Source organism: Megalobrama amblycephala, linkage group LG4 (assembly GCF_018812025.1).
Source record: "Megalobrama amblycephala isolate DHTTF-2021 linkage group LG4, ASM1881202v1, whole genome shotgun sequence".
Lineage (NCBI taxonomy): Eukaryota > Metazoa > Chordata > Actinopteri > Cypriniformes > Xenocyprididae > Megalobrama > Megalobrama amblycephala.
In genome coordinates, this window is record NC_063047.1 from 41,919,217 (window position 1) to 41,991,305 (window position 72,089).

Consider the following 72,089-nt stretch of genomic DNA (forward strand, 5'->3'; position numbering starts at 1 on the left):
TATATATATATATATATATATATATATATACAATGTTATACAATGTCCGTATGTTGTTAGGATGACAAAACCACACTCATTCATGTCAATGTCAAAATGTTTAAGATGGCCAATCAAACCATAGTGTGAGCATGAATTCCATCTCAATGCTTCTCTTTTAATTCTTGAAAGGGTGTGAGGTAAGAACAAAGCTAAAACATTTGACTGATAAATGGGCAAAATATATATACATTTTTTTTTTTTTTTTGACAAATTTTGCTATTTTGCTGTTTACATGATTCATGTAAGATTCGAATGTGACAAGACAAAAAATATTATTTCTAAATAGTTCAAATGGATTAATTTATAATACATTCTAAATATTACAATTTTACTTTCTTTTGATCATTGCATTATGGAGATTTTGCATTTGGTGCATTATGCGGGTTACATAATTAAGCCAGTTAGTAGTGAGGGCAGTCTTTATGAGAGAGTCATTGAATCATTCATTCAGTTGATTGATTCAGTTACTGTACTGTGTATTGCTTGGAGACTTGCAATGGCCGATTCTTCTTTGGTTTCGTTTGAAACTGCTTTAGTTGGCAGAGCACAAACAAACAAAGTGAAAATATTGTGTCTAATATTGTGTCTAATATGACAATATTGATTTATTTGAACTATTGTATCTTCAATATTTATAACGAGCCTGCTTTGTGTGTCTATGTATCTGTGTTTTCCTACACAAATCTGTCTACATCTCCTAGATCACAGATGAAAGAGGGGATAGGAATTGGCAGCTTTGTTTTGCAAGTTTGCTTTCCCAGTACTTGTGCTGAGTCCATTCCCCTGAGAGCACTCTGACAGCATGTGCTGCCAAAAAAGCTCTTGAATGCTGCCTGACTGTCACTCTTATCTGCACCATGACATCACACAATAGAGGAAATCTGACATGTGCAGATCTGAGGTCAGCTGGGTAAAGATTTAGCAGGGAAGTGAACTGTTCCAGTTTCATTACTCAGTGAAGAAACAACAAAAGACTGGCTGCATGGGTAATATTTGAATCAGGTGACTCTCTCGTGTAGGGCATTGGGTCAGGGCCAGTACAAAACATAGTTTTGTGAACACACGCATGCTGTCAGTATCAGAGGTGCGATACACAGCTGTTTAGAATTATTGTGGAATTTTGTTTGGGAGAGAAAAAATGTTCTGGAAAGCAGGAAATTCTTGTTTTGCTTCTCATTGGAAACCTCGTGGTTACCCTCTCATGAGAAAGCTAGAGGTGACCCAAGAAACAGCTCTGTGAAGCTAATATGCCATACAATACTATTAACCAACTTTAAGTATGTATGATTCGGACCAGTATAAATTCAACTTCTGAGCATGATGATTCCCGAATGTATTGGTCACATAAAAAGTTTCAAATATCAAAATAAAATTAGAGTAAACTTTTGCTCTAGTTAGTGTTTGACAACTGTACATGAGCAGAATAAGATATGTTTTCAGGTAACTTAATTAACTTCTCAGTTCTCACCATAGCCTCAAGTATCATTTACAAGCCCATTTTTCTTTCTCTTTGTAGGGTTTGAACCTGGTGACCAGTCCTGAGTTTTAACTACCACACAATCCCGCATAGTGATACAATGGTGCTATCATCCAGATATGTTGTCAAAAACCTTTTAGCTTCAGTCTGTACCATTCATTTAAAATCAATGGAAATATTTCTAAATATAATCTACATATCACAAACAACCTCTGGTCTAATTGATATATCTCAGTATACTGTAGTTGATGACATACAGTATAGGGATATGCACTACTGTTCAAAAGTTTGGACATTTATGATGTCACAAAATATTTCATTTTAAATAATTGCTGTTCTTTTTACATTTTTATTCATCAGAGAATCCTGAAAAAAAAAAGTATCACTGTCTTCAACTGATAATAATAAGAAAAGTTTCCTGAGCACCAAATCATCATATTAGAATGATTTCTGAAGGATCATGTGACACTGTGAAACTGGAGTAATGGCCGCTGAAAATTCAGCTTTGCCATCACAGGAATAAATTACATTTTAAAATATATTTAAAAAAATTTTTTTTGATAATATTTCACAATATTGCTGTTTTTACTGTATTTTTGATAAAAATAAATGCAGACTATATAAGCATAAGAGACTTCTTTAAAAAATATTAAAAAATATTACTGACCCCAAAATCTAAATGGTACTGTTAGTGTATAACTTACAGTTATTAATATATGCATGAAAATGAAACAACTCATTAAGAGTCAACTGCACAAATATTACCTTAAGCCCTCAGTACTTTCCTCTTGCTTTCCAGATAACACACATAAGAAAACAGAACATAGACATGTTTTTAAATTATGACTAAAGACATCATTAAAAGATACTGAGTAGGTAAAAGAAATCAGTACAAAACCAACCAATAACCACTGGCATCTTATTTTATATTCTTAGCAGTGAATGTTTGTTTCTGTTATGTTTATGTTGTTGTTCTTGTTCTCTCTCTTTACATCAGAAGCCCAGTAAATATTTCAGTTAAACTCATTTCACTTCTGCTCCTGCCCTTCTTTTCCCTGCAAATCTGCAGTGGAGTCTGAAATGACTTTTGGAGGCACCAGGAATGTGACAGCATGGTCGATGAGACTGTTTTTATATTTTTGCCATATATGTTTTTTTGGATGCTGCCCTTAACCTTAATAATATAACCCACACTGTGGAATACACCATTAATGTTTATTTTCTTTGGCTCTTCTCTGAACTCAGGTTAGAGACTGAGGAAATATAAACCAGCTTCAGTTTTTTTAGAAAAGAGGTTAAGCTGTCTATAATTGTCCATATTTTTCTAATCAGTTCATGGCACTGTTTGAAGGAGACTGACTTAAGCATACTTTGGGGGTGAATGATGCAAAATGAAAACTTTGGAGTATTTCAAACATTGGCAGAGACTTTTGAGAGTGGAGTATTTACAGCGGGAAAAATGAAAGACATAATAGGAAACATTTGAGGCACTGAAAGAAGGCAGGCAAACACAGCAAACAGAACTGAATGATTCTGCTATACAGAGAACCTGAAGGGCTGCCCATATGTTTAAACGATTAAATGATACTTTAGGATTGACCAGGTTGCGCCTCATATGATCTTCGATGATATTAAGAGTCTATACGTCTGTGAATTAAATAACAGGCTAACATTTCGGGTAACACGTTGTAAACTTCACACTGTTTCTCTGTGTGGGCTGTGAATGTTCTCAGTGTCGTCAGCAGCAGTAGATCACTGTCAAACATAAATTGAGCACTGACCCACTGATTTGGACAGCAGCCAAATGACCCCAAAATTATCTATTGATGGACTTCTTTCTGGATGATGGTGTAATGAAATGATGGCATAAACCCTGTCCTCCCGGAGTTCATTGTTACAGTCACTGCTGTCCATTCTACAGTACATTACTGTAAAATATGCTTTGTATTTACTTATACAACAGTCCATTCTTTAAATTTGAGCTGATGACATTTAGCACAACGGCACTGGAATGTTTCTTTATCCATATCCCTCTGCTTGTCTGTATTTGTGCCGTTTCAGACCAGAGAATGTGAGTGATGCAGAGCTGAAATTTCACTTCTTAATTTCACACTCATATGAGGTCCGTACTTGAACAAAATGCGACTCAGTCGGCTGAAGCTTCATGCAGACCCATTCCAAACAGATCACTTTTTCAACAGTAATTAAATGTTGCGCGTGTATTTTTGTGCATGAAAGAACAACGGATGGAGATAGAAAAAGAGAGCGACAAAAAAGAAAAAGACCGGGTGCCTTTAAGGGATGAAGACTCCTGGCTCATCGCCCATTCTCCAATCTGCTGATGATGAGGCCTGTGATGAGGAAGGAACCGGGATCCATTTTTAGCTATGAGTTCATCCTTTACGGCAGGAAAAAAAAAGAGAAAGAGTGCAGCCATAAAAAGTGCAGTCCGTGTGTTCCTGACGCTCTGTCTGCTGGTACCTGACAGCACGTCGCATCTGCACTTATCTGAATTTAGCCATCAATCAAGGGTGAACACATACTGCACTAGAAGACGTTAATTAAAATAATGACGGACCTTAGGGAACAGTGAGGAATGCTGAAAGTTTAATGCGTTTCTGAATGTGAACCCCTTCCTGAAGCATCTACACGTCGCCTGTTGCATTTCTGAATGAAAAAACAAGTAATAGTTTTTATAATGAGCCAAGTAATAAACTAAAACTGCAAGAAGCAATTAGCAATCAAATTAACAAGCCCCTTCAGCCTTCAAGCTCAGTACCCTATTGTTCATATTCTAAAACTGGTGTCTTTTTACTGACATTTAAATTTTAAACAAGTTCATGAACATTAATTACAATCTTTTCATGTAATGTAACTTTTCTTGTTCACTGTTATAGCGCCACCTTCTGTCCAAATGTGATGAAACTTTGAATGTTTTTCAGACTCTCTCCTCATGTTTTGGCTTGTCCTCATATACCCCCTTGAGATCTTGATCAACAATTGTATGCAAAATTTCAAGCCAATTGAAGTTCCATAGTTAGAGCCATTTTAATGTTTATCATTATCATGACTTTACCAGTTGACTGAACTCTGATAAATGTGTTGTAATATTCTACATATAAGCAACAAATACAATCACTTTTTAATTATCCATTCATCCAGTGTCTGACAGCGAAATTGAATTCAAAGTTTTTGAAAATTGCTCCAGACTTCATGGATGCCAAATTTGGTGGAGATCTGGCGAAAAAACCTAGGACTAGTCTGTAAAAGTATGTTATTAAAAAAAAATCCAATATTGCAGAAAACTTTTCCAGGCAGAAAGAAATGAAAGGTATGTGGGATGTCTAGATCATGAGCCAATGAATCTGTGCGTATAAAAGACATTTGGTCTGAATTTCATGTTTCTGTCCTTTACAGTTTGTTGTGTACATAAAAAAATACACAATAATAATAATAATAATAAATAAAATAGTAAAACAGTTCATACTTGAACCCCTAAATGTATAAGTTTGTTCATTTCTTTATACTTCATTTACAGTGAATACAAACATTTCCATGTCCAAAAATTCATACTGAAAATCTGTTTGTTGCCACAAGGCATTTGCTTCTTGCGTCATTACAGGTGTCCTGTGGCTCTTTTCTAAGAAAGTCAAGGCTTTATTAATGTTTGTGAATAAGACACAGTGAAGTAGGCTGATGAAGTTAGAGGAGGGTGATTCCTGTCCTCACATTCCCTCCATACCGAAAGTGTTCTCCCACCCCTCCAAATCCATCCGTACACAGACACAGAACTGCAGAAACACATCCCCATCATTTCCCTACCATCCCTCTATCTGTCCAAATGTAGACTGTTTGGTCAGACAGTACGGCTCTTTACAGTACAGCTGAACAGTATGATTGCAGCACCATCTATGGGTGTGAATGAAAGCCTCTTGATAATCTTAAATATGCAATATCAGCAATTTAATGCCACCATGCACAATGTAACGATGAGTAAAGTCATTTCTTTCACAATTCACAGGTTTTCTTTTTAATTATTCATATAAAGTTAAGGGAAAAACTAATCTAAAAGTCACACAATATCAGTTTAAAAATGTGTGGTCAAATGTGAAAATTTGAACCTACCACCTTAGTTCATTTTGTTTTATATTTAACTTAATTTAAATAAAATTAATTCAAGAAAAAAAGACATTTAAATGGACAATTATGGCACATGTCTTTAGCTACACATTATTTATTTATTGACATATGAAAATGTTTTGACATATATTTCAAGATATTCAGCCTCTTTAAATAGACTTAAACTCCATGTGCAAACATCCTGCTCATAGTAAAGACATCTGGATTGTGTGCGTCATCTCCGTCACTCACTTGACCTATTGCCTGTCTGTGTCTGAGACAGTGCGTCCAATGTGAGTCCTTTCCTTCACCTACAGGGTCATTAATGAGGCTATGACTCATCAGTGCAGATCAGTTGTGTTCACTGAGCATCTGCTCTTGGGACTTCATTGCACATATAAGAGAGGCTCTCGTATGGACGGCCTTACTAATTGGGATGTACAGTACTGTATATGCGTTCATATTTTACATCTATAAAATACAAAGGTAGATTCTGTACTGAGTGAATGTTTTGCAGTGTCTGTGTCATTCCTACAGAGCCACTCTGGGAAATAACTCTTAGTACCTGGTAAACATGTTGTGGTGAAAACACTGGTGCACTGTGTCATAAAAGTATACATACAGTGAATACTTGTGCTGACACAGCTGCACGTATCATAGAAATATTTGGATCAGAGGCAGTGCAAGATCAAAAGCTTTCATTACATATTAGGCAAAACATGGTTTTCACTTTCCTCTAATTATGTTGCTGTTTTCTTACACACGGATAATTTCCTTTAATTTGTTTTCGTACAACATTAGCTTCAAGTTTAAAGGAGTGTGTTCCACACCTGCATGAGGGGGTCAAACCCAGATGAAAGTAAGAGGAAGCACTGTGCTCCTGCACCAAATATTTGCCTCCATCTCTGCATGAGATAAAACAGATTGTCATTTAGTTACACATATAACACAATTATTAATATATATTTATTATAAATTATTTATATATAATACATTACATGTATATAATTTTTTTGATAACACTTTACAATAAGGTTTAATTTATCATTAGTTAAGTGCATGAACTAACAATAAAAATACTTCTACAGCATTTATTAATCGGTCCCACTTTATATTAGGTGGCCTTAACTACTATGTACTTACATTTAAATAAATCATTTGATACAATGCACTTATTATGTACATACATGTTTTTACATTGTACTTATATTTTAAAAATACTTGCATGTAATTAATTTCTGTAATTACATTCATAATTACACTGTTGACCCATTCCTTACACATTAACCAACCCTTAACCTGTGCTTAACCGTACCCGTATCCCACCTCAATAGCAGCAAAAGTGTTTTGCAATACAATATGAACACAAGAAGTACATTGTACTTATTTTTTGATGTAAGTAAATGTAATTAAGGCCACCTAATGTAAGACCTATTAATCTTAGTTAATGTTAATCTCAGCATTTACTAATACATTATTGAGATCAAAAGTTGTTAACATTATCTGTTAACATTAGTTAATGCACTTTGAACTAACATGAACATTTGTACTAACTAACAAATGCTGTAAAAATATTTGGTTACACTTTATTTTAAGGTGACATTGTTACAGTGTAATTACACAAATAAATTAACAAATAATTACTACATGTACTTACTATAAAGGTTAGGGTTACTTGTAATTATGCATAGTTTCATGTTATTACTAAATGTAATGTGTAACTACGTCACCTTAAAATAAAGCGTTACCAAATATTTTGCTCATTGTTAGTTCATGTTAGTTAATTCATTAACTAAAGATTAACTAAAGTTAATTATATATATATTTAATGCAATAGGCCAAAGCCTCCACTATCTAGGGTTAACTTAATAAAATAAAGTGTGTGTATATATATATATATATATATATATATATATATATATATATATATATATATATATATATATACACACACACACACACACACACACACTTTATATTATTAAGTTAACCCTACATAGTGGAGGCTTTGGCCTATTGCATTATTCTGGAACTTTGCTGCCCTCTGGAGATTTTTAGGAGGTGTTCATCAGGCCAATATATTAATCCTAATTTCAAAACAACAACACAATGATAATAAAAACAATAATTGTAATTTCCAAAAACTGTATACAAATGTACATTTGACCTCATGCTTGAAAGTAAATTTATTTGATGAGAATATGTTACATATAAAGGCAGCAGTGAGTAAAATATGAACCCACAAATAAATACAAGAAATATTTATTATTACAGAAGGAAGGACATTGTTAGGATGAAGGCAAGAGAAAACTGACACTGTATTTGCCAAACATGAGTCTCCCAATGAGCTAACTGGTAAATAATCTTGTAAATCAACACAGAACACGTATGTACAAAAACATGCTCCTGTATGTTAAGCCACTATAAAACAGAAATTCTGACTTTTTTTTTGTTATTCTGGTTTCTTTGAACGTGAACATCTGACTAACATCAACAGCAACAAACAGAATACCTTTAGACTTTTAACATCACTAGAACTGTTATTCCATATATCTCAGCCTCTGTTATTTACAACAGAAATCACATTTTCTTACTGAATCCTTGATGCATTATATATATATATATATATATATATATATATATATATATATATATACACACACACACTTTTGACCCCTTTAATATACTGTTTTTGTTAAAGAAATGTTAATAAGAATAACTAACTGTATATTGCACTTGTGAAAAGGGGTTAGAGCCATGGGGCCACTACATAAAGAACAAACGTGGAAATGTTACCAAAGCCCTTGAAAGTAATAAGAAAAGAATTAGCATTCTGTCTGCAAAGATTTTCATCAGTAGAACTGAGAGAATATAAACATGCTGTCAATGGCGACTGAAAAAAAAAAAAAAAGGGACATTAATGTTAACTAATACTTTTTGTTCTTTCCCCGATACTTCTATCATCTCACTCAGAAACATATAACTGGAATCTTTGTAAAGGTGGAGTATGTAGAGATCTGTGCAGGAAAGGAAAGTGAAATAATGTATCTTGGTAAAGCTAAACAAAACGGTACCAAAATTCCTCTTTTTCCTATATCCATCATGATTTGCATCCTCCACTGGGTCAATAGGTGCCAAGGCGTTGTGAGCGCTGGCAAATTGATTCGAGTCAACACTTCCAGCATGTTCATAACACATTTATTGCCATCTTATTGCCACAAGCGTCCAACAGGGTGCAGCACAGAAGCGTCCAAAAACAATTTGTCCACGCAATGATCCAACGGGCTGAGCTCTCCAAGGTGCTTAGCTGACTGATGTTTCAATATAAAGCTGTCCAGCAATACTGATCTAAAAGTTTCAGCATACAGTTTGATGCCATGACTTTACGATGGATCTGTGGCGGAGCCAGGTCTCTTTTGATTGGTTAGTTCCATGTAAATGTCAGAGCGGAGGAATCGAGGATATGAGTCTCTTTCCATTAATCCAAAGATTCTGCTCTGAGCCAGGTCAAAGCAGTCTCCGCAGATGTTCTCCATGTTTTCCTTGATGTGCTCCCTGGTGTACGAGTCCAGATTAACCTTGGAAATAAAACAAGACTCTGTTTAGGATACTTTTCATATTCATTTTGGATTGGTTTTCTGGCACATCTGCCCCCCTGGAATCAATTACAAATTGCAAGAAAAATCCTGTTTTTGCCAAAAATAACAAAGTAAACCAAGTATATAATTTTGTTTATTCATTTTCTCAACTCAAATGCATTATTCTGTGTATACTGCACAATTCTCCACACACGACATAATTACTGCTTGATTTTTGTATATAGGTCACTTTTTGTGTTAGGTTAGTCAATTCATTTATTTTAAAAACATTAAAAATGCAGTTCATACATACAATGACTGGAATATGTTATACATTTCTGAATTAAAATGAATTTAGGTTTTTCTTTTTTTTAGTCAAAATATCATGGTGATTTGAGGATCATGAAGAAAACGTCTCTTTAAAAGGCTGAAACAAAAAAACGTAAGTATTTTGGCATCATCTTTTATTACTGTTTCTTTAAAATTAGACAGTTTTGTTTTAAAATGTTATTAATATGCAAACTTTTGCCTGTCGAATCAAAGTTTAAACATGCAGGGAGCCATTTTGGGTCAAGCAAACCAGAGAAAAAAGAAAAGAAAAAAGAAATGCTATTCCAAGTTATTATCATAAAAATATTTTGTTAACTGAAATAACATAAAATATAAATAACAGACAAAAAACTAAAAGAAAATTTGAAATGTTGCCTTAGATGAAATAAGCTTAAATTGAAGCACTAAAATTTTAAGCTGGAAATAAAAACTAAAAATGAACAACAAAAAATGAAATGAAAACAAATTAAACCTAAATAGTAATATTTAATAAGCTCAGTAAGTTTCTTAAAAAGACAATTTCACCCTTTTTCATCTCACCTCTTTACAGGACTGTATGGAGATGTACTCGGTGAATATCTTCTTTGCTCTGGATGCCATTTTGGACAGAGATTTAATCCTCTTGAAGTCCTCACATGCCAGCCAGAAGTCCAGATTCTCTTCACTGAACTCTGTTTGCAGGAAGGAGCGGAAAACTACCAGGCCATCTGAAGAAGGGAAGAGAAAATTACTCTAACGCTTATTAAAAAACACAGAATAAGTATTAAAGAATCTGGGGTAAATCTGGATTTGGATCCAGGAGCAGAGGTTAATGTGGATAAACTGCATGGTTTAAAACATTAGTAACAGCTACTGAAGCGCAGAGATCAACACAGCTGTCATATCAAATGAGACATATCTTACATTTGTGAGAAAGCAGCGCATCAAGTGACTCTGCCCATTTGAGAGCTTCCTCTTGAGTCGGTCTGTGGATGAGCAGAGAGAGCGGTCAACAAAGCCATGACTCACACTAATGATCCATTCACAGATAATTATAGCACACAAAATAGGCCATCTATTCAATAACTCCAAAACGTCACTGCTGTTTTGATTGCACACAACACTTTTCCATCAAAGCCCAGCCTATTCACCCATTCAGTGTTTCTGAATGACTGTCTCGATACATAAAACTATCACATGGACTCACTTGTCTGACTTAAGGACTTTGTCTAGCTTGCTAGCTGGATTGCTTCCATGTCTGTCGTTGGTCTTCTTCCGCAGAAAAGTCAGGCGGTTTTTCATGTCTTTGGCCCTGTGTGACAAGACAAAATGCATCACATCAGATGATTTATTAGCTAACTGTTCGCTCAAGTGTTTCTGGGAGGAAATGTGTTCCGGTTACAGTCGTAAGCTTTATTGTAGGAGGAACATGGATAGTAAAGGCATTAATAATGCTTTCCTCCAGTGAACCGGAGAATGGAAAACATTCACATCATACAACCAGAACACCTAAATATTCCACAGTTGCATTCACCTAAAAAATAAATTATATTTTTGCATAAAGAAGATTAAGTATATTTGCAAGAGATTTTTTTCATTGTGACATTTTTAATGATAATGTAGCACATTTTAATAAAAAAAATACTGTATACTGTATTTTTATGTAAATAAAAAACATGATACATAGCAAATAATAAACAGTCTAGAGCTATGACTTAATATCAGCTCAACTCTATTAGGTTATACCAACTAAGTAATTTTGTAGTACAGTAATGAGAATTTAATGGAGAATGAGCCTCATTGTCATAGTAATAATGTCATAATGAAAAAATCTTTATGGTCCTACAAATAAGCCTAATTTTCTTCCCATTAAAAAACAAAAAAACAAAACCCTACAGACAACTGGCCTAGGGAAATTTAAATCTGCTCAGTTGTCATAAAAATAATGTTACAATGCAAAAAAAATTAATGGTGCTCCAAATAGGCTATTTTCTTAATTGCAAAATTGAAAAAAAAAAACCCATCTCTTTTCTTTTGATTTTGTGGTGAATTATGTCTCCAACATTTCTTTACAATTTTATGAGATTCATTCAATAAAACTGCAAATGAAGTAAAAGAAAGAAAGTTGCTTGACTTACAAATTCTTGGATTTCTTCTTTTTGACACCAGTTTTTCCCATGTCACATTTACAGTTTGGTTTGCCACAAACCTGTGGAAGATTTACAAAATACATATTTTTAATTATTTAAACTACATTCAAGTATTAATTAATGATTTTTGAGTGTGAATCCTCATTGACAGTATTGAGGTAACACATTATAAGTAACACGAGTTACGAAATCAGATTACTTTTTTCAAGTAAAGTAGTGCATTATTACTTTTAACCCCTTAACTGTCACCGTCCCGCTAACGGGATGCTTGGAGCTCTTTGTTTACAGCTTACACCCTCAGTATTCATCCTGTGAAAATCATTTTGAAATCAGACATTGTGTTACCATGGAAACAGTTCTTAAATTCCTTTTAGTGGACTCCTCCCCCTAGTGGGCGGTGTCATGTTTTATATTACACAATTTACTGCACTTGCACCTGTTTATAAATTACAAATTAAGTTTGGATAGTGCATTTTGGCCCTGTTTACACCTGGTATTAAGATGCATTTTGGTCGATTGGACCACAAGTGGACGACGCTAAATACACTGCGTTCCAAATTATTATGCAAGAGACAAATCAGTAAGATTTCTGTACAATAAACATTCAGATTTTAGTTTTTCTAAGAAAATGTTTGTTTGTTTATTTATCCATGTCTTTTTAGATAACTGGTATCAATCTCAGACAAAATAATTTGCCAGGTCTATGGAAACCCTACTTAGAGGTTGTTCCACATTATTAAGCAAGTCACAGTTCTCATGCAATATGGGGAGGAAGAAAGATCTTTCTGAAGATGAAAAGCATGAAATGGTCCAATGTTGTGCAAAAGGCATGAAAACAACTAATATTGTGTGAAACTTAATGGAGATTATCGAATTATCATAAGATTTGTGAGTGATTTAGAGCACAGCAGAACTCGGTCAGATAAAGGCTTATTAATGAAAGTTCCTGTCAAAAAAGTATTAATTGTATTAAAAGGGCAGCTATAAAAAAAGCCAGTGTTGAGCAGCAAACAGGTATTTGAAGCTCCTGGTGTCTCTGGAGTCTCAAGAAGCTCTCCATGCTGGCTGGCAGTTGTGCGTAAAGATGCATTTCAGCCACTCCAAAGCTCACAAAGAGAAACATTAACAGTGGGTGTAGAAATACATGAAGACTCATTTTTTAAATAGTTTTATTCACTGACTAATGCCGTACTACAATGGATGGTCTAAATGGATGGATTTCTGGATGGTTGGTGAATGGCCACCACGTTCCAACAAGACTGCGATGTCAGCAAGGAGCTGGCAGGTGATGATTTGGGCTGGAATACTGGGAAGTGAGAAGGAGGGTATTAAAATGACTTTTGCAAGATATGTGGAGTTCATAACTGGCCATTTTCAGTTATAGTATAAAAAGGAGGGTAGTGCATAGTACAATGCACTATTGTATAATGCACTATGCACTATCCCATGCTGCAAAAAAACACCACAGCAATAAAACTGTTTGAAAATGTATTTCTACACCCACTGTTAATGTTTCTCTTTGTGAGGTTTGGTTAGTGGTGTCTAAAATGCATCTTTACGCACAACTGCCAGCCAGCATGGTGAGGTTCTCAAGACTCCAGAGACACCAGCAGCTTCAAATACCTGTTTGCTGCTCAACACTGGCTTTTTTTATAGCTGCCCTTTTAATACAATTAATACTTTTTTGACAGGAACTTTCATTAATAAGCCTTTATCTGACCGAGTTCTGCTGTGCTCTAAATCACTCACAAAACTTATGATAATTCGATAATCTCCATTAAGTTTCACACAATATTAGTTGTTTTCATGCCTTTTGCACAACATTGGACCATTTCATGCTTTTCATCTTCAGAAAGATCTTTCTTCCTCCCCATATTGCATGAGAACTGTGACTTGCTTAATAATGTGGAACAACCTCTAAGTAGGGTTTCCATAGACCTGGCAAATTATTTTGTCTGAGATTGATACCAGTTATCTAAAAAGACATGGATAAATAAACAAACAAACATTTTCTTAGTAAAACTAAAATCTGAATGTTTATTGTACTGAAATCTTACTGATATGTCAATTGCATAATAATTTGGAACGCAGTGTACAGGTGTAAACGGGGTCTAAAATGTTTTGAGCTTGTCCACTTTAGTCCACTTCCAGAGGTAGTTGAAAATGCATCAGACCAGATTGCTTTCACTCATGTGGTTGAATGTGTTCAAACTGCCAAACAAAAACAAAAAACAAGCCCAGTCCAGGGCTACAAGTAACCAAAACTAATGTAATGCATTACTTTCCATAAAAAGTAACTAAGTAATGCAATTTGTTACTTTTTTAGGGAGTAACTAAATACTGCATTACTTTTAAAGGTAACTTTCTCCAACACTGATCATTTTTAGGTTTTAACAAAAGACATATTTATTCATATTCAAGTTTTAAACTGATTTTTAAATTAATCTAGTGACATCAAAAAACTTGTGGTACTCAGAATGTAGAAGTATTTGCAATTTGATATTAACGACTTCATACACACCCTCCTTCCAGTGAAGAGCAGGCAGATCTGGTGGACAGATCCTCCGTTTTTGGTGAGCTCTTTCCTCAAGGTCTGTGGGGACGGGACCGCCCAACGCTCCGGAGGTTCCCGCTTGGCCTCTATGCAGTCGATGGCCTGATCGGAGATGAAGCGAGGAGACCGGGGCTCCTGCAGCAAACTGCCCTCACTGTGCGTCCGTCTATGGAGGGACCTCTGCACACACAAGCCCCCACTCTGCTGCCCACTGCTAGGAGATGATTCCACCATACTCCTTCTCTTCAGAAATCCTTCATCGCTGTCCTCATCATCTTCTTCCTCTTCCTCCTCATCATCGTCAGTCGACGGTGAGGTCAAAGCATCTGCGTTGAAGGAGCGATCCAGGCACAGCTTGGGAATGACTAGAGGGGAGGAAGATGATGATGAAGATGTGGGTCTTGCACCAACACTAATGGTCTCAGAAGCGCTCTCGCCCTCGCCCTGCTCCCTTTTCTCCAGCTCTGACTCTTGCCCACCTCCTTTCACCTCCTTCTGTCTGTCCTTCCAAATCTCGGAGGTCTCCATGTATGGAGGTTTGCAGGCATCTCGAGGGGTCGGAGCGGTTTGGTTGGCATCTCCGGTGCTGACATGCAGGTCTGGGTAAGAGAGCTGCTGAGTTGGAGAGCTGCAGATGGTTCTTCTCATGATGGGTGATGCAGAGGGGCATGATGGGGAACAAGGCTCAGACACACTGTGAGGACTGAAGCCCAGCAGACCCAGATCAGTCTGTTCGGCTGCTTTTGGTTCCAGCATCTGTCAACACACAATTGAAATAAACATTTTACAAATGGCTCTGGATTTAATTTTGCCTACTACATGATGGCTAAAAAACTGAAGAAAATGGCATTTTGCACAAAAAAACATGCATAAAAAGAATATTGTGTATAACTGTATAATGCACTTCAGCTCTTGACACCTGTATATCCAGTGGTAAAATCATTAGAGCACATTCTTAAATTTATGTACATAAAATAATATATTTTTATGTAAATGAAAAACATGATACATAGCAAATAATAAACTGTATATTAAGTATCATTTATTAAAATTATTTAAAATATATATACCATATTATATTTAAAAAATTATATATACACATTATAATTATATATACAGGTGCTGGTCATATAATTAGAATATCATCAAAAAGTTTATTTATTTCACTAATTCCATTCAAAAAGTGAAACTTGTATATTATATTCATTCATTACACACAGACTGATATATTTCAAATGTTTATTTCTTTTAATTTTGATGATTATAACTGACAACTAAGGAAAATCCCAAATTCAGTTTCTCAGAAAATTAGAATATTGTGAAAAGGTTCAATATTGAAGACACCTGGTGCCACACTCTAATCAGCTAATTAACTCAAAACACCTTCACAATACATATTGTTTCAAAGCAGCTTCACAGTGACAATTCTTATTGAGCTAAAGTTGGTTTTTGATTGAATCACTTCCGTTGTAAAAATGATTATTACAAATTGTTAATTATTACATCCTCACACTAGACTCTAGATATTAAACATTATTAACTGCAATAAATTTTGACATGCTGTTTTTTCTACAACATATCTTTACTGGGGGTGAACCTGATCGCCAACAGAAATCATGTTATTAGAATGGATACGAATCTAGATAGGGTTATCTTAGATTAAATAATTAATCATTTAATTGAATCAATTAATTACTTGAAATTAAGATTTGTTTTGAAAATACTATTATTATTTTTATGAAAACATCATTGGGGTCTCTGGAACACCAAACACAAAAGCAAAAGTCAACAGAATGTGGGAGCAAAAAGCTTAAGAAAAGTAGAAACAATATTGATTAATATTTAATAACAATAATCTAAATTAACTACATTATCAATGAATGAAGAAATTAATGAATTAATGAATACATCAACTCTGCAATACTGCTTAATATAATGCAGTATTGCAGAGCTGATGTATTCATTAATTCATTAATTTCTTATATATATATTGTTTTCGTACGCACAGGGGGTATGGGTAGGCGAAGAAAAAAAACCCTTGGAAATTGTATTTTACGTCTCCCTATTGTAGAGGAAAAGGTTAATGTATTCATGCGCCCTACACATCTAATCAGCTCATAAAGTAGTTTGCTGGCAGCACGACTGACTCACAAGCTCTGCTACTCAGATCTTTAAAGACACAGCACAGAAGATCTGACACTAGGAGGTAAAAATTACTTATATGAGCAGCTACAATGCCATAAGTCTATATGTATATAGACTTATGTATATATGCGCTCACTTAAGTGTATTTTAAACACTATGTGCAATAACCAAGATTATTAGATAATAATATAAGATTTTACTCTAACAACTTCAAACTAGTCACATTTTCTGTCTTCTTGTTCTGCATTTGTAAACTTACATATTTAAAAAAAAAAAAAAAAAAAAAAATTCATACATCCATCTCTAACATACCTTCTTAAATGCTAATGAAATCACAATGAAGGTGCTAAAGATAAAAAAAACCTTAACTCATGACACATACAGAACATGCAGAAAAACAATGTAAATGGCATCACCTTCATAAAGATCCAATGTTTCGCCCCTACAAGCAAGTAATGTAGTCCTCCATCCTACTAGCATGCATTACAACAGCCCTGTTCTCTCTCTCTACACTCTCTTTCTTTCTCCCTCTCTTTCACACCGTCACATGCGCGTGTCTGTTTGTGCTAGTCTGATGATGATGTCGCTGCTCTCCTGATGTCACTTGCCCACCAAGTGGAGAAAGTGAGAGAGAGTATGAATAAGAAACAGAGGAACAAACATTATGTTTAACTCGTACATGCACTGTATGAAGTATAGCGAGCATCTGTCATTTAGTCTGTTGAGGTAAAAAAAAATCAACATTGAAATGAATCAAAATAAGACTTTTGTGGCTCTCATTCCTGGTATTTTAGCTTTGAAGCCATCAGTTTAACTTCCTATTATGGGGCATAATTATAAATGCGGCAAGTCAGCATGTGTCCCTTTTAAATGCTTGCGCTCCCCACCCCCAAGCTCGCAACTCTATAATACATTGCATAAACAAAGTTCACACAGCTAATATAACCCTCAAAATGGATCTTTACAAAGTGCTCGTCATGCAGCCTATCAGATCATTTAAGTATGGTATTTATATGGATGTTTACATTTGATTCTGAATGAGTTTTGATAGTGCTCCGTGGCTAAGGTAACGTTACACACTGTTGGGGAGATTTATAAAGAATGAAGTTGTGTTTATGAATTATACAGACTGCAAGTGTTTAATAATGAAAATAATGACGCTCTTGTCTCAGTGAATACAGTAATAAACAATAGTAACTTTAACCACATTGAACAGTACATTAGCAACGTGCTAACGAAACATTTAGAAAGACAGTTCACAAATATCACTAAAAATATCATGATCATCATGAATTATGTCAGTTATTATTGCTCCATCTGCCATTTTTTGCTGTTGTCCTTGCTTGCTTACCAGCATAAAGACTGTTGACTCTGCTGTGCTGATCCAGACGTTAATACTGGCTTGTCTAATGCCTTGAACATGGGCTGGTATATGCAAAAGTCGGGGCGTACATATTGGTGATCCCGACTGTTGCGTCACAGTTGGTGTTATGTTGAGATTCGCCTGTTCTTCAGAGGTCTTTTCCATGTACAAAACTCTAATTATTTAACTATGCCGAGGTAAATTCAATTTTCAATTCTAGGACACCTTTAAAATTTACAGGGAAAACAGATGAAAAACATTGATGACATCATGTTGCACTACACCAATTTTTATCCAATCAGATGCCCTCTAGAATGATAATCCCCTTGCAACCAACTAGCAAATAGCAAATCATGGATTATGCCTGTGACTTATCTATCTAAATAAATAAATTAATACACTACAACAGGAAGTTGGGTCGGACATAACAGAACAAAAAAAAAAAAAAAAGTATATATTTATCTGACACGACTTCCTATTTCAATGACAAATATATCAACTCAGAATGGCAATGTCATGGGGCTTTCAAAATGTGATTTTCTTCACCTTTTAAATGAAATTCCTTAGCTGATGTCATCAAGACTTCTTATATCTCATCCTCTGCCCTCCAGCCATACAGACCTTTCACAAACCAATCGATTCTGATAGATAAAGTCAAGAACCACCCTACAATTTTCCCATTATACGGTTTTGCTCAGAATATTACATTTTTGTACCAAAATATGTTGCAAACACAGTTTCAAGTTAAATTTAAAGAGAGTACAACACCACAAATCATCTTATGTTAAATAAGAAAAAAGCTCTCAAAATGCAATAATTTTGAAGATGCTAGCACTGTTTGTAAATCCCAACCCCTTCTGAGCGATTATACTCCATAACTGCTGGAGAATTGCAGACATGCTGTGGTTAAATGCAAAACCTAAGTGGGTGTTTTTGTGAGTGAGTGTGCTTGTGTTTGATTTAGTACCTGGTCAGGGCCTATTCTGTCCCTCAGGGCGAGCTGCTTGTCAATATTGTCTCTAAGACACTGGACGACTCTCCTCTTCTGCTCGGATGAAAAGGCTTCCAGGCTGAACAGACACTCGGTCCTCTACAGAGACACACAAAGAGAGTGTATAAACCACATTGACGGAGTGATTATGAAAGAATGTGTGTGTATGTGGGAGAAGAATAATAATTACATTTTACAGTCTTATTAATTTGAGGAAATAGAAGGTATTAAACATTTGTATAACACAAGCATGCTTTTAAAGCACGTTTTACCTCCAAATAAACCTCAGAGTCATGTGCTATTATGCTGGAGTATGGCATATGAGAGATGCAATCATACTCACTCACACATTCATGTCAGTGTGTGTGTATGTGTGAGGTGTTGTCAGGGAGATGGGCAGATGGCTGGGTCGATGAATGTGTTTGCTCGAGTGAGCTGGCTACGTCTTTCAGGCACGTTTACTCTGGAGAGAAAGAATAGCTTTAAAGGCTCTAATATGTGACGTAAGCCCCAGGCGCATGAGGCTCTCAATTTAACAGCCGCACAACATTTACATCCTGTAAATGTTTACCACAGGGCCATCCTGTTGGGTCAATGCTTCGATGGGAAACATTGTGCATGATTTGTATTGCAGTGCACAGTGTTAATGTGCCGTGAGCAGAGATCTGTGCTGAACGAGTGGGTCGGTGGTTAGATGCAGGATCTCACCTCTATCCAGTAGGAGATGTACAGCCGCAGTTTGTCTGCAGGAACTGGAGAGAAGGAGACAGAAGTGTGAATTTCTTCATCCCTAGGCTGTCAGAGTGTTGTTGTTTTTTTTGTTTTGTTGTTTTTTTTACATTTCCTGACTCCGGGGGAATGTGAACACCCACATGTACCCAGATATATGTTACCCATATGTGCATTACATACACAGAGTGCTAATCAAGTTTACTAAAAACATACTAAAAAACAAACTGTTCGTTAATTGTAATAAACTGAAATAAAATACAAATATTAGATGAAAAAAAAAAATGAAAAAAAAAGAGAAATGTTGCTTTGGCAAATAAAACACGTTTAAGTTTAAGTAATAAAATAACTAAAACTAAAACTGAAATAAAAAAAGAAAGGTTAAATAGAAATATTTATATGAAAAATAAAAATTAATAAATACTATAGAAGTATAATATTAAATGGGCTGTGTAAGAATTTTCATGTATTAATCGTTTTTTATTGTAAATGTGTGAACAGCTTGTAACGAAATGTAAAAAACAAGACTTGACCTCCCTCCTTTTTTTTCGAAAGCCTGTAGACTTTTACGCGCACTCCCGAAAGCCTCACTTCCATTCAATGACACATGAAATGAATGCTTATACAATGTTCAGGATAAAGCCGAAAGAGCCATTCTGTACTGTAATGTCAATGTGTCATTCAACGAAAAGGGAGTAATTCAAACTTTAGTCAGATCAGTATAGTCTCAAATATACTTCATAATCAAACTATCATAACTATGTAATTTTAATTTCCTTATCTGTCTACATGATGCCGGTGAACTGCAGAGATTGTGCAAACATTGCTATGATCAGATGCTTTCTCAATTGCTGCTTTCTCACCGCTGTCATTTTTATTGTGTGTTTTTACATATTCATCTAACCTCCGCTCTCAGCAGCATGGACAGCATCTGGTCGCTTTGGAGCATTTCTCAGATCACAATTGAAATTTTCAAAACTACTTGTTCAACCTCCACAAGATCTAGTCACTTCCTAAAAGCAATTTCTCATTCTTTTGAACAAATTGCAAATGCTTTGGTACGTTCATGCAATTGATAATGTACAATTGTCTGCTGTTTCCTACATTATCAATTGCTTATGTCATTTTGATCAAAAAATAACATATGGTTCTCTGTTGAATATTCTTACCCATCAAAACAGTTGTCATAAACTGTCAAGCATATTTTCTATACATTTCTATTCGACTTTTTTTGTAGATGTGTCCTGAATTGATGAATTGTGGAAGTCAATTCTGAATTTCACTAATGAAGGGGAATGTAGAGCATTAGATCAACCAATGATCAACCAGTTCTCTGAAATAGCTCAGAGGTGCATCTTATGAAGCTACATTTGGCAAGCATATATAGATTGAGCACAACACAGTGTTACAAATTCTAACAATGAAAGAGCAACAAGGAAACAAACAGGGTCAACAGCTGAGAAGAAGAACAGGAGTAAAGATGCATGGTGAAGGGTACAGAGGCAAAACAGAGGAAGAGGTAGATACGGCAAAGGGCGCAGGAACATTTCTGTTGAAGTAAGGGTCACTATTCTGAACTATGTTCTCAATCATGACCTTACAATAGCTTATGTGGGTCTAAAGGTGCAGCTGAAAAACCTGTTCCTCATTCATTCAAGCATTTCGTAGACATAACAGGTATGTATTTCAGCAATGTGCACTGTACTCTAATATGGTATGCATGCTGTAATCTTAATATTACAGTAGCATTTTTACACTTACAGTAGCATATTACATTTGCAGTATAATCTAAATGAACTTTATACAGATACATACTATATCACTCACATACACATGAATACATATATACAGTGTATGTATATATAATCTTGTCTAAGCACAAGCACAATTTACAGTAATTTGTTGACAGACCAACAGTACATACAAAACTGTGAATTCTGTCCAGTCTTTTGCAATCAATCTCCTATATACAGTTACAGTAATGTGTCCATTTATACTGTTAAACTTGATATATGCCATACAGAAAAAGTGCAGTCTTGTGCAGTTTCAATCACTGTCATAAAAAACATAGCCATAATTTACATCTGAAATATTCATCACTGTTATATTAACAGCATGGCTAAGCATTTTGACTATCTTGTTCGAGAACAATGACACAAGAACTTTTCATTCTGGTGGCACTGATATGTTCATTGACATAAATATTTGCTTTTGAAAGATGAACTAAGGATTTTGAGCAAGTTACAGGTAATCAAATATGTTGTGCTGTTTGTACGAATTGTTACGAGAAAAGAACATACTGCTTTGCAAATTTTAAGGATGATTCGAGAAATGTACCAAAGCGACTGAGAAAAACTTCAATACTAAAATTACACTGATATATTATAGCACTAAATATTTCCTGGGTAAGGGTGGGGTTAAGTAAAATGTGATTGGCCTATTCTGGTCCTGTTCTAGATAAAAACTTCTCATAGGAAGCCAAACTTTATTCAAATTTTAATTATTTAAACTAAAATTTATATAAACAATATACATTTATATTTATATTACATACATTTAGATTTTAATTATTTATATAACATACTGAGAGTAAACAATTTTCATATCTTAATGTATCTGTATGCCTTGAAAACGTCTCGGTTACGTATGTAACCCTCGTTCCCTGAAGGAGGGAACGGAGACGTACGTCAGTAGTGACCGACGAATTGGGATATCGCTTAGAGAGCCCTATCATCTTCGTGTAAACTAAAACAAGCCAATGGAATTGGCGTGCGATATTTGCATAATGCGCACCGCCCCCGACAGGTGTATATAAATAGGAAGCGGATGCAATCGCACTCTGTTTTCCGCTGAGGAGACAACTGGTGTCCGCACTACAGCGAGGGTACAGAAACTGTGGCGACGGGACGTACGTCTCCGTTCCCTCCTTCAGGGAACGAGGGTTACATACGTAACCGAGACGTTCCCTTTCAGTCGGTCACGTTCGACGTACGTCAGTAGTGACTGACGAATTGGGATCCCAACTAAAGCGCCACAGTTACGAAACCCCTTCCAGTGCCCAGCGCAAGCTCAGCCGCCCATAGCACCGGCTGACGGTGAAGGGGGCGAGCTTACACCGAGAGAGTCTACTGCTGTCTAACCACTACCCACTAAGTAACTAGACTACACTGGGGAAGCGAACCTGTAAGGGACGCTGCGGAGACCACTACCTACCCAATGGGGGAGGAGTTTACGTGGGAAAACACATATGGACTGGCCCGGGGGGCAGTACGCATATGGAGTCCCTGGGATGGCTCCACCTGGTTAGGGGGAGACTCATCTGACAGGTGACAGCAGAGCTGGCTCTGCTAAGGGAAAGACACGGACTCGCCGTAGGGAGTTTTAAACCGTGGAAAATTACACATATGGGACAGCTCACGTAGAGGGGTCACGACATATGGGCCCCAGCCAACAGACAGCGTCAGCGACGGATGTAGGCCTGGCATCAGACACTCCGCAATGTCCGAGCCGAAGGGGGAGGCGGAGGAGCTCGACAGGGTTCGCCAAGCGGGGAACACGACTGGAGTGAAGTATGCACGTATCCGGCCAGTGGCGGGAATGGCATTGCAAGCCGACACTTAGAGTGGGTACAACACGTCTACCGACTAGTCGACGAGTACACGTGAAGATACCGGCTCTACACGTAGGCTATAAAACCTAGCGAACGTGTTTGGTGTCGCCCAGCCCGCAGCTCTACAGATATCTGTCAGCGAGGCGCCACGAGCCAGCGCCCAGGAAGAGGCCACCCCTCTGGTGGAGTGGGCTCTCAACCCGAGCGGGCAAGGCACGCCCTGGGATTCATACGCCAAGGCGATGGCATCCACTATCCAGTGGGCCATCCTCTGCTTGGAGACAGCCTTTCCCTTCTGCTGGCCTCCGTAACAGATGAAGAGCTGATCTGAGGTCCTGAAGCTTCGCGTTCTATCCACGTAAACGCGCAGAGCGCGGACGGGACAGAGCAAAGCTAGGGCTGGGTCTGCCTCCTCCGAGGGCAGCGCTTGCAGGTTCACTACCTGATCTCTGAAGGGAGTGGTAGGAACCTTGGGCACGTATCCAGGCCGGGGTCTCAGGATGACGTGAGAATCACCGGGCCCGAATTCTAGGCACGTTTCGTCGACCGAAAATGCATGCAGATCCCCTACCCTCTTCAGGGAAGCCAATGCAACCAGAAGAACCGTCTTAAGAGACATTAGTTTCAGATCGACTGATTGCAAAGGCTCAAAGGGATGACCCCGGAGAGCTGTGAGAACCAGGGTCAAATCCCAAGAGGGTACGGAGGAAGGGCGAGGAGGATTTAATCTCCTCGCTCCCCTCAGGAATCTGACGATCAGATTGTGTTTCCCCAGGGACTTACCCTCAAGTGCGTGGTGATGTGCGGCGATAGCGGCAACATACACCTTCAGGGTGGAGGGAGACAGCCTTCGCTCCAACCCTTCTTGCAGGAAGGAAAGCACGGATCCGACCGAACATGATCGGGGGTCCTCTCGGCGAGAGGCGCACCATTCGACGAACAGGTTCCACTTCAACGCATAGAGACTCCTAGTGGAAGGAGCTCTAGCGGAAGTGATGGTGTCTACGACCGCTTGTGGGAGATCACTCAGAACCTCCGCATCCCGTCCAGGGACCACACGTGGAGGTTCCATAGATCGGGACGCGGGTGCCACAGGGTGCCCCGTCTCTGAGTCAGGAGGTCCTTCCTCAGAGGAATTGGCCAGGGAGGGGCTGTCGCGAGGAGAATGAGGTCTGAGAACCAGGTCCGAGTGGGCCAATACGGAGCCACTAACAGAACCTGCTCCCCGTCCTCCCTGACCTTGCACAGGAGTTGTGCGAGAAGGCTCACTGGGGGAAACGCATATTTGCGCAGACCCGGGGGCCAGCTGTGTGCCAGGGCATCCGTGCCGAGCGTGCCGCCGGTCAGGGAATAAAACCACTGGCAGTGGGCAGTTTCCGGGGAGGCAAACAGGTCTACCTGGGCCTCGCCGAAATGCTGCCAAATCAGCTGGACCGCCTGGGGGTGGAGCCGCCACTCGCCCGCAAGTGGAGGCTGCCGTGACAGCTCGTCGGCCGCACGGTTGAGCACACCTGGGACATGAGTGGCCCGAAGGGACCTCAGATACTTCTGACTCCACAACAAGAGATGGCGGGCGAGTTGCGACATGCGACGGGAGCGTAGACCACCTTGACGGTTGATGTACGCAACGGCCGCAGTGCTGTCTGAGCGGACTAGAACGTGCTTGCCTGACAACAGCTTCTTGAAGCGGGCCAGCGCAAGACGTACCGCTAGCAACTCGAGGCAATTGATATGCCAATGCAGCTGAGGCCCCGTCCAAAGACCTGCCACTGCATGCCCGTTGTACGTGGCCCCCCATCCCGTGGCAGAGGCATCTGTGGAGACCACAGCGTGCCTGGACACTTGTTCGAGGGGTACTCCGGCCCGCAGGAACGAAGGGTCCGACCACCGGACAAGGGTGCGACGGCAGCTCTGTGTCACGGGGACACGGAGCGTGCCGCACTGCAACGCCCATCTCGGGACCAGGCCGCGGAGCCAGTGTTGAAGCGGTCTCATATGAAGCAATCCGAGCGGCGTGACCGCGGCTGCAGATGCCATATGCCCCAGGAGCCTCTGAAAATCTTTCAGTGGAACCGCTGTCCTGCGCTTGAGCGAACTCAGGCAGTTCAACACCGACTGGACGCGCGCCTCGGTGAGACGCGCCGTCCGTGCAACCGAGTCTAGCTCGAGACCGAGATAAGAGATCCTCTGCCCGGGGGCGAGTTTGCTCTTGTCCCAGTTGACCCGAAGACCCAACCGGCTGAGGTGAGCTAAAACCATGTCCCTGTGTTCGCACAACTGCTCTCGCGAGCTGGCCAGGATCAGCCAGTCGTCGAGATAGTTGAGAATACGAACGCCCTGTTCCTTGAGGGGAACAATGGCCGCCTCCGCAACCTTCGTAAAGACGCGGGGTGACAGGGCCAGCCCGAAGGGTAGGACCTTGTACTGATATGCCCGACCCTCGAACGCAAACCGGAGGAAGGGTCTGTGTCGAGGCAGAATCGAGACATGAAAGTACGCGTCCTTCAGGTCTATTGCTGCAAACCAATCCCGGGGACGGACGCATTCGAAAATGCGCTTCTGCGTGAGCATCTTGAACGGCATCTTGTGAAGATACCGGTTCAGGACGCGCAGATCCAGGATTGGCCGTAGCCCACCGCCCTTTTTTGGTACAATGAAGTAGGGGCTGTAGAACCCCGACTTCATATCGGCTGGAGGGACCGGCTCGATCGCATCCTTCGCCAGGAGGACAGCAATCTCCGCCCGGAGGACAGGTGCACTGTCCAACGACACCTGAGTGAAGTGGACACCCCTGAAAACCGGGGGACGCCGGGCGAACTGAATCGCATAGCCGAGTCTGATAGTGCGAATGAGCCAGCGGGACGGGCTGGGAAGCGTGCTCCACGCCTCCAGACTCCGAACTAGCGGGACCAAAGGCACCACAGACGCACCGGGGGTGGGGCAGCAAGGCAGAGAAGGACCCGACTCGGACGGCTTGTAAGCGGCCCAGAGTGGGGTCGGACTCTGCGAGGCAGCGGTGTGCATGGGAGACTGCGCACGGGACGTGGTCTGCGCCATCACACTGCCGCCTGCTGGCGAATGGGGAGGGTGCTGGCAGCGGCGAGGCGGGGCCTGGCACACTGGCAGACACACCTTGTTGTGACCTGGAGTTTGAGGAAACTGCTCTTTTTGTGAAAAAGTGGGTACCGCTGGACTCCGGAGAGCCAGCGGCGGTGGACAGACAAACACAAATTCCCCCCGGCCCTCCTCCGGGGGTGGGAGAGATGGTGGAAAACTCTCCCGAAGAGCAAGATCCTTCCCCTCCAGGTTGCCCGTCTCAGGGCCGTGACTTCTTTTTCCGCTTGCCACCTGGCTTAGCTGAGACGGGCTGGGCACCACGCCCGCGACCGGCACCCTGCTGCCTGGCTGGTGTAGGCTGCTGCTTTGCCGTTTTAGCAGGGGCGGAGGACGATGCAGGCGGGCGCCCTCGGCGACGAGCGGGCTGAGGCTGAGCCACGGGCGGCTGGGTGGAGGCAGCAGCGGACCGCCGTGGCATGACGTGACTGATAGCCTCAGCCTGCTTCTGTGCAGCGGAGAACTGTTGGGCGAAGCTCTCCACCGCGTCGCCGAATAGGCCGACCGGGGACACGGGGGAATTTAGGAACCGCTGCTTGTCGGTATCCCGCATGTCCGCCAAGGTCAGCCAGAGGTGGCGTTGCTGGACTACCAAGGTAGACATCGCATGACCAACAGCGCGTGCTGTCACCTTCGTTGCCCGGAGGGCAAGGTCAGTGGCAGCGCGCAGCTCCCCCAGCAGCTGTTGGTCAGGACCTTCCTGGGGCATCTCCGACAGCGCCTTTGCTTGGTAAACCTGCAAGAGGGCCATCGCGTGCAGGGCGGAGGCAGCCTGCCGACAGGAACTGTAAGCTTTCTCAGTCAGACCGGCTGAGAACTTACAGGCCCGGGATGGGAGACGCGGCTCACCACGCCAGCCAGTGGCCGTTGGACACAACTGCATCGCAACGGACCGCTCGACTGGCGGGATCCTCGCATACCCCCTGGCTACCCCGCCGTCCAGGGAGGTGAAGGCGGACGCGGGGCCAGGCCTGGTACGGGCACTATACGGTGTCTGCCAAGACCTGGTCACCTCGTCATGTACCTCCGGGAAGAAAGGCATTGGGGCGGGACGCTGGGGCTGACCAGCGCGACCCCCCCCAAGTACCAATCATCCAGCCGAGATGGGCCGGGACAGGGTGGAGGGTTCCACTCCAGCCCGACGCACAAGGCGGCCCGGGAGAGCACAGCCGAGAGTTCGGGATCCGACTCGGCCAACGCTACCGTCCCGGAGGGCGGCAGCGCGTCCGGATCTTCCTCCCCCGAATTCTCAAACTCGCCTTCCGACGCAGCGATCGACATCTGATCCTCCGCCGGCGCACCAAAGGTAACGGCTGGACAGTCCGAAGAGGGCCCAGCGGAAACCAACGGCGGCAAGATGGGTTGCAGTGCTGACGAGGGGGCAGGGGCCCGCGGAGCGTTACCGCTCGGCGGGGGAGCCCTGACCGTTATCCTCAGGTCGCCCTCCCTATACAGCGCCGTACCGTCATTCCGGTTCCCGGGGCCGGAAAAAACGGTCGTACGCGGCATAGGAGAGGGGACCCCCGCTTCCTGAGACTTCAGGAAGGAGAGCCTCGACCTCAGCACCGCGATGGTCATGTTCCCGCAATGGGAACATGAACCATCCACAAAAGCTGCTTCAGCGTGCTGAACGCCCAAACACGAGATGCAGCGATTGTGCCCATCAGCAGGGACCAGGGAACGACCGCACCCAGTAACGCACAGACGAAATGACATACTGTCAGGGTTCGTCTGTAAAGCTCTTTTAGAAGGGGAAGTCAACTCACTCGTGCTGAAGCACCCAGGGAGCGACGCAATGTGTCAGGTACACCACTCCCTGACACACCGAGGAACCGGCCCAAATCGCTACACACAAACACTTTGTGTTGCTGTGAAAACAGCAGTTTTAGAGCTTATAGCTCAGCTCCTCGGACACTCGCGACCTCGCTGAACGTGCCCTCTCACCAGCACTGAAAGCTCGCTGTAATCCTCTTCTGAGGCAATGTTTTAGAACGAAAACAAACGAAGAAAGGAGTCTTCTAAACAGGACACCAGTAAATGGCTCCGAAGCGAAAGACAGAGTGCGATTGCATCCGCTTCCTATTTATATACACCTGTCGGGGGCGGTGCGCATTATGCAAATATCGCACGCCAATTCCATTGGCTTGTTTTAGTTTACACGAAGATGATAGGGCTCTCTAAGCGATATCCCAATTCGTCGGTCACTACTGACGTACGTCGAACGTGACCGACTGAAAGGGAACACATTTTACATATTGACATTACAGTTTTTCTCAATCGATTTGACACATTTCTCCAAAGTAATGTAACTACTCTCAAAACAGTTAACACAGTGATCTAAACACATTCTTACCTTTGTCAAACAGTTCAACTTTATTGCAAAATAAAACACTGTGTTTTCTCTATTAATGCATTTATTAAAAGTAAATACTAACATCAAAACTACAGCCATATTGTCTATGTATGAATATATATATATATATATATAATATTGTATCATTGTACCACCTGACATGGAAAGTGTACCAATCTACCTATACTTGAAATTAGCAGTTTTTATCCGTATATGAGAGAGATCTACAAACCTTTACACTCTGCCACAATGATCTATTGATTTTCTCTGGATGTTGCATTATCAGGCTTAATGTTACTACCTTATCAATTCATATAAAGCAGCCATATTTGTAGTTGAGCCACACTGACATTTGAGAATATACAAATTGCTGTGCAAAAATGTTCAATTATCTCAACTGCTTTAAAACTATATATTTATAAAAAAAAATTTAGATTTATATTCAAACATAAAAATATGCCAATGTATTTTATTTTGAAGTTCTTATAAATAAAACACCACTACACTAATGCTCTCCACCCATTTCTTTTCCTTTCCTCCTTTTTTACATCCTCCTCTCTCCTCATATGATCTCCCTCTATCTGTTCCACTCTTCCTTTCCTTCTCATTACACCCCTTCCTCTACCCACACCAACACTTTTACGCTTACACCTCAATATTTTCCTCTTCTCTTGCATATTCTTATTCTTTTCTTGCTCTTTGTTTACTTTCCCTTTCATACTTTTCCTGTTACATTATGCAGCTGTGATAAATGCATAAACAGATAGGAAAACAGAATTTCCTGTGTGTGTATTATTAAACAAGCAGTTATAATTTTGGAGCCAACTGAAAACATACCAAGTGTATTTGATAATATAGAGTTTTGCTTATTGTGTTTGGACAAATGCTATATAAATGTTTGTGAATTGTGTAAAGCCATTAAAAAAGCTTTTTTTCCTGAATTATTAAAGTTTTGGTTGGATGTATTAAGTTTTGAGAAAATGATTCACATGATTTGCAATTTGTGTGAAATGAATGAAAACATACAATCTGTTTAGGACAATTACAAAGTGTTCAGATCACTGTGTTAACTGTTTTGAGAACAGTGATCTGAGTTTGGAGAAATGTGTCAAATCAATTTAGAAAAATTGTAATATTGTGATATTAATTTGGCCCCTCTCTAAATATTTTTGCCTGTCTGTTCCAATAATGGACTTGACTGTAAAGTGGCTTTCATTTCATATCCAAAAGGACAAAGGCATTTGTCAGAGGCATATAAACGCATGTCTATTTCAGAAACCAAGATGTCAAATAAAGGTTGAAGATAGAAATGCCCTCTGTGCCACATGCTGCAGTATTTCTGTTCTCAGGAAGGTAAAGAATACACTGTCCCGCCCACCCTGCCTATAATGGGCCATACCGGAGACATGGCCATTGTTCCCAGCAGACACATAGAGAGAGGAGAGTTGTGCTCTCATCACACACACATACTCATTCCCACAGTCTTGACGCCTCCTTCCTGACTATTGCTACTAACACACAGTCACAAATAACACAGGGTGGACCTCCTTAACATCCCCTCTACTCTAAACAATCAACCCGGAGATATTATATACAGATAGACTGAATGATTGAGACAGACAGACAGTCAGAGAGATGGATATACATGGATGGATGGATGGATGGATGGATGGATGGATGGATGGATGGATGGATGGATAGATGGATAGATAGATAGATAGATAACCTGCCTTAAGTTCAACTTTTGAACCTATAACATTTAGTTCACTTCAGAATGTTTATCTTAACCAGATGTAAACCAGGCACTAGAATTACCTTTGCTTTCACTCTAAAACGCAGTAACACATTGCAGGGCTCAACAACAATAAAAGCTGGATAGCCCAGTGCCAATGTGAGATTTTCAGAGCAGTTGACAATTGAAACAGGCCAGTGCTGCAATGTCACTACATATTATGTTTGTTGATCATATTGATTTATGTTCCGTGCAAACTTTTGATTTTCAAAAACATTTGACTTTCTGTGATGTGTTAAACATTGTTGATCTGAATTCTGATGATTTAAATATGACATATATGAAATATATGTCAAAAACACTAGAATAATTTGTGATGGATAAGAACCAAACCAACCAGTCATGATTTGCACCATATCCCATATTTTTTCCAAAAAATGTGTCTATTTTTTTATTTGTTGAATGATTTATAGTTTTTATAGAGTGGTACTTTAGTAATTATATAATTAAAAGCCTAATAAATCATTTGTAGTGTTTTAGAAATTGTACATAAACATATAAATAGATATATTTTATGATGCACATTAATATGTAGATTTTTTGTGTTGAGGTCATTCAGAAATTAAAAATCAAGTAAAAATCTAAACTACTGGCTCAACTGAGTCAGCAGAAAAAAAATACTTACTTTTGAGCACTGTATCACTTAATAATATGTATACACTATTTTCAACCATACACAATAAAAAGAATAACACAATATACTGTGCTTGCAAAAACACTTATCAAAGCAGGCCAAAAAAAAAATATGATTGCAATATTTATCTTCTCCACAGAGTTAAGTCAGAATTGTAGTGCGTACCGTCCTGCAGCTGTATCTGATGGAGGTAGAGTGGACTCTGTAGTACATTACATCGGCCCGGTTCATCTTCCCTGGTCAACAGCATCAGGTCTGTGTAGATGAATATTGTAGCCTATAGGGGGCGATACAGACAACAGTGAGTTGCACCGCACTGAAACATCCACGCCTGACCTTCTTGTGCCACTCTCACTCAGCATCTGGCCACGTGAAGACAAAGATAATTCTTTATAATGGAAAACAGGAGACTCAGTCTTAATTATTTATAGCGCTAATTTAAAATAGAGAGCAGATGCAGAATTACACCAAGAATCAACTCCTTTACTCAATAGTTTAAATAATATTATTTAATAATTATAACACTCGTTAAAGTTACAATAAATCAAGTAAAGTCAAGTTAAGGTTATTAGGAAAGGGAAAAGCTCTGATTCCCACACAGAAAGCAGCAGGCTGGTTGCACTGCGCTGCCTCTCATGGCACCCACTGCCCAGGATTGGAATTAGGCCAGCTTAATAAAAGCAGCTGATCTAAATCACAGTCAAATACACACACTCTAGTTCTAGGACACTGGAGGAATGTGTTTAGTGATGTACAGCTCATCCTTCTTAAACACTCTGATCTTTAGAAACTCTTGACTGCATTACTCAAACAGGTCTCTAGGCAAAATTGAGGTCAGCTGGCATGCAGACGGGGGCCCTGCGAGAAAGCACAAAGGATGTGACAGACACTCAAAGGGAATTGCTATAGATACAAAGTCGGTTTTAGAGGCCAGTAGTGGCACTCTGAGATTTATCTTTGCACAATATTGCTCATGCTGAGGAAGCCGAGGTCACGTTATTCACAAACTGCAGGTTTCCTTTAAAGCTGCAGCAGAAAGAAATCTCAGATCAAGGTATCTGCTTCCACATTATGTGAAGCACATATTTTGTGTCTGGCATTACTGTCAACGAGACAAATATTCCTGTAGTTCCCAAACGATCGTTCATTGAAATGGATCTAATTTAAAAGGTAGTGTTTCGTCTAGCTTGAGAAAACACTGGGGTCTCTGAACTAGCAAGCTTTTAGAGAGGTATCATGAGAACAAGCTCAAATCTGACCAAGCAAAATAGTCAATTCTCCTGAAACGGGACACCAGTTCTAGGTCACCTTCAGAGCTCACAAACAAGACATTACAAGAATCGTAATCGCAAGACAGAACATTTTAGACAGTATATCTCAAGCTATATTTCTGGAACCTGATCAAGGTCTTGCTAAAGAAACCGAGTCAATAAATGTTAAACTAAATGCAAAAATTTTTACATGTTTTATACATGACAATGGTCTGCAATGAATGTTGACAGATTCCCCAGTTATAAAATATTAAATGTCTCCCTCATACAGCCATCACATAGCGTAATGGAAGACATTTTACAGTACTTTTCCCAACATATTCCCCTCATTCCCTTTTAATGTATGGAAAAGAGCAGCAGGGACATTCTGCTATAGTTCTCTTTTTATGTTCCATGGTAGATAGAAAACTATATTACAAATAGTGACAATGTTCATTTTTGGAAAAACTAGCCTATTCCTTTTAATATCTCAACTCATTCTCCAACAAAGCAATGTCATTAAATGGAGAGCAAATGGAAAATTGTGCTTGCTTCAGATGTTTCTACTGAGAAAAAGACCTTAGTTCTTATCTCAAAAGAGATCTCAACAGTCTCACAAATTTTTCTCAGATTTGCCAGTCTACAATCAAAGGTCATGAATCTCAATAGGAACTTAAACATTTCTCATTAAATTCTGAAGAAAAAAGAAATGGGCTGTGACATTTATATTATTTTTATGGCTCTACACTCATAGTGTATGTCAATAATTGTCTCATTAGTTATAAATTAATTTGTTCATTCAATCATTAAATCTAACAGAAAACTCTCTTAAGTCCCCTGATTCATAAAAGAGCAACCTCTGAGTAATACATTTTCCTTTGGGGAGAGTGACAGTTAGTGGCGTTACCTTAAGAGCTACGTGTTTACTGTCATGAAGGATCATTTCCTCTGACAACATCAGGACTCTCTCAGGGCTGCACAGGTCCAGTGGCTGCAATACAATTAAACACTCATTACAGCCTCAATATTCGCATCATGTCAGTCATGTCATTTGCACAAGGGTGTATGTTAGCACAACACATCCCAGGCCCTGTCCCAAATGTAACCCTAAGCCCCCGTGAGTCCACACTTTTGTGACCGAATGCCACTTTGGCCATGTCCCAAATGGCACACTTCATATGCACTTTCAGCTTTGTGGACTTAACATGGCTGAAGTATGCGCATGTCCATTAAGTCCATGAGACCGTAGGGTGTCCCATTTGTCATTTTAGGTTTCAGAAGGGTGCTCCCTTTGTGGTCAATATGCGCCCTTGATCCGCACTTTTGCCAAGACCGTGCTGAAGCGAGCTCCTTAGTAGACTTCTTCCCAACAGTCAAAGCAGCGTTACGAAACTGCTGACTCATAGAAAGATCACAAGTGTTTAGGGTGCCATTTGGGATAAGACCTTTGACTATTGGGTAGAAGTCTGCTGTGGAGCTTTCGGGCTTGGCAAAAGTGCACATAGATGGCGCATATTGGCTGCAAAGAGACACCCTTCTAAAACCTAAAATGAAAAATTGGACACCCTACCGTTTTGTGGACTTAAATGACGCGTACACGGCGACCACAAGATCGCAAATGCACATCAAGTGTGCGTTTTGGGACAGGGCCCCAAATAAAATATAATAAAAGCACATCAGCCATTAAAGGGATAGTTCTCCCAAAAATTATTCTGTTATCATTTACTCACCCTCACATTGTTCCCAACCTGTATGTTTTTCTTTCTTGTGCTAAACAGAAGATATTTTGAAGAATGTGGGTAACCAAACAGTTGACGGTAGCTATTGACTTCCATAATATGGAAAAAATACTATGGAAGTCAATGGCTACAGTCAACTGTTTGGTTACCCACATTCTTCAAAATATTTTATTCTGTGTTCAGCAGAGGAAAGAACATCATACAGGTTTGGAACAATGTGAGGGTGAGTAAATGATGATGGAATTTTCATTTTTGGGTGAACTATTCCTTTAAGTCAGCCCATATATGAGTGCAGGTAGCTGACGCTGACATATTATACTCCAACTAAATTTCAAGCAACATTTTTGTTTTAAACATTTTCATGACCTCGTAATAATTGAGAAAACACATGTAATATATAGAAATTCATATGCAAAAGTACCTTATACATTCAGATTTTAACCAAAAAAACTTTGATGGTTTATGAACAAATTCTCTTTGTCTACCAAAAATCTGTCAATTACCCATTTCAATTAATGAGCCATTGTTCATTATTGGTAGGGATACAGTCATATAATAGCATACGCTCCTTAACATAAACTGCTGACCTTTTAACTCTGCACAATTAAATATAACAGAGATTAAATAAAATAAACCATAGATAAAGATTGCCTAAAAAACCTGGAAGATACTGAATGTACCTGAACAAAAACAGGGAAGATGAGAATCTTAGGGGCCAGACTGACATATGTGCCATAGTTTGAGTGAGGCAGGTGGGACTGAACAATGGTGCAGTTCTGGTAGTTGGCAAAGCTCTGTCTGTAGGATGAGGGAGGCACTGCAGTGGTTTTACTTCTCATAGACCTGCATAAGGTGGCTTGTGCGTGCAGCCCCCCATCCTGCAGGTAGTCTGGGCTCTGCTGCAGTCCTCTGCTAGTCTGATAGATTCTTCCTATGAGTTAACAAGAAATATTATTAAACACTTACAAAAAGTACCAAAATGTATGTTTTCAAAATGTACCAGATTTTTTTGAAACATTATAAATGTCTTTATTATGTCTTTACTGTCAATGTCTCAATGTATTTAATTTCTATCAATTCATATTAATTTAATGCATGCAACTTAAAAGTATTAATTTCTTTTGAAAAACAAGAGAAAAAAAAGAAAAGAGAAAAGAAAAGAAAATCTTACTGCCCCCAAACTATGAATATGTATGAATATGTTAATCATTCACTACCATGTCAATATTGCCTGATGGTATTGCCATCTGTCATACCACCACAGTAATTTGTAGTACTAAGGGGCTCATAATGAATTTTTATGCTTCTTTCTTAAAGAGCTTATGCAGCAATTTCAGATTTCAAACTGATCTGAGACCAGCCATCATCAGATCTTTACCTAAACAAGTTCAACATAAACAAAAAACCTTTGCATGGGCTGTCTTACCTAGAGTTCCCAGTGTGCCATTGGAATCAGAATACACTGGCTGCAGTATCTGCAACATAAAACATTCACAAAAGTGACATATTACCCCAGCCATCAGTCAGAATGAATACGAATTCACTTTTTTTCAGATTCCAACCTGGTTTCCAGGGCTCACAGGGGAGAGGATGATGTAGTTGTCGCCGTTTGATGATGTCACACGTGTACCTTTGAGGGTCTGGGTGCGTGTTTTGTAGTCATTTTCTTCACGCTTTCCAGTCCAAGACCACAATGACTCTCCTACTCCATTTCCTGCGTTATCAGGACCACTTCCTTTTTTACGACGACCCTGTTTGTGATTGGTGGGTCGGGAGAGTAACGGTGGGGTTTTGTTTTGTGTTTTTGCAGTTGAAGAGAGAGAATCAAATCCGGAGGGTTTGTAGGAAGGTCTGTGGATAAGCCCCTCGTAATAAGGTTTCATAATAGGCACTGTCCTCCACACCACCACTGTGATCTCATTTCGACAATTCCTGCAGGAAGGAAGATCATTTTAACAATAAGGCATAAATGGATTTCAAAAGAACCATTAAAGAGATAGTCCACCCAAAAATGAAAATTCTGTCATCATTTATTCACCCTCATGTAATTCCAAACATGTTTGACTTTCGTTCTTCTGTGGAACATAAAAGATGATATTTTGAAGAATGGTTGTATTTTTTTTTTTTTTTTGTCCGTGCAATAGAAGTCAATGGGAACTGAAACTGTTCGGTTACCAACATTCTTCAAAATATTTTCTTTTGTGTTTCACAGAAGGAAGAATGTCATAGAGGTTTTTAATGACATGAGGGTAAGTAAATGATGACAGAATGTTCTAACTTAACTTCCACTATGTTATTACTAATTCCACTAAGCCCATGTTACCTCATTAAACTATTACCATTAAATTACCAGAAGTGATTAAGAAAAGAGTTGTGAAACATGTGACTACAAAATGATCACCAAAAACATCCCTACACACCTGATGGCATGAGCCAGGTCCACACACTTCCAGTGTTCAACTGGCTGGCCGTTCAGCTGCAATAATGTGTCCAGTTGCTGTAAACCTGCCTGGTGAGCTGGACCACCTAAACAAAACAGACAAAGACAATCGAGATAATTACTCACAGTTAAATAAAGTATGCTCATGAAAAAAGAAATTGACAAATGACATCTCTTCAATGTCTTTTTTCCTCCTAGAAAGCAATGAGATGAAATGCAGAGCAAATTTTTAAAAAATTACACAGATCTACAATGTTTTAAACTATTCTGAGATTTACAAAAATACCAAAGAATTCAATTCATCAGTCAAATATTTCATTATGAACTCAAACTTTTCTCAATATATTCCACAAAGATGTCCAAATTTTTTTTTTTTTTTTTTTTTTTAATTAGCAATGTGCTATTTACTGTCAGAAACAAAATTGTATATTTAGATGTACTAGAGCTTGTCAGTGGGGCAGTACCCTTAAAAGGTCAACTTTGTACTTTATCTAGCCCTAAAAGGTGCATATTCGTTCCTTAGTATTATGTAGTATTATGTACCCTTAAGGCACTAATATGCACCTTTTCTGAGAGTGTGTTAATACCATGGTATTTAAAGGTGCAATATGTAATATTTTCTGAATCTGAATCTTGGGACATGTGGTTTTCACCTCAACGGCCGGTGGAAAAGAATTGGGATAGGACTCGGGCAGAAATCACGTTCATGGATGCGACTATTAACATTACTGTAGTATGAAGTAGAGCGGGATCGAGTGTTGTGGGAGCTGAACAAGGCCGCTGGAGTGACTGCGCAACATGCCGCAAGCAGCGGAATTTTTATTATGCCACAGTTGCCGGCACCGCTTCTGCTTTTCCGGTCATGAGTATGAAGTAACCAAGCAGCAACCTCCCCCAGTTTCTCTTGAAGCCAATACAGAAGTGACTTAAACTGCAATTCATCGACTGGCCGCTAGGGACAGGCTCCAAAAGAGAGCAGAATCTCATTGAGTCCCATGTTAAAACGGCCAACTTTACAGCAGACAAAAACATGTTTACAGCCTGGATCAAATTGTGGTTTTGGTCTATACAGCTAATTTTGCCCTTCATGACAACTCTGAGGGGGGTGAATGGAGAATTTTTTTATAACTCATCCGTTTAAATTATATTAAGCCTTTAAGTTCTGTATAATTAAGGGTGTGTTCACTTGAGTGACAGGTGGATTGCGGCTGCTGTCTGTGAGCCGTCACTTTATCTCAGCTAATTCCAGCCGCTGAATTTGGCATGTCTGGCGTGTTTGTGTTTTTTTGGGGGATTATTTTATAGAATTTTAAAATAATAATATATACAATTATAAAATAATATGGCTCGAGACTCGAGACTGATGTGCGTCTGTGTACATGTGCATGCGTGCACATGGCATTGGCTAAAAGTTTTGTTCCTGAGATTTACTATAATGACAATAGCAGGAGGATATAAAACTCGGACGGCACTCCTTGGATATTATAACTAAAACTGCTGGACTATTTTGAAAAATTATACTTTGGACACAGGCTCATTTGTTTGTTAGATACGATCATATACAGTTATACAACATAAACGCTGCTCAGATTGCATAATTTCTTGAAGAACGATGATGGAGAGTGATCATTCAGAAGAAATGTGATGCAAACAATGGATAATATATCAATATTTCATGGATTTGTTTTTCAATGGACACTCATGGACATTTTACCCAAGTGCCACGGACTGGATTTATCTCGCGATCACTATTTCATTATAAAAGTATGAAGTCCCGTTTGATTTTTCATGTTGTTATTTGCACACCCGACACAAATTACAACTACTGGTGCTGCAGCATCTATATCATAAAAAAGACACCGTAGATTGACAGTAAACCTTTAGAATGTTCAAATGATAACTTGTTATCTTTATTAATCTTTAAGATAGTATCTTAGATAGATAGCTTCTTTAGCCTGCTAACATGATCACGTCGAGCTAGGCGGGCGTGGTTTCAGTAACCAGGCACCTCAGTTCCAACCATGTCTTTGCCCATTTTCTGTTATCTGGGAGTGACGTCCAGTGACACACTGCTAAGATGGCAGCGGCCTCATTTTCGCTTCAAAAATGCTCTTCAGAAATCTACGGGTGACATCACAGACACTACGTCCATATTTTTTTACAGTCTATGGAGGTAACACAGCTCTGTTTATCATATTAGAGACATTTGAGTGTGTTGAAAATGATTATAATGTCTGTGCGTTCGTTCGGTGGCTGCTGTGAGACACTGTTGCACACTGCAGTAAGCTAGATCGATTTTATAAAACGTATTGTATGATGGAGAAAATGCAGTATTATTGTTACTAAAAATAAAGCTGCATCTGATTATGCTATGTTAGCTACTTCACAAAATAGTGTTTTTCTCTGAGGCATGGTAAAGCATGGTACTCGCAAAAAATTAAGAAAATTAGATTTAAACAATAAGACTAAAAGTGTTGAGCTATATAACAATAATTAATTTTCTATCTATAAGTATATCAAAACAGTTGTTCCCTTGCATGTAAATATTAAAGCGTCTTTGGTGTTTCCATGGTTTCTACAAAATAAAACCGGAAACCGAGGGTAACGCGGATATGATGCCATTGACAGGCGACTCCTCACACGTCCCGGAGCCTTGGTTAAAATTGCAATTTTCTCACGATTTACAAATAGTTGCAAACATTTGGGATATTGTAAGTACTCAAGTGAACAAAATATATAACACTGGTCTAGTGGTTTTTGGATATTGCGCAGCAAAATTCCTACATATTTCACCTTTAAGTACCTTGATTAGTACTATGTCCTATGATTACTTATCATAAGGAATTTAAGGAGGGACAATTGAGACAAAGTTGATACTCAAATGAAACAAAGAATCCCATAAAGTCTCCTGCACTATGAACAAGTAACTTTTGACCATTACAAATTTTACTCTGGGTACAATTTTATAACAATTTGAGACTATTTATGAGGAAAATCTGAAAAATTATATTGATATTGATATATATTGAGTGTTTAAAATTACCTGGATCAACAGCCTGGACCCGTACAGGTGAGTCAGAGCAGATGGTGAAGCCAAAACCATCTTTTCCTCTCAAAATAGTCACCTGTGAAAGAGAACATACATTTACTTTTTTTTTTTTGTTTGTTTGTTTAAATGTTTAAAAAAATCTTACCAACCCAAATTTTTTAAACAGTAGTGTATATTAACACAAGAAAAATACTGAAGCCATGACTCAAAAACTTACTCAAATAAGTACTGAGTATTATTACTTTAACTACATTTACTTACTATAGAGTTACAGTTAGGGTTAGGGTTTGGTTTAGGGTTAGATACTTGTAATTATGAATAATTTACTGTTATTACTATAGTAAGTACATGTAATGTGTAACTACGGCACTGTAAAATAAAGTGTTACCAAGATTTCTATTTCAAATAAATGCTGTGCTTTTGAACTTTTATTCAACAAAGAATCCTGAAAAAAGTATTGTGGTTTCCACCAAAATATTAAGCAGCAAAACTGTTTTCAACATTGATAATAATAATATTAATAATAATTTTTCTTGAGTACTAAACACTGAACAGCTCTGCCATCACAGGAATAAATTACATTTTAAAATATATCCAAATTTATGAATATGAATGTTTTATTGTATTTTTTGATCAAATAAATGCAGACTTTGTGAGCATAAGACACTTATTTTTCAATGAAAAATGTTTAAAAAATCTTACCAACCCAAATTTTTTAAACAGTAGTGTATATTAACACAAGAAAAATACTGGAGCCATGACTCAAAAGTTGGGCTTCACTTTCAAATCCTGTTAAATGAAAGTCATTAATATATAGCATTCCTGAAAAGAAAAGAAAAAAAAGAAAAAGAAAATACCCCTAGCAATACGTCTTTTAAACGGACTGAAATGAAAGTGACCTCAACCTTTACAGAACATTCAGGAAGAAAAACCATCCACAGTAAGAGTACAGTTTAAGGCCCCACAGTAGCCGGGTCAGAGAGTGTGTCTGAGTGTGTGTGTGTGTGTGTGTGTGTGTGTGTGTGTGTGTGTGTGTGTGTGTGTGTGTGTGTGTGTCTGTGTGTGTGTCCGAAACAAACATCCCCCCCGGAGCGCCACTGTACCCCATCAGCATGAAGACTGAAATGCCACAGCACCAAAGAGTCAGGGATATTAAAAACTACAAGCTGAGAAATTAGTCAGGGTTGCTGGGTGATCAGGGGGCTTTTCTTTTTCCCTGGCAAGAAAAGGAAATGACGGGGGGAGAAAACTGCCATGGCACTGACAAACAGCAGAGACAGAATATTTGGACAGTAGAAGTTCAAAATGTCAACAAAACCTGGAGCCAAACTAAATAGGAAATGTTGAAGGGGAGGGGGGCGTCTCACATTTAACATGACATTGACCGCACAACAACAAAGAGGCTTGTTTAGGGAGGGAGAGAGAATAAAAAGAGAAAAAGTGATGACAGCTTTAGGACTTTCACTGCCGTTCCTCTTTTCTCCTCTGGGTCGACGTGGTTGCCCTCGTTACAAGCCCCATTAATTGCTGTGATGAAATAATTATCCACATCAAACTCCACTGAAACAGTTTCCCTTTTCCACCGTTCCTGTTTGTTGTTCAAGTTCAATGACACAATAAAAATGATACTCACCTGTGTGATCGGTGTAGTCAAAGTACTGGCATTACTGAATGAAGACTAGCTCTTGTAATGAGAATATTCATATATTACGCCATAATCCAGATTAAGATGATGAGCAGAAATGTTCTGTCCATCATTAAATGAAGTTTTAAGCAAAAGTTCAAGAGGGTGAGCAGATAACCTGATTTCAAGAGGTATTGTCCCAGTTTCCCAACAATTTACACACACACACACACACACACACACACACACACACACACACACACACACACACACACACACACACACACACACAAAGTAAATATGTCCTGGTTTTGGCTGTTAAGATCACTGACTAAGTACCCTCAATGTTCTAGCTATACCATTTGGTACTGCTTGTGGCTCTCAATAAGGAAAATTGATTTGCTGATCTTTTCATCTTAAAGGGTTAGTTCACCCAAAAATGAAAATTCTGTCATTTATTAATTACCCTCATGCCGTTCCACACCCGTAAGACCTTCGTTACTCTTCGGAACACAAATTAATATATTTTAGTTGAAATCCGATAGCTCCGTGAGGCCTCCATAGGGAGCAATGGACACTTCCTCTCTCAAGATCCATAAAGGTAATCGGTTCATGTGAGTACAGTGGTTCAATATTAATATTATAAAGCGACGAGAATATTTTTGGAGCGCCAAAAAACAAAATAACGACTTATTTATTGATGGCCGATTTCAAAACACTGCTTCATGAAGCATCGGAGCATAAATGAATCAGTGTATCGAATCATGATTCAGATCATGTGTCAAACTGCCAACGGCTGAAATCATGTGACTTTGGCGCTCCGAACAGCAGATTCGACACACTGATTCATCTGTGCTCCGATGCTTCCTGAAGCATTGTTTTGAAATCGGCCATCACTAAATAAGTCGTTATTTAGTTTTTTTTGGCACTCCAAAAATATTCTCGTTGCTTTATAATATTAATATTGAACCACTGAACTCACATGAACTGATTTAAATATGTTTTTAGTAATTTTATGGATCTTGAGAGAGGATGTGTCCATTGCTCCCTATGGAGGCCTCACGGAGCCATCGGATTTCAACTAAAATATCTTAATTTGTGTTCTGAAGATTAACGAAGGTCTTACGGGTGTGGAACGGCATGAGGGTAAGTAATAAATGACAGAATTTTCATTTTTGGGTGAACTAACCCTTTAAGTCTTTCAGATCATTTTCCTGAAATTCATTTGGTTAATATTGTATTGTGAATTAATTTATGGTTTTATAATGATTTATTGTTTTAAGATTTATGATTCCAATGCTAAATTTATTAAATTTATTTTTTCTTTAAATTTGCATGTAAATGTCAAAATTTACAGATACATTTGTTATTATATTATTTTTATATTATATTAATTATATTATATTATATTATATTATATTATATTATATTATATTATATTATATTATATTATATTATATTAGTTTCATGACTTAATATAGATGTATGATCATTTTGTGTTAAAAAATGTACAAATACATTTGTTATTTATTTTATGTTCTTTGCATTTGGTTCATTCAAAAGAAAACTAAATAAAACAGGATGAAGGTGACTAAGAAGATGGTTAAAACATGCTAACAGTTTTGTAATGCATTTATAGTTGATGCATTACAATACTGTTAGCATGTTTTTAGTTTTAGTCACCTTCATCCTGTTTTATTTAGTTTTCTTTTGAATGAACCAAATGCAAAGACATTTCAGACATTTTTTTTCTCATTTCAGTTAAATAAAGCTTTTGTAACATTGTTATTCCTATCATTATTACAGACAAGCATGAATGGGCACCTCCAAAAAAATCACAGAGACACTCTCCACCCCTTGACTTAAAAATCTGGTCACTCTATTCATCTAGTCCTATCAATCAGAGCACAAAGATATATAAGCGGCTACTTACCTCACTCATGTGACTTCTCATCCGGCATCCCTCTTTGACCCCAAGCCCATTTTTATTTCTAATATTTCTACCATATATTGATTAACTTTCATTGATTAAGTTGTCTGTCCGGGGAGAGCTCAAGATGCATCTTGTGCTTGAGCGTTTCCATTACGCACAGCAAACCAAATCTGTTTACCCTCATCATTCTCAAGGTTCAACCTATAAGAAATACTGGAAAGGTTTGAACTCTTACTACTACTTTAGCTGATGCTTTTATCCAAAGACAGTGCCAATCCAGAGCAACCTGGAGTTAAGTGCCTTGCCAGTCGTGAAAGCTCATCGCGAAGTTCAAGCCTTCAACCAGCCTGGATCTTTAAACATTAGGCTACACCACCACACTCTGAACTAAAAAAAAAAAAAAGAAAAAAGAAAAACGCAACTACGCAACGCAACTATCCGAGACCGAACATGCCATAACTGTTCAATACCAGTTTCAATAACACTACAACCAATGTAGGAAAAAAAAACAAAAGAACAAACCTGTGGCAAGTTTCGTTCGATGCAGAGCCGGCAAAGACCGTGGATTGTATGCATCGCTCACCGCATATACATCCACCTACATCTACAGCGCTCTTTTCTGTATCTTAAATAAAAGTAAAGTCACACAGGTGATGCTGCTTCCCTTCGCTGTCGCTCTAGTGCGGCTATGCATGCCCACTCATGGGAACTGCTCTGAGCAGAAGAATGACAGGAAACCACCTTCCACCCCCCCAGCCAGTGGCCAGGCAGTATGTCTGCACTCGATAAGCCAACATGTTTCCTGAGTAGCTCTCAACAGTAGTGGCTAAACTCACTCTCTCTGCGCAATGAGATGGAGCTCACTCAGATAGGCTTGATTTAGTGTAAACACAAACATTCATTATGAGCCAGAAACATTAAAGTGCGTACGATGTTTGTGTAATGAGAAGCTGGACAAGCATAGGCTGACAGACATGGAGGACATCCAGCCCTTGCACAACACCTAGATTCACGAAAACAGTGTTGAAATTTCCGAAATGCATTATTCCGATATACACTCAAGCAGGATCTGTGCAAAACCAACACAATCATTTCACCAAACCACCATAACCCATAGATTGTTTATCTCTTGCATAACCCTGTTACTGATTTTCAAGTTAAAACCAGTCATCACAAATCAGAAGTCCCTGGAAGGTCAACAACGAAATCTGAAAAATGGATTTTCGGGAAGAGAGGAAGGAAATGGAAGAATGATTAGCTTAGTATTTGACCGGCCTCCACATAAAAATTCAGGGAACCAGCGAGAGTGTCAGTGGAACGGGATTCAAACAGGGATAAATCATAAACACTGTGCGGGATTGGGCTTCCTATTGCAGCCACTTTGTTGGCTTTTCCCGTTTCCCAGCTTTGTCTGAGGAGAACAGAGCGGGCGGAGAACAGTCCTGGGAAAAGTTGCTCGCTAAAGTGGATGGGAGGGTTTAATGCGCAAGTATGTGTGTCGCACATATCCAAAAGCACATCCACAAACCTCCTCATATTTCTACTGTCCGTCACATTAGCACGCACCACAGAGCAGCTTGTATTCCCAAGCTGATGGAGTCACATTTCTGATGGCTACGATGGCTAAAACACTCTTTTGACTACATGCAGCATCGCTAGCTCTTACAGTTGTTAGCTTAGCATAAATCTTCAATAATAGTTTCTAACACTATAGCCAAAGCTATTTACTCCTAACAAGCCAGCAATGGCAGAGGAATTATGTTAAAAACCAGTATTTTTGTTAACTAAAATAAAAAAAAAAGTATATAAAGAATAATTAAATAATAAAATAAAGATATATATATATATAGAGAGAGAGAGAGAAGTGCTAAAATTTATAAAGCTGAAAATAAAAAGTAAATAGAAATGCTAAAAAACTAATTAAAATGACACATGCACATAAAACAGAAAATATAAAAATAAAAGCTAATTCAAAATATTCATAAATACTATAAAAGTATATAAAATAATTAAAATAACACAGTTTAAAACACATTTCAAAGGCCTGTGTAGATCTAAACTCATGTTTGTTATAGAGGCACTAAAAAATCCTAATAATTAAAAAAAAAAAACCTAATAAAATTGTAAAACTGAAAACTGTGATATTCCAAATTCCATACTAAAATTTCACACTTGTCTTTATCTACTAAAGAATATTTATGAAGCATTACCTGTTAGGATCTACAATATTTTTCAACCTTTTTTTTTCATACAAACTACACAACATTTAAAATTCCAACAACATATAAAATGTAAGAATCCATAAATCCTAAATGACACTCTACACTGTAAAAAGTGAAGGAGTTATTTCTACCTGAACTGAACCCTAAAATTATTATTATTATTTTGGTGTAACATTGGGTTTATTTATTTCACACATTTTGTATTTAATTACAAATGAATTAATTTAGACGCTACATCAATTTTTAAGTTAAAAATGCAAGATTACAAAAAATAAACATTTGAAATTAAATAAAAAATTCTAATTTCATTTTATGAATTCCACTTACTGTAAATGACTGCATGTTCTCTGGACCTGTGGTCTCGGGTCCAGCTTCATAGTTGGATGTAGCAGCTTCTGAAAAATACACAAGAGAGTCCCACGAGTCCCAGCCTGACAGACTGCTCTTTGAGTACATCTTAGCCCTGGGTAGAAATCTCTCTACTCCAGAACTTGTTCAGAGAAAGGACAGCAGAATCCAGTCAATGCTGTCTGCAGGCTTCAGCTGAAAGTGAGTGTGTCTACACCATGAGAGATGAACTCAACCTGAATCCCTTTGACACAGAGCTGACTGCCCCAGAACAGAGAGAGAGAGAGAAAGAAATCTACTCCCCTAAAAGCGTCACCCCCACCCAAACATCCAGCGACAGGCTCCCCCACTTTGTAACCATAGAGATTACGCTCCCAGGAAGCAATGTCTTTTTAAACATTCTTCATGGAAACAGCATTCAAGAGGGACACAATACAGCTGGCTCTCTCTATTAAAGTCAGCCCAGTGCCTTGACTCAAGCCCCCCTTCTCTCTCTCTCTCTCTCTCTCTGTCTTGATCTCTCTCCTCCTATACCTCTCCCTCTCTCTAATCAAACTTAATCTCATCTGAATTTCTCTGGCGGCACACGTGTCATTCCGTCCACACCCCAAGAGCAAAATCGCTAATTTTGTGAGCAATAATTAAGATGATCTCTTACAGGCGATGGACAAAAAATGACTTTGCATTAAATTTGACATGTATTTTTCATTGCAAAGTTCACTACGGAGTGGCGGCGGGAGGGAGAGAAGATCTCTAAAGTGGATTTAAACTGACTTAGACACACTATGTTGCTTTAGCCTTTTAATTCACTTCTAATTCCCGTGGCTCATCACAGTTCACACAGTGTGTCAGCCCAGCCGGCCCCTGCCTCTTTGTTACGGCTCTCCACAGGGATGCTGTACGTTTCAACACCGAGCCCTCTATACCCCTCCAAGAAGTACAGGCAAAGCTTGTTAATTTAACATAGCGTTTGGTGAGAAGCAACACATGCAAATTTCCATTTAGATACAAAAGTAACTTTCACTTGCTTGGTTGTAGCAATGTCAAGAATATCTGTCATATCCAAAAGCACGTCCTCCTCATATTTCTACTGTCAGTCACATTAGTGTGCAGAGCAGCATTTATTCCAAGCTGATGGAGTCACATCTCTGATTTGGCTGAAAAACTCCTTTGACTACAGACAGCACCAGCGTCATTAGCCGTTACAGCTGTTAGCTTAGCGTAAGTCTTTAAAAATACTTTCCTCTGTTATCGGCTGTTGTTTAAACGTAAAAATTCTTGCCTTGGCAACTAACTGAAATTAAAGTTTAAATTGAAGTACTAAAATTACTTAAAAAACTAAACATGAAAAAAATAGAATATAGAATGCTTGTTAATTTAACATGGCATCTGGTGAGACGTAAAACATGAAAATTCCATGTAGACTTGTAGGGATTTGGATACAAAACTAACTTCCACTGCAATGAGCTTGTTTGCTTGTAACAATATCAAGAATATCTGTTATCGCCTGATCTGCTGTTGCTGAGGAAAAACTGTCATGTGGAATTTGTTCATCTTTACTGCTAAAGGCTATCAGAGAGTGGCTATGATCCAGCTGCAAAAAAAAAATCATAATTAAAAAAAAAAAGAAAAAAAGAAAGAAATGGCATTTAATCTTACCAGCAGTCTGTCTGATACGACGTGAGGCCACTTTCAGATGTTTGCTCCTGCCCAGCTCCTCTCCCAGGAGATAATACCAACCTCTGATCTCCTTTCAACAGAAAATGTGAAAAATACAATTACACACAGAAAGCCATGGGAAGAAGATGCTCTTTCCTTCGCAAGGTTTCATAATCGTAATATCTGTTGAATTGTTAATGCATCCCTCATAGGGGCAGTATTAAAATCAGGCCCTGTGGTTGTCTGCAGTGCTCTGTCGTGTGTCTGTGTGTGGATTTTGAGACCTCTGTAGCTGTAAACAGCTGATGCCCATTTTACTCTCCCGCTTAGCCAGATGGCATTGTGTTATATAAAACATCCATCGGGCTTGATCTAATTTTTCCCAAAATATCACCCTCCGAGAAAGGATTTACTGTCTTAACACATGAGTATAACACTCTTGAATTTGACAATGGGACATAATGTAAAGGAAAAGGGATCTCAGATGGGATATTTCTTGTTTGTTCGTGCAGGGAAGCATGCAGAACAAAGTCACTATGCCAGCTTGTTTGCAGTATGCTGCTCTTGGTAATTGTAGGTCATTTTTCAAGCCTCAATGAGCAGTCCCGGCGCCGCTTCCCCCACCATGTAATTAGACGATGGTGTGGTGAAAATGCTTTGACAAGAGGAGAATGAAATAAAGAGGAACATTTCTCGAGACAAATATAAATTTTAAAACTAAGTGGTGTTACAATGAAAGAACATGTTAGGTTTTTGGATATTCGGCATTAATTAGGTCAAAAGTGACAGTGACATTTATAATGAAAGTCATTTTAAATTGAAATAATAAAAAAAAAACTTTTGAACGGTTTATATATAGGCTTTTGTACTTTTACGTACATTACTTAAACAAGAAAAAGCAATAATCATTGTACTACTACTACTGTAAATTGTTGCCTCTGTAACCTCTTAAAGTGTGAATCAATGTTCGGTCATATTGATAAGAATAAAAGTCATTTGAAAAATTCAAATGACTTTCAAAGCGCTGCAGGGTAAAATCGCTGAGTGTTAAAGGTGCTCTATGTAAGAATGACAGCTAGTGGTTGAAATGGGTACTGCAGTCCAAATTCATAATATTGTTTGCCCCGCCCCCTCCTCCTCAGACTCAACGCTCTTGTGGGTTGCCAGTTTGAAGACGCAACAGGAGCGAGCTCAATTGACATTGGAAGGCGAGGAGACTTACACACTGTAAGATAATTAGTTGATTTATTGATTTATGATGAGTTGATATCGCGTTTTAATATGCTCCCGTTCATAGAGATTTTTAGATGGATGCTGAGGCTTTTTAGGTTGGGTAGAATCTGCGATCTCTGACCCAGTTTGTTCACTGGCTTCCATGGCTGCAATTCGCTGCATGTGTTTTCCGCCAACTGGCAACCAGGGGCGGCGAAATACTATTGGGTAAATTGGCAACGTGGGGTCTAATACAGACGGAAACAAAAACAGAAATTCCGACACAGAACGCAAATTTCAAAATTAAATAACTGGCTGTAGCAATGGTTTTCAGAGAAACGAGTATGTGAACTAATAAATATCTGCAAACATATTATTGTATTTTTATGCTTTAGTACAGTCAAAAACTTACATGCAGCACCTTTAACAACAGGATTTTCCTTTAACAATGCATTGGAGCAAACGCACACCTTTTTGGAGGTGCAAGTTAGAGATAGAAACTTCATAAAGGCAAAATATAACTGTACACTCACTTCAGCATTGTACCTTGGCAAAGGCTTTTTGCCGAAATGTCGAGAAAAAAAAAAAAATGCTGCTGAAGTGAGTGTGAAATTTTGCCTTCACAACAGGATATTTACCTTAGATGACGTGATGAGGGAGTGGACACCAAAACTCATACAGCCCAGGAAGTCACTGCGCCTGTGGGCAAAAATCAAACACTCTAAAACACAACAACAGGTGGGAATTCAAACTCCTGAAAACGTCACAATGATATTTATATCAATTGACCCCACTTAGACTAAGTTCACTGCCCTGTGACACAGCTGGTGTAGAAAAAACAGCCAATAACATTGATTTTGTGAACAGTGGTACAGTGTCTTTTGCAGCATGAAGATAAAATATACTATACATACTAGAACAATTGTATTTGGTACACATATAACTACCCTTTATGTACAACTGTATTCATGAACAAAATCAACATGAGTGAAAAAGGGTGAAGTTCTACCTGGAAGTTCGATTGCGATTCCACACTGTTAACAACAACCTCTTCTTCTGATCGACTTCATCCACATCTCTGCAACATAAATGCAACACTTCAAAAGCTCATCCATCAATGTCCAGCTTCATCCAAAAACACAATGGCCTTCTCCTCCAAAGACTTGAAAAAGACAGCCTTTTTTCAGCTAACAAAAGAGAGCCAGGAGACCCAGCCCTAAAGTCTCTGTTGAAAAGACTGATTGAGATATAGAGCCTGTCAGACAAGGTGTTAGAGAGCACATGAGGTCTAACATACAATTTTCTATTATAATATAAAACAACACTCTTCCACTTCTTCTTTTTAAACACAATATTACAAGTGCTCTGTCTGTAGTGAACAATAAAACTCCAAAAGAATCACTCACAACATAAACGTCTCGTTGAAAACAGGACTCTTGCAGTCTAGAACGGTCCTGGTCTTCCATCGCTTGCTGTGGTCAACATCTGGAGCAATGCTTATCTGGAATAAATAAACTATTAAATGCACTGATTTAACATTGCTAGCGGATATATTCATCATATTCAGAGGGAAAATCAATCAACACTTGAATCAGGAATTGAGTGGACAGCTGCCAACACAACTGATGCTTTCTCATGCCTGAAACCTGCTTAGGCTGACATGAAAATGGGTTCATTTCAAGGGCAGACATCCACAGAGGATTATGTGACAAATAATGACAAAAATAATAGCACATCATCACCAACAGTGACCGGAAAAGTTACTGCTATCTCTCTGCTGATTGATTTTATAAAGCTTGCAGTCATATGTGTCAGTCAAAATATGGCCTGCACAAAACCCAGGTTGCAAATGTCAAAATGCCCACCTTTACATATGAGTCACATGGTCTGTACTCTCTTCCCATGAGTCCTCTGGCCTCTAAAACTGTGAAGAACAAAATATGATACCATGAGGAAAAAATTCTGTCCAAGTAATTAAATGAATTCTGTTTAAGTAATTAAATTTTCATTTACTTAAATATGAACGGTGTTGGGGGTAATGCATTACAAGTAATGCAAGTTATGTAATCAGATTACTTTTTCAACTAACAAGTAAAATAATGCATTACTGTTAAATTTACAACAAAAAAAAAATATCTGAGTTACTTTTTCAAAAAGTGTGTGCACTGCATAAACGTGGTTATTCTAGATCTAGACTAAATGTGAGCAGGCATTTACTCATCTCAATTGCACAAAACTGATTATTTTTCAATATGAATAAAACTATGAAATGCAAACCTGCAATAATTAAATATGTTAAATTACAAAATCATACTTTATGTATTTAATCTCACTTTATTAACCAGTGTCTTTGCTACTGACCTTCAATGATCCAATTCAACCATATTAATAAACAAAAATGACTTTATTTAAAAATCACATTTTTATTGATTGATTGATTGATTGATTGCTGAAGCAAAAGTATTGAACTTTCTTCTGCATCCTATTCTTCTACAACCCGAATTCAGGAAATGTGGGTCATTTTTTAAATTTAAACTAAGAAATTTTACAATTTTATGCACAAAATAAGCTTATTTCAAATTTGATGCCTGCTACAGGTCTCAAAATAGTTGGGACAGGGGCATGTTTACCGTGGTGTAGCATCTCCTCTTCTTTTCAAAACAGTTTGAAGACGTCTGGGCATTGAGGTTATGAGTTTCTGGAGTTTTGGTGTTGGAATTTGGTCACATTTTTGCCTGATATAGGTTTCCAGCTGCTGAAGAGTTTGTGGTCGTCTTTGACATATTTTTCGTTTAATGATGCCAAATGTTCTCTATAGGTGAAAGATCTGGACTGCAGACAGGCCAATTCAGCACCTGGACTCTTCTATGACGAAGCCATGCTGTTGTAATAGCTGCAGTATGTGGTTTTGCATTGTCCTGCTGAAATACACAAGGACTTCCCTGACATAGACGTCATCTGGAGGGGAGCATATGTTACTCTAAAACCTTTATATACCTTTCAGCATTCATAGTGCCTTCCAAAACATGCAAGCTGCCCATACCGTATGCACTTATGCACCCCCATACCATCAGAGATGCTGGCTTTTGAACTGAATGCTGATAACACACTGAAAGGTCTCCCTCCTCTTTAGCCCAGAGGACACGGCGTCCATGATTTCCAACAAGAATGTCCAATTTGGACTCGTCTGAACACAGAACGCTTTTCCACTTTGAAACAGTCCATTTTAAATTAGCCTTGGCCCACAGGACACAACGGCGCTTCTGGACAATGTTCACATATGGCTTCCTTTTCGCATGATAAAGCTTTAGTTGGCATCTGCAGATGGCACAGTGGATTGTGTTTACTGACAGTGGTTTCTGGAAGTTTTCCTGGGCCCGTTTAGTAATGTCATTGACACAATCATGCCGATGAGTGATGCAGTGTCGTCTGAGGGCCCGAAGACCATGGGCATCCAGTAAAGGTCTTCGGCCTTGTCCCTGACGCATAGAGATTTCTCCAGTTTCTCGGAATCTTTTGATGATGTTATGCACTGTAGATGATGAGATTTGCAAAGCCTTTGCAATTTGACGTTGAGGAAAATTGTTTTCCACACTCTTTTTATGCACTCTTTCACAGATTGGAGAGCCTCTGCCCATCTTTACTTCTGAGAGACTCTGCCTCTCTAAGACATCCCTTTTATAGCTAATCATGTTACAGACATGTTGTCAATTAACTTAATTAGTTGCTAGATGTTCTCCCAGCTGAATCTTTTCAAAATTTCTTGCTTTTCAGCCATTTGTTGCCCCCGTGCCACCTTTTTTGAGACCTGTAGCAGGCATCAAATTTGAAATGAGCTCATTTAGTCGATAAAATTGTAAAATTTAAACATTTGCTATGTTATCTATGTTCTACATAATGTGGATAAAATATTGGCTCATGTGATTTGAAAGACTTTTTGTTTTCATTTTATTCAAATTTAAAAATATCCCAACATTCCCAACTGAAAGGTTTGTTTGAGCTGTGCCATCTACAGTAGAGATGTGAATTTACATTTCCTTTAGCCTGAAGCTTATTCATTTCACTTTTGATGTGAAAGGGCATGTGCCAAAAATAGAACTTTTTTGTTATTAAAAAACAAACAAGCAAACCCAGCCCAGATGAGAAAAAGTAACGTAAAATGCATTGCTTTCCATAAAAAGTAACCAAGTAACACAATTAGTTACTTTTTTAGGGAGTAATGCAATATTGTAATGCATTACTTTTAAAAGTAACTTTCTCCAACACTAATTATGAATGTATGAATGAAAGTTTCCTGTATGAAATAAGTGCAAGCACAACCGTTTTAATAACATTTCTAACGTATGAGAAGCTATCTTATTTTGAACAAACAAACTGTTAAACTTCAAAAGTACAAAGTACAAAATCTGTTCACAATGATGCTTACTTTGAACATAGAGCCACCCGCTTCCTGCAGTAACTGTCAGTTTGATTTGACCTGTGGTCAGTAGGAAAAAAAATTATACACAGACACAGCATAATGATAATGACTTTTTGACTTTTCCAATAAATAAAAAAATAATAATAAAATAATAAATAAATAACCGTTCAAAAGTTTGGGGTCAGTAAATTTTATGTTGTTGAAGAAGTCCCTTATGCTCACCGAGGCTATAAAGGATAAATAAAGGATTTGATCAAAAAAAATGTAATATTGTGAAATATTATTACAATATAAATATCTGTTTCCATGACTGTGGATACCACGGAAATAACTTTTAAATTAATTTGTTTTCATGAAAACATATGCGCATGTGGACCTGAAAACCTGTCATGAATTCACAGGTATGAATTCATTTTCTGCCACAGCACTGTATAATGCGCAGTCAAACAAAACAAAGTCTTTTCAGCTAGATCAGTGGTTCTCAAACTGTGATCCATAGACCATTGGGGGTCCGCGAAGGACTTAAAGAGGTCCACAAATTGACTGAGTGTTATATTTTAAAATATATTAAAGTAGAAATTAAAACAGTTAATCTGTAAAAGTAAGGCAATTTCAGATGGGTATAATCTTAGGATATTTTGTACTACAATTAAAACTGAAGGTAACACTTTACGCATTTTTGAAATGTTATTGAAGCATCTGACAATTTGTCAACACACACAGCAGCTCAATAAAGACTCACCATGAGTTTGTAAAAGAAAAGATGATCTCTGCCACTGTCTTAAACAGCTCAGTCTCACTTTCTGTGCCTTCTGGCTATCCATGCTATAGTAAAACCACTGATTTTACTGATGACTGATTTTAAAAATGTCCCAAATCGCATGCATCACACATGAATTGTCAGAAATCTAGTAAATTAATTCAGATGTGATGCCTCACAGCTATTCAAGAGCTTAACTGCCACTATGCATATGTTGCCACTGGAGTATAAAGGACAGAAGGAGAAAACAAGCATAAATTTCAACCGCCTTTCATTTTGAATAGCTGATAAGACAGGACGAGCTGTGATTGGTCAGAGAACAGCATTGAATAAGAGAAAGGGGGTGTGGAGGGAGGGAGGGAGGGAGGGAAAGTCCACCTGCTGTACTAATAATAAACAAAACCTTTGACTGGGGTTGCCCTTCGTGCTGATTTAAGATAATTTGCATGATTTCTCTTAATATATATTTTTGGAAAAACAACAAAACAATTAAAAACGGCAAACACTTGGATCTGCGGAGCAATAAGCTCACCATGGACTTTGACTTGAAAAACATAGGCACAACATTAAATGATCCAATGCAAGAATCATATTTGCAATAAATAAATATGTGATGAGTGTGGAAATCATAAAATGTCTTAATAACTCCAGCTATACTTTTTAATACTTTCTTTTTTTTTTTTTTTTTTTTTGATTGAAAGCCAAACTCTAGGAGAAAAATCTGAAAATACATATGATTGTTCTTGGAAAACAATAAAAGCACTCTTAAGGGGAAGCTTTTGTTCTTGTCTGTTAAAGGACTTTAATCTTTGTGAGTCATTCATTGACACAACAGGAAATCAAACAGTCACAGCCTCATTAATTCCTGGATGAAGCTACAGGTTACATGATTATTTCAAAGGTTTTACAGTTGAACATCAGGAAAATAAGCATAGCAGTTGTTTAATGCTGACTAACTCCATGATGTAGCCATCATATGGCTGTGAATAGGATACATCCCTCTGCAAGAGCAAAACCATGTTGAGTGCATAAAGCATTGTGTTTAGCTCTGTTTCCTGGCCTCCTTGCATTAAAAAGAGCAATGGAAAATGCATGCAACTCAACATCCACACAACCTTAATTTTATGAAGTGACGAGAATACTTTTTGTGCACAAAAACAAAACAAAAATTAAAGCTGCAAGCAGCATTTACCAGGGTTCAAGCATTTAAGGCTTTTAAGCACATAAAAATGTATTATATTTTATTTAGCAAGCATGTAAACACTTATAGTTACACTTACAGTTATAGCGCCACCTATTGCCCGATCTCTGCCACTTTTTTTGGGTGTCCTCAAAGTGTGCCCATATAATATGCGTGTTAATTTTGGTGAAAATATCTCATTTCATTTTGAAGTTATAGATACTTATATATATATATATATATATGAGAGCATAAAAATTGACCTATGAGCGACTTTGATTATATTTTTTTGACACTTCCTATCAAAATGTTGCCATTTGGGCAGCGAAATTTGGTTAACCAATTTAGGTTCCATGTTTCCTACGCTGGTTTCGTTATATACATTTTCACCCAAAACCATTAAAAATATATGTTTTTTAAAGTTTTTTAGCAGTTATAGCACCACCTATGATCCAATCTTCATAAAAGTTTACATGCTTCTTTAGAGTCATATGCTGCATGTGCTCACTTAATTCTGTGAAGTTCTGAGTTTTCTTTTAGGATTTATAGGCTTTTGGGTATATTTAGCCACACCCATTTTCTAAATGACCCTGTTATAGTGACCCAAAGGGTAAAGTTGTGACCGCTGTGGAGTAGCACATTACCTGCGTGACTCATCTACTCATCTAGACATGGACATTAATAAAGAGAAGTAGCTCCGGCTACAATGTTCTTCCTCATGACGTATGCAGTTCTGTTTATTAACCACTAGAGCTCCAAATGTCTCTATTTGTACAAAATGCTGCACATTAATGAAAATCTGGATTTTGCACACACAACTTGTAAAGTATTCATTTAAATGTAGTAATGCACATTTGGTAGTTGTGCACACAATAATTAGCACCAGTCTTATTTATTGGTAGTTGTTTGTGTGTTGGTTGTGAAATGCTTGAAAACCACAAAAAGAATGTCTCAAAATCAAAATGAATGAAATGAGATCAACTCAGAAAAGACGTCATTAAATGAATGCATGTCACCTGATCCACAAATGCACATCTTCTTAGTTGCATGCGCAATTTATGATACACTAATACAAAAGAAAAAAAATTTATTCACAAATTGTCTCTATTTGTACAAATAGCTGCACATTAATTTGATTCTGAATTTTGCACACACAAGTTATTTTGCATTTGTTTGTGGATAGTAAAACATATCTGCAACATTTATCAAGTACATGGATAATTGTGCGTGCATTTATTAATCATTTTGTTACTAAAATAATCCCATAGAAAACAGTTGTGCTGCTTAATATTTTTGTGGAAAGCATGATGATAACATTATTTTTCAGGATTCTTTGATAAAAAGAAAGTTTCAAAGAACTACATTTATTTGAAATAGAAATATTTTGTAACATTATAAATATATAGTGTCACTTTCAATTTAATGCATCCTTACTAAAAAAAAAAAAATTATTTAAAAAAAAAAATCTTACTGATCACATTTTTTTTTTTTTACCACTGTAAATCTGTACCATCTGTCCATGGACAGATATACAACATATAGGATTTGCTTCAAAAATATTTTATATTTTTTTAAACCGATTTCGTGGTACATTAATAACTTGTTATTGTAAAATTAAATAATTTATTGAAGTCATTAAGTTATTATACAATTATGCAGTGAGTCCCAGAGTTCTGTAAATATTGAAAACCCCATGAATTATTTCCTTGTGCAGAAGGAAACAGATTAGCTTGATCTTAGCATTTCAATACTGCCATCTAGTGGCACACGGTGCACAGTGTCAGTGAATGTTTAATTATCCTCGCATCCCCACAAAATGGTCTGGAAATAACAAAGCTAAATTCTGGGTGTAATCAGATAAAGAATCACTTACCATTTCCTTTGAAACCAGATGGGTGAATTTTCCTCCTCTTTTTGCGAGCAGGTTCTGTATTGTTCTTTACAGTAGTTTTGACCACTGAAGCCACTTTAACTTCAGCTGATGAACTTTGGTTAACAACTTTCCCCCAGTTCCTCTCGGCAGGCCTTCCAGCATTGAGACTGCAGGAATATCAGGATGAAACAACAATATGAAGAAACTGAGAAAAACTCCACCACCATATAATTAATATGTGACACATTTTACATGAATAGATGTATGAGCTCCTTAACTGTAGTCCGCAGTGTTCATGCTACTTGCTCATTGTTTAATATTACTTTGTGACTGTTAATATAGTTAAACTATTAATAATTGCTAACATGAATTATAACACATGCATCATGTATTTTTCCACCGGCTTGATGTAACAGCTAATCAGTAGACGGTGGGTAAAGTTGTGAGGTTTGTTTTGATATGGTCACGCTGCATTAAACAAAAAAGTTCCATTCATGTGCATTTTATGTGTTTATGTCACAAGACACAGAGGTTCTTTACTTTTCCTGCTGGCTTGCAGCCAATGCCCTTTTGTCCCTGACAGATGTGATGTGTCGCACTGAAGATCTCCTCTCTCTGCTGTCTGTATGCCTTGTTCCTTCTCTACACGGCTTCTTTGTTGACGGTCCCTTGGGAAGCAATGGATCCTGTAGCCAGAGGGATTCCCTGTGAAGTCTCTTCCTATAGGCACAGCCAGAGGAGTTATATGTTTAGCGCACTCACTTCTGACATGAATTCTAATGACAGAGTGATAGACAAGCGAACTCGGCAGGAGGCTCTCAAATGATCTTAATCCACTCAAAAAAGCTGATTAACTCCAGTAATGAAGAAATCCTCCGGACAATAATACAAGAGCTGCCAGAGCTAAACTGACATAAATGCCACACTATTTTAACATGAATTTGATGCATGAAGCTGGTGTTGTTATTTGACTAGTCTTATGTTGTTATTTTGTTAATGATTTAATAACATTTCAGAAATGTATACAAAGAGTGTGAATGATTAAGTTTAATTAAGGTTTTGTAGACATGCTGAAGGGAATAACTTCTGACAGCCCAGCAGGAAAATCAGGTGCTTGCAGCAGTGGGAGGTCAGAGGTCACAGTTCACCACCCAAAACTGCAAATTTAGATTTAATTGAAGTTGCTTTTTATTATTTAAAAAACTTTTTAGAATTTCAACTTCTAATACATTTTATATATCAATATATATAAATATTCTAATCATTTTTATAATTGGAAATTCAAATTAAGATATATTTCATAAACAGTGGCCCAAAAAAATGTATAGCCCATAGACATTTAGGCCACACTAACAAATGTATGAATGTCATTGCATTAGAAAAAAAAATTCAAAGCAAGTGGCATTTATTTGAGACAAAGATTGCACACATTCACTTTTCAAGCAAAATATTTCACAAGAAGAATTTGTTAGGCTTTGTGTATCTGTGTGTAAAGACTAGAATAGACTAGAATTGGACTGGTAGAAAGTGTAAAGACATACAAGAGACAGTATGTGAATGTGCAAATATGTATTATGGTGTTCAAGTATGCATTAATACATCCAATGTACAATACTATATCAATTATACACTAAACGACATAATGTGCATGGTACATAACAATAACTTGTGCAATATTCTATAAAGTACATAAAATAGTACAAAGATTAGATAGATAGATAGATAGATAGATAGATAGATAGATAGATAGATAGATAGATAGATAGATAGATAGATAGATAGATAGATACTACCATCCTACATCATACTATTTCTGCCATAGAAAGATATGGTAAAAGTATTATTTTGTTAATAAACAGCAGTCAGCCTTCCAAATAACGCAACCTACAATTAACACCACGACCAATTGAATAATATATTCGTGTTGTGCAAAGTCGATTGGTTTTGTTTCTGCCAGTACAAGCACGCACAAGAGGAAAAACCTTCACAGCTTTATCGTGTAGGCTAATCATGAACTTGCAGCCTGAGCGCTTCAGTGATCATAGACGAGCGAGTGAACCTCAACACCCCCAGTTTCTTCACAATGTGCAGTGTAAAAGCATTGTGGTGCTTGAGATTACTTGAGATTAAAAGAAACTTATTTTTTACTCAGTCTGAATGAATTGACAGTATTTCAACCTGCATAATTAAGAAATAAAATTTCGGTTATGAATTACGATTTCTTCCATGTACGGTCATTGATTAGAAATAAATCCTAAACATGTACAAATTTACACTGCCACCAATTTATATTACGCTGCATATGTACAGGAATCAGTAAATTCAGTTAACTGTATGTATTTTGGGGTAACTTGTACAGACAGTAGGCGTTTCCAAACGGACCCGAGCATATTCCACATCCGAAAGCACTTACCTTTCTCTGACGTCCATATATTGCGAGTGTTGCCTGCTATAATTCATCTTCTCTATAAACACAATAAATAGAAATATAAACACAAACTCCCAGCTATTATGTTTATTTTTAGCAGCTCTGACTAGGACATTCAAACTGCAGGAACTCCCCCATCCCGCTCTGAAGAGGAAGTGTGTGTTTGCTGCTTGCAGACTTGCTGTATGGATGTCTCCACCAATCCGAGAGCTGCATTTGAAGTGCAGGAGTTTGACTACATTTTCAGAAATTACTCAGAGGACTGCAAAAGTATTTGCCCCGAGGGAGTAACTGTTCTTCTTACAGTAGTTTTATCTATTCGTTTATATTATTTTTTGCTTTTTTTTCTCCTGTAATCTAACATTCCCAGTCAACAACAACAAAAAATGTTTTAAGAACGTTTTGCTAACGTTCCTAAATTATGAAAAACGCCGTAATCATTTTAAATGTGTCTCCTCCTAGTATATGTAAACACTTTTAAAAACGTGCTACTTTTGTTTTAGCTCCATGTTTACAGTATTAGAATCAGTTAAGACCTCTGCAGAGGATAACTGTTTCTTGCTTCCTTTACTAACAGACAGGGTTATATTTTTCAAGTGAGGCACACTAGTGTCATTAACTGCCACTGAAGACATTATAGTTGCCAGGTGTCCGGAAAGAATTTTACTTTTTTCACCCTCCTCTGGATTGTTAGCCAAGTGCACTGTAGTGTATGTCAGTGTCAATCACAATGCAGTTTTTCCCCTTTTTTTCTTTAAGCAAAACTCACCCATTGTCTGGCACATTTCAGTGTGCTTTTTCTTTAGGGACTTACAGTCTAACAGTCAGTTTCTCCTGTATATATTATTACTAAAGTGAGCTTATCAAATTGACTTCATGTCTTCACTGCAAAAATGCTGTTCTTACTTAGAATTTTTGTCTTGTTTCCAGTCCAAACATCTAAAAATTCTTAGATCAAGAAGCATTTTCTTGACAAGTAAAAATTATTTTCTTGTTTTTAGGAAAAATAAGTCGAAATTAAGTGAGTTTTAAGTGAGAATTAAGTAAGAATCCAAACTGAAAACAAGATTATATCGTTTATTTTTGGTGTGAAATAAGATTATTTTGCTTACCCCATTTGGCAGATTATTTTGTTTGTTTTAAAACTTAATTTTGAGAAAATTAAGAAAATGCTTCTTGATTTAAGAACTTTAAGATATTTTGACTAGAAACAAGACAAAAACTCTAAGTAAGAACAGCATTTTTTCAGTTTTATTTTGAAACTTTATCTCTTGATCACTTTTTTTTACTCTGAGGAGGAAACTGGCTTCCGTAGAGCCAATTACACTGTAAAACGTTTTCAGTTAACTAAAAATGGTCTTAGCCTGAGTTCATTTGTGTTACACCAGAGATAGTAACTTTGGTTACACCAACACAGTCATCATGTTACCCCTTTTTACTGTAATAGTACTTGTTCAGCTAACAGTACTAAATTAAGTGACCCCTTAAAAAGGGCTGAACAAAAGAAGGGCTTGTCGCTAAACAAGGGCGTAACGACATGGGATGTGCCCCATTATAATGTGAGAACACTCATTTGTGTTAAACAGTTTGAAAACCTGACTATCAGCACAACTGTGACTTATCTTCAATTGGGGATAATTCCTTTAAAAGAATAAACTTCTTAAAATCTTTTTGTGGGGAAAAAAAAAACTTCCTTATACAGATTTTTAAATTGTATAGAATTTTATATTTTATTAACCAAATTACATTATTACAAAGCAAGGTGAGGTTTTCACTTGCTGATCCAAATAAAGAAGCAAAATTAGGGAACAAGTTATTATTTATACTTATTATTAGAGGAAAGCTCATGCTTTTACTGTGTCATACAGTACTGCACACCTCCTCCCCCACTCCAAAGCACCCTGGCTGTACTTCTATTGATGAAACAACTACATTATGTAGTGTTGAGCCACTTAGCATAAACAAAGCCACATACTGTGAGTCAAGCACAACACCACATACAGCACTATAGACTGTGACCCTACAAACATCTGACTCCAGCAGAGACTGGAGGTGAATGAGAACTACATTACATAGATGGCCAATGTGGCAGCAGCTTCAAAACTACTCTCTGATTAGCAATTCATATCAGTGCAGGTAAATGCAGATCAAAATTGAGTGCTGTAAAGAATACAGAAACAGCCAAAATAAATAAATCACAAGAAAAACTGCCATGTTTTCTCTCTCTATATCTATCTATCTGGCCTTTTTGAGGAAAAAAGCAGGAGGTCTGTGGTTTACAAGGCAAACTACAGTCTACATCAACTACACAAATTATTCATTGGTAATTAGGGAATTTGCACCAACATCTAATTTCCTCAGCCAAAGCCGAATGAACTGGTCTTGAACTTCTAAGAGCGTCAGTTGTACTTAGCAGAGACCATTAATCAAATTCATATTTGCATTGCTTTACACAAAGGCAAACTGAGTACTGTTCAAAAGTTTGGGGTGAGATGATTTTTAAAAAAGAAATTAATTTTATTCAGCAAGGATTCATTAAATTGATCAATAGTGACAGTAAAGGCATTTATAATGTATCAGTTTTTCACAAAAATATAAAACAGCACAACTACTGGCTTGATGAATCCGATCTTCAACCAGATGGAACTGGATTAAATATTTTGACTGTTCCGATCCCAGTCTGTGCAAGATTAATGGTAAGGGAGATTTAGTAGTGATTAATGTTTTGTTATGCAAATTTAGAAACGTTTCTGTTAATGTGGGTTTTTGGAGAGTTACCATCATGGTGACAAGTAGCGCATGCGGCTTGGTTTGAGAGCAGGCAAGTTACATGTTTTAAGTTGCTGTACTTATTTAGTAAGTGTTATAAATGCTTTTGTTAACATGTTAGCAAATTAGCAAGTTGGCATTTTCTGTATTTTCTTAGGGTTTACAGTGAAGTAAATAACTCATTTGATTTGCAACAACTCAAAATAAAAAAGTTAATTAACTAAATATTTTATGTTAATTGCTATTATGAGTTAGCTAACTCAGTACTTCAAGTTATGAGGAATTAACATGCATCAGTACTACAAACTGGAAAAAAAACTGGGAACATCATAACTCAAAAAAATTGATGTAACTGATTACCTTAATTTTTTTTGAGTTAGCCCAACTCAATTGGGTTTACAGTGTTCAGTGGGCAACCAGCCTTGGGCTACAGGGTGATATGGCTGCTCAGCACAGGAATAAATTACATTTCAAAATACATTAAAGCAGTTGCTTTTTTAACTTTAGTTAGTGTGTAATGTTAGAGCATTAACAACATCCTCAAAGTTTTAACGCTCAAAGTTCAATGCAAATGGAGATATTTTCTTTTAAAGAATTCTCTGTTTAAGGACTACAACAAAAAACTGGTAGGGAATACAACTAGCTTCTTCCCTTTTTAGTGACATCACTAACCCTAAAACTGACATAAACCCTGCCCCCGAGAACACGCAACAAAGGAGGAGAGGCCATGTTGGGCTGCTTTAGAGAAGAGGAAAAGTTGTTGTAGAGTGTTGTTACCATGCCACCACTTTACGCTGGACTGCTTCACAAACGAGGGTCAATTTAATGCTGGATTTGCACTAAAGATTAACATGACGGCACATGCTAGTCGATGAGTTTAATCAACTCCACAGCAAATACATAAATTTATCCACTAAACGTCCAGATACATTCTATAAGTTGTAACTTCTTCCTGAGTCTCTACATCAGTGTCCAACTTCGGTTTTATCAAAGGCTGAACACAGTTACTGACAATCATCATTTTGGCTGTGTGAGAGTCTCCAGCTTTGTTGTCATTGAGTATCTGAAGTGCGAGCTGTTAAAGATCCGCCCTCTTCTGGAAAGCAGCCAGGAGCAGCAGCTTATTTGCATTTAAAGGGACACACACAAAAATGGCGTGTATTTGCTCACACCCAAATAGGGGCAAATTTGGCAATCTATAATAAATGATCTGTGGGTATTTTTAGCTGAAACTTCACAGACACATTCTGGGGACACCATTACATCTTGTGAAAGGGGCATTATAGGTCCCCTTTAAAATAGAAAACAGTTATTTTAATATATATTTCACTATATTACTGTTTTACAATATGTTTCATGAAATAAATGCAGACATAATGAGCGTAAGATACTTCTTTCAAAAACATGAAAAAAAAATTACCGACTAAGTTTTGAACGGTATGATATATTTTATTTATTTTTGAGAATTTATTATGAAAGTATTAGCTGAAGCATTTTCATGTATATTTCATTTTTAATATTTTTCTTATACATTTTTTTTGGGGGGGGTGAGAGATGTTATTCTTATCCTGCAACACTGTTAATTTTAACTACTTATATAAAACGGCAAAGCAGGAATTGCCAGTGAATATTTCTGGGTTTATTTTTGAAAGTCAATTTTGGAATAGACACGAACCTAAAAGTCTTGACTTTTAAAGTATATTAATAAAATAATGATAATAAAACATGGATGAACTCATTGTTATCTTCCACACAAAGACACTTTAATTTCATCACAAAGCATTGGCCAGTCTATGACACCAGACCACAATAAGATACACATGGCAGCAGTAAGATTCACACACACACACCCATTCTATTTAGAGTGATAGAGATTTTGTATATACACCATACATGTATATATACACACACACACATACAAACCATAAACTTATATTTTTTACAATCAGTTCATTTTCAATACAATGACTTCATTGTCTATACTAAGTAAATGTACATGTCAACACAAGGCAACAGAAGCACAACTCCGAGAGATGCACAACAAATACACATTAACACAGTAATAGATTCTGCTCACCATATAATCAGTCAGAACAACTGCCATATACATTTAAAATCATGTTGGGATTTTAAGAATGCTTGAATTTATTCATCATTAACATTTTAAATGCAGATTGATTCACCAACCTTTCCCTTTGGTTGGACATTTTCCACTGCTGCATCAACAAATAAATTAATTGCACCAACCACATGAGCATAACTCTGAGGCTTTTTTCTCCATACCAGACACTTCCTAATATATATCTTAATATATATACACATTTCAGTCAGACAAGTCTTTTTGTTTGCTAGGGAAAATACAAACAGACGTTATGGTTGAAACAAACACTGGGATTAAATATTGTTCAAACTTTCAGGGAGAATACATTCACACACAAATTACCACATAACAAGTGCAAAAATCGTGATGTTTACTTTGTGTATCCACTATTCTGTGTACTGGCGTGCAGACAGGAATATTCTGTATGCTTATGTATGGCAGATACACGTTTAGCTTGTGTGACACTTCTATAATAAGTTAACATTGTCTAGTGTGTAAACACAAACACCACACAGCATTTTCAGTATAATTAACATTGCAATGTCTTTGAATGTTGAAAAGTCCACACTGGGTGTATTATTCAGAGGCCCATTACAATGTGATTGGTGTATATAGTACAGAAGGAGTGGCTAACCCAACAGCTCTCCTGCATTCTTCATTTGTCTTTCTGTCTTTCATTTCAACAATTCCATCTGTTCTTGCTGTAACTCTAGGCATGCAGCAATCCCAGGATGTACTTGGTCAGAAGAAAAGCACAGAGAAAGAGAGGCAGTGGACAGAGAGAGGAGGAGAATGGGGAAGAAGGACATTTGGCTCTAAGAGTCAAACGAAGGATGTGGACTCTCATTGTGAGAGGGGCTTCCTTTGCTTGGACGGCTAAAAGACAGAAAAAAATGAATGAATGAATGAATGAAGCACATAAAACAAAAAAAAGGCTTCTTAGGAAATGACAGCATATAGTAAAAGACGAATGGCTTTGTCAATGTCATTGTCAAGTATGATATGATGGCTTATTTTTGTTCATTTCAGTTAATATTAACACCTGTGATTGTGGTGGCTATGTGAAGATGACATGTTTATCTTTCCTCTTTTCTGATGTTTTAGAAATATGTTAATGGCTCCAGTTGCAATTCCTCTTAATGATTCTGATTGCTTAAAGGGTTAGCTCACCCAAAAATTAAAATTATGTCATTAATTACTCACCTTCATGTCATTCCAAGCCCGTAAGATTTTCGTTTATCTTCGGAACACAAATGAAGATCTTTTTGAAGATCTCAAATGAAAATCTGAGAGATTTCCATAGACAGCCTATGCAAAAAGACAGCATACGCGAGAACAAACCTCTTCCGGAAGCTCAAACGTGCTGCATAACCAATAAGATTCATTCTTATGTGTTATGCAGCACGTTTGAGCTTCCAGAAGAAGTATGTTCTCGCACGTCCAGTTGAGCTTCTGCTTATGTTTGCTGATCAACGTTTATATGTGAGTAAAAGCCTAAATCTGTTCATCATATACAGAAAATTTGGATTAAACCACTCAATTCATATGGATTAGTTTTCCGATCTCTTTACGAACTTTTTGAAGCATCAAAGTTTCACTTGCGTAGGCTGTTTATGGAGGGACAGAAAGCTCTCAGATTTCATCAAAAGAATCTTCATTTGCGTTCCAAAGATTAACAAAAGTCTTACGGGTTTGGAACGACATGGGGGGGGGGGGGGTCCTGCATAGTGCACCTTTAGCAGTTTTAATAGCAATTATTTTAGTTTGAAGAAAAAAAAATATGCAAAAATATGCAATTCCATTGCCAAATGATAATTTAGAAAAATTAAAAAAAAAAAATGTATAACCCAAAATGGTTTAATTCAGAACATTTAATATATTCGTTAATTTAAAAAAAAATACGACTGGTAAATCTTACACATTATACATTGTCATATGAAAAGCCAGTCAGAAACTGCACTGATTTAGCTCTCACAAGCATACAGTATGCTGTGTATGTCTGATTCACTACAAGGAACCGGCTTAAAGAGGCCAGCTTTATAAGGCCATATAAAACTGCAGGGGATTAAGATAAAACTTGTTCATTGTTAAGAAAAAAAAATACAATTTAATAAAAACATCAAGCAGTATGACAAGTAATGTGGTTTTCAGGAAAAACATGCAGGTCACTTGTATTGAGGGGTTGTGAACCTGTCAGATGTTTGTTAAGGCTTATTTGTTACTAATAAAGGCAAAAACATGTCAGTGTGATCTAGCATTCTTGTGCAGAAATGTTGAAGCAAACAGTGTAATAGGCTAGTTTGCATTGACAGTCCCTGTGCATTTTATAACTAATGTTCTTCATTCCTAAATGCAGGATATATGCTGGTAACGGAATACAGTGGCTCCACATATGTGTTAATGTGAATGAGAACGGTACAATAATTAGATCAATTTAGAATATTACTGACGGTCATTCCTGACATTACACATTATATTTGTGGAAGAGAAAATACTTCTTCAAGTAAACATGTGATATGTATGTGGACTGTGCTTGTGTTGATGGTGTGTGCTTGTGTCATTGAGTGTGTGTGTGTGTGCATGCATGTGTATAGTATATATAGTTGCTGAGGGGTCATTGGTTATCCTCTGTCTGCTCATCGCCAGTGTTAACGCTCAGTGAATGAGTCTCTGTTGGATCTGGTGGGGGAGGCTGGTGCTCTCCGACTTCAAAGATGGCAACAGACAGATTGATGGATACAAACAGAGGGACATACAAACGACAGGGGAAAAGACACAATTAGGAACAACACAAAACATGAAGACAAAGGCAGTAACAATGAACACTGAAAATGAACATACGTATACTGCATGATAAACAAGGTGGATTCATCAGAGAATTCATGAACTGCAAAATCGAGTCATAGGCTATAAATCCAAATCACATTCAAGAAACAGACAGCCAGATGATTTGCATAACCATAACTGAACATTTGGCATGTTAAGTTTCACAAATGAATACTTTCTGTATAAAAAAAAAAAAAAAAACATTATTAAGAACACACATCATACAAAAACATACACGTCATATACAACAAAAAAGTATTAGAAACACCTTGATGTGTTATGGGATCTATTTGCCTCAAAACAAAAACACTATTTAGTGAATAATAATAATAAAAATGTATAAAATGACAAATTAAACATTAAAAAAATAGAAAAATTAGAACCATGTTAACATTATGTCAACCTTAAATATAACTATGGCTATAATTAAATACATAACATGCATTTAAGAGTTGTTCAACCAAATGGCATCACTTCCTTATGAAATTAAATGGCAGTTCTAAGCATAGTTAGGCCATTAGAAACATAAAATACTCTGAACAAATTAATAGACAGTAATAGACAGCGTGGTGTGCTCTAACTGACATATCTAGAGAATGAGGGGTGTCAGGGGACAACAGATGTTAACACATTTAAAGATGGAACCATGCAAGGACGTGGTGATGTCACATAAGGACAATATGTCGGACATACCATTTGCGTAACTCCTCATTGGTCACTGATAGAAATTCTGAAAGAATAACCGGAATCATTGTGGAAGGGATTTAGTGGGACTCAGTTTTAGGAGAACATGGGTTGACAGAAAAGAGTCAGTGGGAGGAATCATAAATCTATCATCTCTTGGTTTGTCCTGTTTAATTGGTCGGTTTCCTTTATCTTTTCCTACCAAACATGTATATCATGAGAGAATGATCTCACAAAGCTGATGCGCCAATGTTTCTATATATACAAACAATAAATGAACTGAATGAGTTAAAACAACATTGGAATGAATATGCACATGGATTGTCACATGGACTAATGTCAAGGAGACGGGGAAAAATGTGAGTGGTTTGTTAGTGCAGGTCTCTGAGTTGGACTGTGTATAAGAGTGTGTGTGAGCTGAGTATAGGTAATGGATTGTGACAGAAGAAGAGAAGTAGATATAGCAGGAAGAGTGTTACTGATCTGTAGTTCTTGTGTTAAAGACCAGGGATCAGGGCAGGGCAGAAAGGCTGTAAAGGGTGTAAAATGGAGGGAAGTTTGTAGATCATTGCTCTCACCAATAGCTAACATCATTAGAACTTATATTACTCCCCACAGTAGTGGTGATATACATTCTATGGCCGCCAGGCTGTATTTAATTACATTAAACATCTCCAAATGCATTTGCATCTGATCAATTACACTGAAACGTCATCATTTTCATTTATAGGTCAGAATAGTTCGAATGTTTTTCACAATTACTGCATGAATAAATGCCCTCTCTAACTCACCTGGGGACACCTGGTGGGGCACGGTTAGGACGAGAGGGGACCTGGGGCGGGGGGCCACTGAAGGGGTCAGGAGAGGCTCCAGGTCTGGATGGCACAGGAGGTGCTCCAGCAGTAGGGGGCCCTGGAGCGGTGCGTCCACCTGGACGAGGGGGCCCAGGTGGAGCCCGGCGCTGGGGAGTTGGACTAGACATTGGAGATCTGTTAATATTAATAAAACATAATATTATTCTTCTGAGACTAAAATTTCTGACTAAAGAGCTTTAAAGCTACAGCCACAAAGCTCGGATACACAGTTTTCTTAAAACGGAGAGACAAATTTATCAATCAATCAGTCAATTAAACAATCTATCTATCTATCTATCTATCTATCTATCTATCTATCTATCTATCTATCTATCTATCTATCTATCTATCTATCTATCTATCTATCTATCTACACTGAGCTGTGGGCAGAATTATAATTACCCTTGGTAAATATGAACAAAGATGGCTGTAAAAATAAATCCTGCAAAAATCGAACCTTTCATTGAAGTAAAAGAATTGAAAGTGGGGGGAAATCACATTATGAAATAAATGTTTTTCTCCAAAACACGTTGGCCATTATTGGTAGCTCTAGAATTTTTTAATGAGTAAAATATCTCTGCAGTATATTTCCATTCATGTTTACATGTTTTTTAGCACATCAGGGTGACTAGGAACATGAAATTGTCCAGCCATGACTTCTTGTTCCACAGGAGTATAAATACGAGGAAACAAAAAGGCCAAATTCACTAAATCATCCATCACAAGGAGTAAAACCAAAGAATATAGTTCTGATGTGCAGAAAAAGATTTTTGAGTTTCACAAAATAGAAAGTGGCTTTAAGAAAATAGCTAAAGCACTGAAAATTCCCATTTCCACCATCATGGCAATAATTAAGAAGTTCAAATCAAAGACTCTCCAAATTAGTTGAGTCTTGAGGTCAGAAAAGCCTAAAATAAATGGTCAAACAGCACCTACATCAAGTTGTTTGGGAGGGTTTCAAGAAAAATTCTCCTTGCTCATCCATAAACAATCTCCAGCATATTCAGTTGTCAGACAAGACTGGAACTTCAAACTGGGCCAGCTTCTATGGTCAGATGAAACAAAAAAATATAGTTGTTTGGCATAAAGCCCACCAGATGGGTTTAGTGCACACTGGGATAAAAAAAATGCCCTATGACCATGGTTAAATATACTGTTGTATCTTTAATGTTGTGGGCATATTTTTCTGCTGGAGGTCCTGGACATCTTGTTCAGATACATGGCATCATGGATTCTATCAAATACCGACAGATAAAAAGATCGAAACCTGACTGCTTCTGTTAGAAATCCTATAATGGGCGGTGGTTGGATCATCCATTAGGACAATGTTCCAAAACAAACAAAGGTCAGATTTTTGTGAATTATTTTAATAAAAGATCAAGAGGATTAACAATACAGATTTATTTTTACAGGCTTCTTTGTTCATATTTACCAGGGGTGCCAGAAATTCTGACCTGAACTGTATCCATCCATCCATCCATCCATCACTAGCAAATCCTAGCTACTGGCTTAGGACACGCTACCAACATGTCAGCTACATGCCAAAAATGCTAACAATGCCTAGTAACTGTAATGCAGGGTGAACTCAAAAACAAAGGAGAGATGGATACAAATGCAGTTATTTTATTAAACAGAATAAAATGATCAAAACAAACACAGGAACTATAAAGCCAGGGAAACAGCATGAGCACCCAAACAAAACATCCATGCAGAGACGCAACTCAACAAAGAACACAAGAAACACTGAGGTTTAAATACTAGAGGGGTAATAGACAAACAAGACACACCTGGGAATGATCACATAACTAATTAACTAGAAAAACACAAAGGACTATAAAAATGGCACACAGGAAAAGAAACAGGAACAGGCTAAAATGCAAACTAAAAGTCCAACAAACAAAACACACAAAACACAGAGCCAGGGAATACGTAACATTAATATGCAAGCTTCATGTTAAGATATGTTAGCAATGGCTAACAAAAGGTTTTATCTTGCAACTGGTGGTTCCCCTTCATTGTTAGAGTGTCTGGGCTTTTTTCCCTAATTGGAGTTTTTGGTCTGCGTACCACATTTGGACAATTTTTAAGGTGCGGTGAGTTCCTGGCTTTTCTAACTAAATGTTAAAACATGCTAGCAACTTCTACAAACATGCTAAAACATCTGACAGATTGTGTGGCCATAAAACCTCCAGACTTCAAGCTTTTTAAAACTACTTACAACCTTACAAATTCAAACTTTCTAATCAGAAACAATGATTTATCGAAAAGATAACACAGTACCTGCGCCCTGAAGGTCCTCCTTGTACCTGCAGCCAGGAGTCATCCACCGGTGGAGGCATGGCAGTGGAGACTGTGGTGGTGCTGATGTCACCAATGATGCTGAGGGCCTCTCTCAGAGCGTGGTACATGCGCAGCATCTCCTCCCTGTGCTGAGCCTGTTCTGCTGACTCCTCCATTAAAGTGTTCTGGTCTCCACATGAGTACAAGTTAGCAAGCAACTCAGCATGGATAAAGTCCTTAGTCTATGGGAAGAAAAAGCAAAGACAAAGATAAAAAGCAGTTTTTGCCAGTAACTACAGGGCTTAAAAAAACATCTAATAAAAATCCAGTAAGTTCCAGTACTGGAAAAACTCGACCCTTGAATGGATAGTTTGATTCTTACATGATACTTATTTGATCCCACCAGGATCCTTTAGATTTGGATGATAGAAATTGCATAGAAATTATATTAGGTATATCAAAGAGTCATTTAAAACAGCTTACATTGTTGATCATGAGATGCATGATGGTCTTGGGCATGAGGTCCCGCACAGTCTTGTTGACGATGGCCATGTAGGAATCCACAAGGTTCCTGATGGTCTCCACCTGCCTCTCAAGCTGTGGATCCATGGAGTGCATGAAGCGATCCGAGCCGTTCTCCTCACTGGCATCACTCTGCTGAGGGCCATCAAGACATATTGATATTTACATATTACTGGCACTAATAAAATTAGGGACACAATGAGGAACAAAGTGTGGAATAGTAAAGCAAATAAATTCAGCCCTATCGTGAGTAATCCATCTAGATCATGATTCATTTGAAAATTAGCTACGGAATTGATCTCCTTTCTTAATGGATTAGTCCACTTTCAAAAAAAAATTCCTGATAATTTACTCACCTCCATGTCATCCAAGGTTTTTGATGAAAACACTTCAGGATTATTCTCCTTATAGTGGACTTTAGTGGCCTCCAAACAGTTGAAGGTCAAAATTACAGATTTAGTGCAGCTTCAAAGGGCTTTAAACGATACCAGATGAGGAATAAGGGTCTTATCTAGCAAACGATTGGTCATTGTTGAAAAAAAATGTAAATGTATATGCTTTATATAAACAAATGATCGCCTTGCACGTGCTTCCGCCAAAACTGCACTTCTGTATTCTTCAAAAAGCTTACGCTGTATTTCCTACGCCTTCCCTATTCTACTTACGGAACGAACGCAGCACCAGTTCTGTTTTTTCCGTATTTGGAGGCCACTAAAGTCCACTATAAGGAGAATAATCCTGGAATGTTTTCATCAAAAACCTTAATTTCTTTTCGACTGAAGAAAGAAAGACATGAACATCTTGGATGACATTGGGGTGAATAAATTATCAGGAAAAATTTTATTTGAAAGTGGACTAATCCTTTAACCTTTCAGAGGTCAGTGATCATTTCAAAGCATTGTTAAATACAACACATATTGATACTCAGAGAGAAATAAGTTTGCATATGACATAGT

The 72,089-nt window shown here is 38.0% G+C and overlaps 2 protein-coding genes across 16 annotated transcripts in view; both read right to left on the bottom strand.

The window, feature by feature from the left end:
* Window positions 1-7,795: 7,795 nt before the first annotated feature.
* On the bottom strand, window positions 7,796-59,251 carry LOC125267621 (regulator of G-protein signaling 3-like). Of its 5 annotated transcripts, XM_048189435.1 has the most exons (26): window positions 59,083-59,251; window positions 57,210-57,389; window positions 56,670-56,836; window positions 52,863-52,913; window positions 50,302-50,360; window positions 49,843-49,937; window positions 49,446-49,514; window positions 49,075-49,135; window positions 47,225-47,315; window positions 45,545-45,612; window positions 39,433-39,514; window positions 36,370-36,475; window positions 35,512-35,881; window positions 35,376-35,424; window positions 34,630-34,880; window positions 33,118-33,201; window positions 31,126-31,237; window positions 19,437-19,480; window positions 18,705-18,827; window positions 14,709-14,985; window positions 14,197-14,594; window positions 11,664-11,734; window positions 10,733-10,837; window positions 10,450-10,511; window positions 10,087-10,253; window positions 7,796-9,216 (listed from the first exon to the last, which is right to left on the bottom strand). In XM_048189435.1, exons 1-26 carry the CDS (start codon window positions 59,127-59,129, stop codon window positions 9,022-9,024), a joined length of 3,384 nt encoding a protein of 1,127 aa, XP_048045392.1. In that variant the 5' UTR covers window positions 59,130-59,251; the 3' UTR covers window positions 7,796-9,021. The 5 variants fall into 5 exon arrangements, with proteins under 5 accessions (XP_048045392.1, XP_048045391.1, XP_048045390.1 ...); XM_048189434.1 differs by having other exon boundaries at window positions 14,197-14,985; window positions 45,545-45,609; XM_048189433.1 differs by having other exon boundaries at window positions 14,197-14,985.
* Window positions 59,252-63,607: 4,356 nt separating this feature from the next.
* Window positions 63,608-72,089, bottom strand: part of LOC125267622 (dynamin-1-like) — a 10,077-nt gene continuing 1,595 nt past the window's right edge. For 2 of the 11 annotated variants that reach the window (XM_048189442.1, XM_048189440.1), the window contains 4 exons: window positions 71,095-71,265; window positions 70,612-70,853; window positions 68,269-68,466; window positions 63,608-64,843 (listed from right to left, as the gene is read on the bottom strand). In XM_048189442.1, coding sequence (XP_048045399.1) covers window positions 64,783-64,843; window positions 68,269-68,466; window positions 70,612-70,853; window positions 71,095-71,265 — 672 coding nt within the window. In that variant the 3' untranslated portion in view covers window positions 63,608-64,782. Of the gene's footprint in view, window positions 64,844-65,737; window positions 68,008-68,268; window positions 68,467-70,611; window positions 70,854-71,094; window positions 71,269-72,089 lie in introns of those variants that run through there. The other 9 variants (XM_048189441.1, XM_048189438.1, XR_007184698.1 and 6 more) reach the window with 8 other exon arrangements.

Coding starts and splice junctions, on each gene's coding strand:
- LOC125267621 (XM_048189433.1), bottom strand. CDS start 59,129: ATGAATTATAGCAGGCAACACTCGCAATATATGGACGTCAGAGAAAG. Junction 47,316..49,074: donor CCCTCATCACGTCATCTAAG/GTAAATATCCTG, acceptor TTCTGTTGAAAG/GAGATCAGAGGTTGGTATTA. Junction 35,882..36,369: donor GACCTGGCTCATGCCATCAG/GTGTGTAGGGAT, acceptor TCCTTCCTGCAG/GAATTGTCGAAATGAGATCA.